Source organism: Mytilus edulis, chromosome 1 (assembly GCF_963676685.1).
Source record: "Mytilus edulis chromosome 1, xbMytEdul2.2, whole genome shotgun sequence".
NCBI classification, from domain to species: domain Eukaryota; kingdom Metazoa; phylum Mollusca; class Bivalvia; order Mytilida; family Mytilidae; genus Mytilus; species Mytilus edulis.
In genome coordinates, this window is record NC_092344.1 from 83,814,471 (window position 1) to 83,873,970 (window position 59,500).

General features: G+C 32.0%; 2 protein-coding genes across 2 annotated transcripts; one reads left to right on the forward strand and one right to left on the reverse strand.

Annotated features, from left to right (window-relative positions):
* Positions 1-10,840: 10,840 nt before the first annotated feature.
* Positions 10,841-28,197, reverse strand: LOC139492798 (uncharacterized). Its single transcript, XM_071280953.1, has 6 exons — positions 28,015-28,197; positions 16,502-16,730; positions 15,820-16,028; positions 14,541-14,708; positions 13,302-13,404; positions 10,841-11,633 (listed from the first exon to the last, which is right to left on the reverse strand). The coding sequence occupies exons 1-6, from the start codon at positions 28,058-28,060 to the stop codon at positions 11,066-11,068; spliced, it is 1,323 nt and encodes a 440-aa protein (XP_071137054.1). The 5' UTR covers positions 28,061-28,197; the 3' UTR covers positions 10,841-11,065.
* A 10,872-nt stretch (positions 28,198-39,069) lies between these two features.
* LOC139492816 (netrin receptor UNC5A-like) lies at positions 39,070-57,922 on the forward strand. Its single transcript, XM_071280972.1, has 7 exons — positions 39,070-39,192; positions 42,963-43,070; positions 43,624-43,673; positions 44,624-44,815; positions 46,988-47,185; positions 56,339-56,426; positions 57,126-57,922. Exons 1-7 carry the CDS (start codon positions 39,137-39,139, stop codon positions 57,400-57,402), a joined length of 969 nt encoding a protein of 322 aa, XP_071137073.1. The 5' UTR covers positions 39,070-39,136; the 3' UTR covers positions 57,403-57,922.
* The last annotated feature ends 1,578 nt before the right edge of the window (positions 57,923-59,500 follow it).

The following is a 59,500-nucleotide window of genomic DNA, read 5'->3' on the forward strand; positions in this document are numbered from 1 at the left end:
ACAGTTATTTATTGGACAGAAGAATGCTTCTGCTACATAAATATGGGCTGTTTTTTACAATACAATGAAAATAAATCGGGTACTAGCACCACAAAGTCATGCTAAATTACTGAAATCTTCACAATTCTAGCATTTTAGTTGAATTTTAGACGGTTTTCGTGTAAAACGAAAGTGGCCGCATTCGTGTTCATCCTTAATATTAAAATGTAAGTTGTATTTTATAATAATACATAACATATATAAAGGTTGAGGATGAACACGGATGCGGCCACTTTCATTTTTGACAAAAACCATCTGAAAAGTGACATTTTTTGGCATATTTGGTAGATTTTTCATATTTCAGCTTGAATCGGTGCGTTTTTTATGATTAAATCAGTTAAAATCTTTCACAAAAACTAATTGATTCAAATAAAATAGACACTTAAGTGTTTAAAAAGTGGTCAAAATCTTTCGTCAGATGAACCTGAAATTTGAGGCCAAAATCGGTCCTTACCAGACCTTCTCCTTTACACACTGACCTACAAATTTTGTACTTTTCACTGTGACCTACTTACTATGTTTTTGAAACTTATCTTCTTTTATGATAATTTCAAGATAAAAGTTGGTACCCTGTTGGCAATTCAGTTATATCTTAAAGTTTATTTCTGATAGGCTTTATTTTAACTGCATAGGCCCAAAGATTTCAAGTCACACCAAGTATCTAATTTTGGATTCAAATTTAATTTGAACGTCTAGCAGTTTTTATTAGGAATACTTTTTTTTATATTTCATACCTTTTTACCCTTAAAGGTTGTATCCTTTGTGGTTGTGTTTGTCTTTCACATAGGATTCTAGAATAATGAATCAATGTAGATGAATTGATTATGCAGCATTAAATGAATAGTGTATGAAATGATACCATAGTCTATTTATTATATGGGGCATTCGGAATTAAATATATGTAAGAAAAGCAGCTTATATAATGCTGAACAAATAAAATATATTGTATGAAAGTGCCATATCATATGTTTTTATGGATTGTTCCTGTGATACAATGTTTTTCTTTGCTTTTAGCTACTTTATATTATTTGTTGAAGTTTTTGTAAAAAGGAACACTTCTTGATAAGCAAAAACAAACATTTTACCAGTTTACTAGTATACTAGTAAATTTGGTATTGTGTAAAGTGATTACTGTGAAAGGAACAACAATTTAATGAAACTTTTTACATTCCTTAATTCACTGTCCTTATCAAGCTCAAACTAGAAGCTGAAGTAAATAATCAGTTCATTGTAATGGTAATTGACAAAATTAGTCCTACTCATGTCATAAAAATATTTGTTTATTACATGTAAAAGGCTTATATAGATATAGGAAGATGTGGTGTGAGTGCCAATGAGACAACTCTCCATCCAAATAACAATTTATAAAAGTTAACCATTATAGGTCAATGTACGGCCTTCAACAAGGAGCATTGGCTCACACGGAACAAAAAGCTATAAAGGGCCCCAAAATTACTAGTGTAAAACCATTCAAACGGGAAAACCAAGGGTCTAATCTATATAAAAAACGAAAAACGACAAACAGGTATAAATTACATAAACAAACGACAACTACTGTACATCAGATTCCTGACTAAGGATATGTTCATATACTTTATTGAACATATATGTAATAGTTGCAACACATTAGCTGCTTAATGAAGCGTGAATAACATGACAAGAGCATGGTTGAATTAGCTAGTTGCCATTACAATAACTCTAGTTACTATGATTCTGCTATAAGCTTGGTCAGGACATTCAAATTGTTAGTAGGTTGTTTTGTGAAGCTAGCAAATTGATGTTAATACCTCTATTGAACTCTTTTGTATATTTAGTTATTTTTGTTTATTTAAAGATATTTATAGCTTTTTTATTGTATTAGTTGGAATTTTAGTGTCTTTCATGTATGATAATCAAAAGTAGATCTCTATAATTAATAATCTCTAAATATGATTTTTTTTTTATATCACATATCATATTTTTTTTTATGTTTATCTTTTCTTGAATGAAATAAGTGCACATATCCACCAGACAATAATGTCCTTAAATTTGACATTTTATCTAACAGATTTAAAATGTTACCAATTCCTAGATCTTTCTTTTTTTTAAGGAAAAGAAAGATCACCCAAAGATGCCAAATTGTGAATTTCTAAATGTTAAACCATGTAAATGTATTTTTTGGTTCTCAGATATTGCTGTGTCAGCAAAAAAAATGGCTGCTATTTTGTATTTATCACACAATAATAACAATAATGAAAAGGATAGAATAAGTTAAAAACTGAGATGTTCAAATTGTACTGCTTTCATTCTAGTCAAAGGATGATACCTCAAACTGACTTGAATTTTAGCTTATGACTGTAAGAAGCCCAAACCTCTGCAGTTACTACCATGTTTGAAGCTTATTTAAAACATAATTGATTTCTATACTGGTCTTTGATTTTCTGAAATAGATGTTGCCAAGAATCATAGGGTCATAATAAAGGCAACAGTAGTATACCATTGTTTATATGGGTCTTATATTAAATAGATCTGAAAAAGAAAAAGACAACAACATCGTAAATTGTTTGTAAATTGTATATCTTATCTTTGTTATTTCAATTTTCCTTGTCGGCTTTGATTCAGATACAAACCAGATTGTAGTATAAACATGTTTTTGTAAAGGTATTGACTGAATGATCAATGAATTTACTGCTGTAATTTAAAATGAAGTTCATAGATTAGGTGAAATTCTCCAAGCTAATCATTGCTAATAATTTTCATGATCTACATGAAGAAGTTGTACCAACCTTTGAACATAACTAGCTTTGAAGCATGTGAAAATACTTGCTTGTTACTTTACATATAGAAATTACCCATGACTTTCATAAATGACAACAGGTCTTGTGATTTGCCATTAGAGAAACATATACTAACCATAGTAGTTTATAGCAAAATAGTTTTAATTAATTCATAACTCTGGTCTTTAAAAGACTATTGGAAAGTTGATATATATGAAGAAGGTTTAGCAGGATAATTTTAATATGAAGCATTAGTTTTTTAGGAAATTATTATTTGACATAACAGAGTATTACAGATGTACATATGTATATGTAGAATAAGTAAATACCTTTTCTTGTGAGATTGAGTTATCTTTCCTGTTTCGATGTAATACAAAGTAATATAAAACCTTTCATAATACTCATTGTTCTTTGCATTATTTAATTACAATACAAATGTGATAAAATGAAAATGGGTTGTTTGTAAATGTTTGTAATTTATTGTTTCAACCAATTTTTATATAGGAATGTGACATCATTTGTATAGCCAAACTGATTGTTATTTGTATTATTGCTTTAAGTTAATTAAACTCACTATTTTTAAAAGTGATTTATATTTTTTTTACTTCACTTTATCTCCATTTTTCACAGTCAAACATTGTTCAATTTTTTCAATTATTTAAAGAACTAAATCACAAGTAAAAATATTATGTGTTTAAGGAATTGAATTACAATCTTATAGTTACTTATATATTCACGCTAGAAAACTTACACCTGATTCAAACATTTTACCTCAAGAATTGCTTGAAAGAATACCTAAAAACAGTAAAATTTATACATGTAATATTTCAAGAATGTCTGAAATAATAGAAAAGTTGTGAGAAGTGTATGTTTAATCAATTTTTATATCATTCCATTGTCAATAAATCATTCAGAAATATTAGTTGTCTGTCTTACAATCTTTTATTTGAGTTATATAATTTTCAGTTATTGTACAAATCATCAACTAAATAACTCCTTCTCCAAAATGACAAAAGCCACAGACGATTTGTTATGGTGACTTACATATTAAAAACAAAATATTTGCCACAAAATTTCTCCATAAATCAAAAAAGATATACTTTTGTCTCAATAATCCCTATAAGCCATTTCTACCTTCCCCTTTTTGAAATGATCTAGAAACAGTCAGAGTTGTAAATGTAGAATATGACTGAAAAAATGAGGGTTTTATAGGATGTTTAGTTAAACCCATCTGAAGACGAGTTGAAATAAAATTATCGACTTTCTGGTTTCCCCTTTGTGACCAAATTTATCAGTCAAACGGTAAGATTCATGTAAATAGTTATCAAAGGTACCAGGCTTACCATTTGATACGTCAGACGCGCATTTGGTATACATAAGACTCATCAATGAAGTTCAGATCTAAATAGTTAGAAAGCAAAACAAATACAAAGTTGAAGAGCATTGAGAACCCAAAATTACAAAAAATTGTGCACATTACGGCTAAGGTAATCTATGCCTGGGATAAGAAAATCCTTAGTATTTTGAAAAATTCATACTTTTGTAAACAGGAAAATTATAAAAATGACCATATATTTGATATTCGTTTCACGACCGAAGTGCTGACTACTTGGCTGGTGATTCCCTCGGGGTCGAAACAGTGGTGTAAATAGTTATCAAAGGTACCAGGCTTATAGGTTAGTACGCCAGACGCGCGTTTCGTCTACATAAGACTCATCAGTGACGCTCAGATCAAAATAGTTATAAAGCCAAACAAGTACAAAGTTGAAGAGCATTGAGGACACAAAATTCCAAAAAGTTGTGCCAAAAACGGCTAAGATAATCTGCTTGGGATAAAAAAAATCCTTAGTATTTTGAAAATTTCATGCAACATTCTCTTCTTCTTTTGAAAGAGCTGTCTCTGATTTGGCTTGAAGACATGTCCATGATGTCGTATGCTGTCACGGAATAATCTAAAACAACCTTGGGTGTATATCTGTAAATGACGTATAACGTCTTTTATAGTTGAGTTGACTTATATCATATCTTGTTATTTTAAACGTTTTAATCGTACTTTACAATTGTGAACTTTCCATTTCTAAGAAGCAACATTCCAGCAGCACCTGCATACGGGGTATATATCTCCCAATTGATACGATATTCCCGTGCTTGCATTTCCTATCATGATTTTCTTGATAGAGGGTTACTGCTCACAAGGAAGCTATTAAACCAAGAGTTCCAAATTGGGAAGTTGAAATCATCCCTTCGTAAATTTTACGGACGCCATCACGAGTTGGTTGACCGTTATGGAATAACCGTTTCACAAATGATATCGAATATGTTCCTTACGTCGTAACTACAATCCCCTTCCCTTTCATGAATGTGACCTACCGAATTAGACTATTTACCGGATTTGTAATCACATAAGCAACACGACGGGTGCCACATGTGGAGCAGGATCTGCTTACCCTTCCGGAGCACCTGAGATCACCCCTAGTTTTTGGTGGGGTTTGTGTTGTTTATTCTTTAGTTTTCTATGTTGTGTCATGTGTACTATTGTTTTTCTGTTTGTCTTTTTCATTTTTAGCCATGGCGTTGTCAGTTTCTTTAGATTTATGAGTTTGACTGTCCCTTTGGTATCTTTCGTCCCTCTTTTACAGATGCATTATATCAAACCACCACTATATAGATAAATTGGTACTATATTGCAATCACCTGGTTCGTCCTACCGTAAAAATCCGGTCACCGCAATACGCATGCATCTGTCATTAAATAAACTATTATCTGATTGTACATGTTATACAAGTGCTCAATATCCATGCTCTTTTGTTGATTGTTTACTATAAGGTGACAATTGGTAAACTACGGCTTCAAAATACGACAATTAAGTATCTGCCATATTTTCACATCATAACAGACAGAGAAAAAAAAATGACGATTATACGATATGTTTGCGTAAAAAATGATAAAATCGTGCTCAGAAGACTGAGTTTATGATATATATATGTATTGGTTCGAGAATTGGATAAACATTATTTTTCACTAATCACTCGTAAAACTTTTTAAACATGTTTGATTTTTTTCACGATACTCTGAATTACTAGTGTATTCTTGGCACGACAATTTGTGCATTCCTGTTGAATTTGCCTTCCAGCTGATTTGATTTGAGCGCCATTGATGAGTTTTTGAGAGACAAGAACGCGCATCTATCGTGAGGAATTACCGGTATATGCCTAACATTTTTGACAACCACTTGGTCGCTGCCACTGTTGGTGAACGTTTCGCTTCCGATGGTATCAGCTGTATTCATCACTTTTGAGGATATAAATGATACGGTAAACATCAGTAAAATTTTGGGCAAAAAGTTTGAATTATTAGAAAAATTACGTATATTTCTACATCCATGCATGGATTGCTTGAGTCGTATTTGGCACAATTATTTTATAGGTTTGGGTTTCAATGCTATTTAATTTCGAATTTTGTCTGCACACTGGTTAATTTCGAGTGCCCCTGTTGAGTCTTATGTAGACAAAACGCGCTACTGGCGTACAACAAATTAATAGCCTGGTATCTTTGATGAGTTATTACAACCACTGGGGTCCACTTCAAATAGACATTTCGTCCCTGGGTGTATCACACGTTCAATTACCAAGTCAAAATATGACAGTTGTTTTCCATTATTCGTTTCATGTGTTTGTGTTTTTTCTTTTTTTGATTAGATTATGTATTGACATGAAATATCAATGAAATGATAAATTTCTGTAAATTTTCTAATTGCATAGTTTTGAATTCGTTTCTTTTTTCCAATTAGATTGACTTCTTACAAAAGAATCTAAGGAACAAGAAGCAAGCATTGTTATTTAACTTCATTTTTTTTTCTATTTAGATGATGTGCACTCAGTCTATATATTGAAAGGGTTTTGTTTACTCCTTACATGGCCTTTTTGTATTTTGCACAATAATTCAGTTTATGTGGTTTTCAATGCAACTGAACTTTATATATGATTTTGCCGTCCAATTGATTTTATTCCAGTGCCTTTGATTTATCTCTCCTAGGCTTTTTTCTAGCTGACTATACGATATGAGTTTTACTTATTCTTGAATGTCGTACGGTGACATATATAAGCTTTTTAAACTGTGGTGGATATTTGTCTCATTGTCAGCATACCATATTTCTCTATTATCTGTATTAAAGGTCCCATTTAGTACAATTTTCGGTATTTTCGGTTTTCTATGTTCTACAACTTTTTGTTTATTTTGGCTTTCCGGCTATTTTTTTTTTTAGCGTAAATGATGAGTCTTATGTAGACGAGACACTCGTCAGGCATAGCAAATCAATAGCCTGGTAAATTTTTCTCTTTAAGTAAAGCCTTGGTGATAAGTCGGATCCTTAAGTTGAATATAATCTGTTTTGTCTAAAAACACACTGACAACGGTGTATCAAAAAACAAAAACGTCGAAAGACAAACAGTACACAAGAGTACATGCTAATGGGTAATTCAGAATAGGTTGAATAATAACATTATAGTTCCAATTTTTCTGTACCTTATTAACATTTTGTCAATAAATATCTCTTCGGTGATGCTCGAGGTCAAATTATTTGATATCAAGGAGTGTCACTTTGTTTTAAGGATACATATATCATTAATTTAGGAACACCAATCTAACCCCATCATTACAAAAATATAATCTTCTTGTATTTCATCACATGGTTATTCTGATAACAAGTACGGTACTCCAATGATTGCGTCTGAGGTAAACAGACACAGCCATTGACAATTGTAAAAAGACGTTGCAATACACTGTAAACAAAGACTGATCAACAGGAACTGTCCAGGAAGGGTAAGTAGTTCATTATGTACTCCAACAATATCGTCCGTAATTTCGTTTATGAATAATAATCCGATAATAAGTCCATAAAAGTAAAATAACAAAAATACAGAACTTTGAGGAAAATTTAAAACGGAAAGTCACTTATCAAATAGCAAAATCAAAAGCTCACACATTACACAAATCGATAACAACTGCGCCACATTACTGACTTGGTACAGGCATTTTCTTGTGTAGAAAATGGTTTTATAGCAAGCCAACACTCACAGTTGTATGAAATTCCATTATATTGACAATAATGTTTGAAAAAAACACAATCATAAAAGGTAAAAATGTAAAAAATAGGGTTCAACAGTCAACACTGTGTTTGAATCTTACTCACTATAAAAAAAAACCAAATATGTCAACAAAGAAAAACAAAAAAGAATATAGATATAGACATATATCACACTAGCAAAAAAAGTGCAAAAATTTAGAACAATTACACCATGATTGGATGTATGTTAAATACTGATCCACGTCAATTAATTATGACCAAAAATAGATTGAGAGGACGTCATCTACATTGTGAAAAGAGAAACACACGTCCCGTAAATAGAACAAATATGTTGTCAATCTTCAAAATAAAGATTCTTGATAATTGCTGTTTCAGAGATTTGTTTGGGTTAAAATCAGATTCTTTTTTTTTTTTACAAAGTACGATGTATCCCTTCCTACGACAATATACCTGTATCTGCATTAGCCATTATCTTTAATGAAACAAACAAGGACCAATTATTCTATTTGACTTTTAGTTTGGAATTGAGAGTACTTGTGAAAAGTGTAGAAAAGTAAAATGTGTTATACTATTGCAAGACGAAAGATACTTAGATTAAATGTACTTTACTAGATATTTGGATTTTTGTATCTACCTACGATTCACAATGCTCTAGAATAAAAAGTTTCACAATAGCCTGGTTTGTTTACTGATAAAAAATGTTAATGATTAAGAAAGAAGTTTAGTGGAGCAATTGAAAGACCTAGCAATATAAAGTTGTGAGAAAGAATAACGCAATTCAGTTTCCAATGCAGTGATGGAAGATCCAGTTCTAGTAAGTATGCCTGTGTGATAAGTCGGACGCTTAAGTTAAATATAAGCTGTTTCGCTTCTTAGGTCACTCCTTCAGGGAGGAAAGGCGAATGATACTAAATGAATATTCAAACTCATAGTCGAAAAACAAAATTCACAATGTCATAGCAAAAGCAAAAACCACATAAGACAATCAGTACCCAAAAGTGAACATTTATGAGTGATTCAGATCAGGTTGAGTAATTACAATAACGGTACCAATTTTCTGCAAGAAATGTACATTTCGACAATAAATGTATCTCCATTGATCCTCGATGCCAACTGTTTTAAGGATACATGTGTTATTAAAACGCGAACAGCAACATAACCTAAAAGGTTACAAATATATCTTCATGTATTTCAGTACATGGTTATTCTGATGTCAAAACTAACAAATACGGCACTCAAATTATTGTGTCGAAGGTAAACAGACAACGCCATGGACAATCATTAAAGGACGCAACACTACACTGTAAACCAAAGACTGATCAACAGGAACTATCCAGGAAGGGTAAGCAGTCCATTATGAGAAAAAAATTAGCACAATAACACAATGTGTAAGTATTGATTTACGTCAAATGGATATACTAAAATATAAACTGAGTGCACATTATCTAAATAGCAAAAAAAATGAAGTTAAATAACAATGCTTGCTTCTTGTTCCTTAGATTCTTTTGTAAGAAGTCAATCTAATTGGAAAAAAGAAACGAATCTGTAAGAATGCAAAGTTTATTCCCATGAGAATGCTGATTGTTTGTTGAAAAACACGTTCTACAAACTAACAAATTTGTTGTTAACCATAAAATGAAGATTCTTGGCCATATCTGTTTCAGAGATTTTGTTTTGTTTAGATCAGAGTTATGTGTTACAAAGTACGATGGCCTACTCCATACGACAAGATACATGTATCTGCGTTGGCCTTTTTTATGAAACAAACCAGGACCTAGTCTTTTATTTGACTTCTATTTTAGAATGGGGAATACTTTTGCAAGTGTAGAAAAGTAAAATGTGTTATATTATTGCAAGATGAAAGACTCTTTGATTGTACCTTCTCTATCAGATATTTGGAATTTTTGTATCTACAAACTATTCACACTGCCTCTACAATAGAAAGTTTCACTATAACTTTAAAGCCCGGGTTTGTTTACTGATAAAATCAATGTTAATAATTAAGAAACAGGTCTAGTTTCGTGAAGCAATTGGAAGACCCAGCAATATAAAGTTGTCTGTAAAAAGTAAAATCACAAAAATACTGAGCTCTGAGGAAAATAAAAAATAAAAGTCCCTTATTAAATGGCAAAATCAAAAGCTCAAACACACCAACGAATGGATAACAACTGTCATATTCCTGACTTGGGACATGCATTTTCTTATGCAAAAAATGATGGATTAAACCTGGTTTTAAAGCTAGCTAACCCTCCCACTTGCATGACAGTCACATAAGTCATATAGGTAAATGCAACAGTAGTATACGGCTGTTCAAGGACGCTTACGTTATTCAGTGTTTAATACAGTCACGAAAGATCCAGTTATGTATCTTTGTGTTTCGCTCGGTTTTAGTTTGTAACCCGTATTAGTGTTCTCTCAACCGATTTTTGACCTTTGAACACCGGTATACTGCTGTTGCCTTTATTTGAAACTCCAAGTTAATTGTCAATACCCAATTCATTTATCAAGAAGTTTATGTAATATAATTTACACACAAAAAAAAATAATCTTTGGAGCTTCATCTGCGGGGAAGAAAACATATTTGTCATGGAGGTAGGATAGGTGCTTTACAACATTTGGGACTCTCGAAAATACCTCCCTATTTTAAAGATTAGTCTTTGCCTATTATTTCTCATACCTATATCTAACCACCAATATTGCAACTTAAATCTTGTAACGGTTGTGCTATATATTATCAGCGGAGTATGTGTATCCTTTTCCTTACACGTCTGAGACATATGATGAGTAAGTTGTCTTAAAACATTAAATTTTGATGTCGTCATCAGTTTATTTTGTTCACTCTTTCAGTTTCAATAGCTTTTTGAAAGTCAGTTTGAAAAGAGTTAGTTCAACGTTCAATTGATGCCTTATAGTCCGTAAGTTTGCAAAATATAAAATTAAAAAAAAAAAAAATAATGAATAAGACATGCTAAGGTTTTAATTTTTAAAGCCTTAACAATTTCATTCTGTAACAAGTAAAAAATGTCTTGTTTAATGTTCAATCTACCATATAACTGATAAAGATCTTTGTCATATAAGATAAGCACCATATATCATTTTGGCATATAAAGGCATATACAAATGGCTAAAAATAAATAAAAATAAATAAATAAATAAATGCATAATATAACGATTGCATTTGAAATCACATATTGACGTCCATATACTCTATTCCATCATCCACAATTCCTATTAATTTTGGACGAATCAAATTTTCATTAGAATCAGTTTTTTTATTGTCTGATGAGGAATTCTCTGATTGTGAGTTTACGGATACCTGATCTTTCTCACAGATGGATTCATTTTGAAATTGATTTGAAATGTCAGAATCTATACAACTACCTTGTGCATACGAAGGTTCTGATGTGCTAGTTTCGTTACTGTCTGTGTGTAACTCTTCTTCGGAACTTACAATAAAACATTGCATTTCTGAAAGGTTTAAAGCTTCGTTATGCAGATGAATATCCCTATTTGGGACGCATACAATTGTAAGAGAACCACTTCGGCTATGTCGTAACTCGCAAGAATTTCGAACTGAACATGGCAACGATTCATAAGCTGGTGGTGGTTCTTCGTTCTCTTCGACTGCTACAACGTCATCATATGTAGGTGGCGCATATATCTGAGCAGTCAACCCCATGTCATTTGTAATTTTCCATTTTCCATCTGCATTTCTTCTAGCATGAACTTGAATGCTTTCTCTTCGTAAATAGCTATATAACAAAATAGAAACAGAATATTACGATATTTCAATGAGATATAACACATTTTATGGATCAAATTTTAAATTCAAAAATACAATATTCCAATCAAAAATCAAAGGTGTCTGTAAAACAAATGATATGATTTCCGAGAGCACAATTTAGGTTTTTGAAAAAAGATTTAGTACTCATCAGGAATAATCAAGACCAACAAAAGTTGTGACCGAAATTTTACTCTAACAAGAATCATACAAATATGCTTCTGGGAAACATTAGGCCCATGCGAATATATTTAATTATCCTAGAATAAACCTTTATTACATTTTCAAACATAATCCTCTTAGTTAGCAATAATTTCTGTCAATTTCATCTAAGGGTTGACTGGAGAATATATATATGGTCATATCTGGATTTCGCCAATAAAAGGATGTATAATTACGAGCCTTATGTAAGAGTGTCGTGCTCTCTGCACGATAAAGAACCCTTGCAACAACCTGTGGCAAGGCAAAAGTTCCTAAATATACCCTAATTCTTTATAGGAATATGCGTGGATTTAGGTCAAGATATACATTTACGTAGATAAAGGCACCTAAACGTGCCTTAAAGTCTCATAAAAGGTCTTTGTTATAAATATGGTATTCTTATTTAACAAATATACTTATCAGTATTCCAAATTACCATTTCTTTTTAGCATTACTATAGGTTTCATAATTAAATAATGAAGCTGTTTGTAAAGCATACATAATCCACCGTGCCCAAACATGCAAGACAGTACATCTATAATTTATCAGTAACCCATCAATCCATCTGCTTTTACTGCTTTTGGCCAGTATGTTTGGTAAGCTATGAATATTATATACTCACCACTGTGCCTTCAGAAACACTATTTGCAATAAGTCGATAATAATTAAATTCGTTAAAAAAAAGATAAGTTGAAAGATAGAACAATAAAAATCATAGAATAACAGTGAAAAGGTTACACCGTGTACGTACAGCTAATGTTTTTTTTTAAATATCGGTCGTTTAGATAAACTGAATTGAGGGTAACATTCTTGCAAGAAGCTTGTGTTGGTGAAACAGTGCATTGTAAAAAGATTTGTTTTTTTATGCATTTTAAGTATATATAAGTCAACCGCCAAATATAACGTTCATTCTAATGCAACAACGTTTGTAACGTTCATTTTGATTGGATAACGTCACTTTCTTACATGGCATCAATTCACAATTGATGCTATGGGACGTACACGCAAGCGCAGACGGCATATGACAGATTTTAAATACATGTTTTAACGTTGTTTTCTGTCAGTTTCATTAGAATGGAGATAACAATATTGTATTTTAAGCTCCGACGGCATCAATTTGGGATTTGATGGTCGCAAATACCCGTTTACTGTCTCCGCTAACGTGTCGCCAGTAAACTTAATTTGCGAACATCAAATCCCCAATTGATGCCGTCGGAGCTTAAAATACAATACAGTTATCTCCTAATTATTAACCTTCAATGATGCTTCAAGTCACAATTTTGTACTTTAAAAGACGAATAAACACACGAAGAGTTTCCTGGGTTTGACGCCTCCATAGGGAATGTATTACGCCAAAGATAGCTAAAGAGGAGTGACTACCACATTCGATATAATAGATATCAACGCAACAATATTCGACAAGGAATACTATATTTACCTTCTTTTGTTAATTCTGTAAATTACTCCGAATACTAAAACAACGACTAGAACAAACGACAAACTGGCTAAAGCCCCGGCTGTTATAACATTACCAATAGCATCTGAAATAAACAATCAGAATAGTTCTTGTTTTTTTAATTTTATTTTTATGACTGAAATCAATTTTTTTAATACTAAATATTGGTCCAACATAAAAAAAAAACATAACATATAGACAATACGAAAAACAGTTTAAAATGTTTACTATTACTTTAATTTGGACATCCAACTTTTAATACAGCTTAGTTCATTTAGGGTAATTGAACATGTAAATGTAATTAAAAAAAAAATCCATGAAAGTGCAGCTTACCAAATAAATGAACTCAGATGTTCTATATTGAAGTTTTTCAAGCTCATGTTTAAAGAGTAAAAAAATAAGAGCATTTAGTCTTACATGAATGATATTTTTATTAGTTGTTAGTTGCTTTGAACTAGCTGTCAGTAATTGCGAGTACTCTCAGATCTGAACTTAGTGACTTTTTGTTGTTGGGATATATAGGTGCCCGGCCACTTCCACCCTGTGTTTTTAGTAGATGTATTTCTATGAGTATCCAGCTGATGAGTTAATCCTTTTTCAACTGATTTTTATAGTTTGTTCTTATGTTGTACTGTTACACCACTATCCATGGTTAGAAGGAGGGTTGGGATCACGCGAACATGTTTATACCCGCCACATTCTGTATGTATGTGTCTGTCCTAGGTCAGGAGCCTTTAATTCAAAGGTTGTCGCATGTTGATGTGTTACCGATGATTTTTCTTCATCGTTATTTTTTGGTTGTACATAAATAAGGTTGTTAGTTTTCTCGTTTGAATTGCCTTACATTTGGCATTTCAGGGCTTTTATAGCTGACTATACAGTATGGGCTTTGCTCATTGTTGAAGGCCGTATTGTAACCTATTGTTCTTAATTCTGTGTCATTTGGGTTCTTGTGGAGAGTTGTCTCATTGGCAATCATACCACATCTTCTTTGTTATATAGGTGGTATGAATGCCAAAATGGACAACTCTCTACCAAAGACTTAAAGAAGTAGAAGATAGACAATGAATATAAAAAACATGTGGTATGATTGCCAATGAGACAATTCTCCACAAGAGACCAATTGACAAAAAGTTCTGTAGTTCTAGAAATTTACTATGTTCATCGTAGTGTTTGTATTTATCCGACAAAATTAACCTTACATTGAACTTTGATACTTACATTTTTCCTCTAAACCTGTCGACAAAACCCAGTTACATTGAGTTTCATCGCTGTCGTCTTTTGCTCCACAGTTATGATCCCCATTGCATAAAGTACTTGTAGGTATACAAATAGACCCCTTCAAACAACGAGAGTGAAAACTGGCACATCCTCCATCAGGATGGGGATCTGGGGAGTAAAAAGAAATATATAAACCAATCAATATATTTGTTAATAGTCTAATAGATATGTCATCTGTGGATTTAAAGGTAATGTTTGTTCTCTAAGAAGCGGTAGAACTTGCGTTTATTTCTCTATGTGAAAATAAAATAATTGTAAATGGCCATGCGTTATCTGTTCTAGTTGAGTATTTGTTATTTATAATCATAAACTTATATGAAAAAAACTTACATAAGATATGATTAATGACAAATAAATTCAATCTTTTCGTTTCGTTTTGTTTTGTTTTGTTTTTTTTCTTTGATCTCAAAGGCATACTTTATAAGAAAATAATTTCAGTTACAAGACCAGTATGAAATATGCCAAACAGAGAGGAAGCTGAACATGTGTAATAACATTGGACATTTATTGTTGGTAAAGATGCTTGTGGTTCCAAATGATTGAATAAGCAATTAGAGAATGCATTGATCCATATTGGATAACGGATTTGGTTGTTAAAAGTTTCTTCTATCAGAGCATAACTTTGTGATATTTTATGGTCTGTTCAGATTAAGCATGCATTTGGTTCAGAATTACTTGACAATTAAAGTTTAAAATTGAATCGTTTTAAAAATCGATGAAGCAAATTGTGAATCTGATTTGGGTACTAGTATATTCTTTAGTTCTATAAGCTATTTGGAAACTTTTGTACATTTTCAGTTCATTAAATTTGTTCTATGCGAAAAACATCAGCTTATAAATATTGAAAAATGTTCTAGAATGAGCACTCAGCAGGTGACCGATTAAAAATAAAAAAGAATGCTTATAGTTAAAGAAAGTCTCTCATATTATATCAATACCGCTGCCGGTCTAAATTACCCAAACTGTACAGACAATATGACATTCTAATATGATCTGATGAATAGAAAAATCCTTATCATATTTAAAGAAATCATATTTCAAAATAATTATAAAAGCAACGCAATGATCATAGTAATAATGCATCATATCCCAACCTCGTCGCTTTTTTTTAATTTGATCTTTAAGGGTTAATACAGAAATACGTCGTCAGTTGATTACAAAAAAATAAAAAAATCTGATCATGATTACTCAAATATATATAAAACATAAGTAAACAAACCTTTGACTGATGTTATCAATATTCTGAATCCTCGGTAAAGTAAACTTGGTTTACCCATGTAATCTAACCGGAACATGTTACCAGACGACAAATAGTCCTGTACACCGGAACTGGTACGTGTGTAATATTGGTCATAGATACCATACAATCCTCCTGCGGGAGAGACTTGGGAAGCATTACCTTTCCTACTGTAGTCATATATATGAAGTCTAAAATATAAAATCAAACTGTGAAAAAGAATCTTCCATCATTAAAAAAAATCTAAGAAGAACAAGAATTGTCCGAATTATCATATTTTTGTATGCAATTGATGAAAACTGTTTCAATAAAGTAAGTTCCAGTTGGTTTATTCAGTTACAGTCAGTTTGAAAAGGCTAGTCCGGGTTATGGGTTTTTGTTAATTGTAAGACGTGGTCTCCTTTTAACAAAAACATCTTTTAGTGAAACATATTTGATATTTGAATGATTGCAATGATAAAATTCTGTTATGTGTAGTTGTGCTCATGATGGAACATTAATGAAACCTAGCTTTCACTTGTATTTCTAAGTTTTTGAAGTTGACCATAAACCAATTGAAATAATGCTAGATGCCTATATCTGCATTTAAAATGAAAATAAAATAGTATCGACTTATGAAGATCTTAGATGTACTGAGCATTTATTTATATTTCATTATGCTTACCTGTCTGGTGAAAGATTATGATATGAAATATCTAATGTAATAAAATGAAGCAGCAATCTTGAGTCGGGGTCTGTCACTATCTTTGCTGCACAGTGTATATGGTTTTTCGGTTCAACTTCGAGAAGATTATTGGTTAGTTCTATGATGGTACTGGAGTTGGCAAATATAACATTGTGATGACAATAGTGCGTCATATATTTTGTTGATGTTATTCCTAACGCTGCTGGAACTGAAATTAAGTAATTTAAGATAAAATCATCCGTTAAACGACGTATAACATTATATTTGATTTTCATATGGTATCAACTAAGGAACACGAAAGGCTTTACAGATATCTATATAATTGTTAATTTCTGTGTCATATGGTCTCTAGTGAATAGTTGTCTTATTGCCAATCATACCACATCTTCTTTTTTAATTCAAAAACTACAAGCATGCCTCGTCTAATCTTTTTTTATTTCTTTGCTTAAAATCAGTTGTTCTTGTTCTTGATATTGATATTTCTGTTTCTTTGATATTGTTCTTGATATTGATATTTCTGTGTCTTTGATATTGTTGTACCGTTTACTGGTATACTTTTTGTTAATTCAGCACACATTATCCGTGTTTATTCGAGAACGTTTTTATCGTTTTTCACACTACATCATGTAGAGTACAACTTCTCTTACCAGTGGAGTCCTATTTGTCTGGTAGGTGTTTAAAAATACGAGTTAATACGTCAAAACTGATTGGAGACGTTTGAATACATGCGTGTATTTGAAAACATGGGAAATTTTACTACATTTACAATGCCGTATATATGTTATATTTCCTATTTTGCAAATTCGGAGTTTCAAAATTAGCAAAATAGGAAATATAACATATACTCATTTGTTCTTGCAAATCTCTGCCTTATGGTCAACTGCTATTATTAGAATGTAGTTAATCCCCATTTGCCATTATAAAATGTTTCCGTTTTTCAAGTTAAATGAAATTTGGAGGAACCTTTTTTTACATGGTCGTCAAGTGGAGACTGATATCTAAGAACATATACTTTTGAACAATTTTAAAGAGGCATAGTCTTCAGCATAGTTATTTTGGTTGATACCGGTACATGTTTGAATTTTAAATGGTCCTTTTTTAATAAATGTATATCATTACTGAGCATTAGTAAAAATCCTTGTTATCAGAATTCTTTTTTTAGACAAAAAATAAAATCGTTAGTATCAAAACATTTGTAAGTGGTCATAAGAAATGCAAATCATTAGGTGTAATACCACCAAATCATGGTACGTCACATCCGGTTGAATACGAAAATAGGTCGAAAAAAATATCCCTTGAATTTGACAGTTGCAGGTAATTAATCCTACATTTTATTGCAGTAAAAGATTTCTGTGTCATAAACATATGTCTTGGGTATTTCAAAGCACCATTGTTTTTTTATTTGGGATTTCTAGAAAATATTTTGTAATCTTGAGGTTACATGATGACTAATGCCCGCGTCACACTGTCCCGATTTTTACGCCGATGGCAACACGATTATGGAAATTTTCAAAATCGGGACTGATCGTATCCAGATCGGGCTATTCGTAGTGCCATCTTTAACCATCGTAGAACCATCGGCCACTTTTTCTAGCCTTCGGGGACAACTTCGGGAAGGATTCTAATTTTTTTAACATGTTAAAAAATCCCCGAAGGTGCGTCCGATGTTTAGGGTTCGTATTGAGTTCGTATCACCATCCTCACCATCGTAATGTCACCGGGAATGCATCTTTGAACATCGTATTGCATTCGTGTTTCCATCGTTTCCATCGGGCAATTTTGACATTACGATGTCTACACGAATGAATCACGAAGCTAACCGAAGGTCTTACGATGGCAACACGACTTCGTGAAGACCTCGTAATCCCGTCGTGATGCCATCGAATAAAGTACGAAGGTGACAAGATGGAACTACGACGGCAATAAATCCAGCTAAATGTAAGTTAATTTTCGCGCTTAAGGATGTTTGCTCCTCTAATTTTTGAATTTTGCCAGATTTTCGGAATCCTCTGGTTTTATCCATGTATTAACATTAAAAAAAAATGCCCACTAACCCCTACTTTTCTCTTTATATTTTTATAACATATAGTTTAAATAGCAATATTTCAAAATCTTATGAAATCCTTGTTATTTTTTCATAGTTTTTTAAAAAAAAAAGGTGCCAATGTTAAATGTAAGAAAAATCTAGAGAGAATTATTTCCCGGCAAATTTTCAATAGCTTATATTTCGAAAACAAGCACACGGACCCTCCATTTTTTTCTGCTTTTTTTATTGTCTTTATTTATATACTTTCAATCTATAACTGTCTTTTAAAAAGCTTGTTATTTTCAAACAGAGTAGCGAACATCCTTAAATACATTTAAAGTGCCATGCGCGCATGATATGCACTGGTCAGTCTAATACGACAGTTAAGAAAGACGTTCACAAACATGGACCTCATATCATATGATTCTATGAGAACAAGAAAGGCGACAGCGTTGTTTCTCTTAATTCAAAAATGAACAAGAAGAGCAGGTATTACAGGCTCAGGATTTACTTTTACAAATAAAATATTATTTTTTGTTAATTTTTCATATCAAATAACATAATAAAAATCATAAACGCGCCTCGTATACCAACACTGCAGGTACACGTATATAGGGAAACCAACTTTTTCTTCATTATTCTGATTTTTTATGCATCGTCTGAGTTGTTGTCACACGAATGTTTACTCCATAAACATTTTGTTTTCTATATGTCATATTTTGCCGCATTAGTTGCTTTCCCCACATCCTTCCTTTAGTCTATATTATTATGATATTCTCCTGGAAGAGCTCCTTTTGAATAAAAGGGATCAACGAACCCATTACCTTACCTTTAAGATAGATCAGTAAACATGGGCATAATTATGGGTGATTATTCAGACTAGTGCACACATTTTACAGTTCAAACAAGGCAATGCCGAGCGTGGCATCCCTCATATGTAACATATTGGGGACAAATATGGACACTATATTTGTATATGACACATGCAGAAAATGGTAAATTGAATACGCATATTTGATACATAAACTATTTTTTAGAAATCAACCAAATTATTCAGTAACTGGAAATACCCACGGTCTTCCGTCTTATGATTAAACCAAAAATTAAATGTACAATATAGTATATATTCAATATTGATCAAACAATTTAAAACGCGTGATGCCTTCGGCATACAATTTAAATACATCGTAAGCTGTACACGGACGTCTTTTAGACATCGTATGGCCATCGAGCCATCATCGTAATCCATCGTGTAGCCTTCGTGATCCATCTTGTAGGCTTCGGCTGAGATATGAAGCTTAAATACCGTCTTCGGTTAACCTTCGAATGTCCATCTTTTGCTATCGTATATACTTTCGGCACCCTCGTATAGACTTTGTTATTCATCGTACTTGCTTCGGTCACTTTTGGGTATTTTAACGAGATCGGGACCAACTTCGTACAAACTTACAATTTTCGCATTCGGGTGTCCATCGTATATAAAAATCGGGACAGTGTGACGCGGGCATAAACCTTGTACACAGATAAAATAAGGGGAGAGATTTGATTGGTTAACTTCCAGTGATGGTTATTTTCTTATATGCAATGAAATGTTATGTGAATTTTTTTCTATAGTACTGGACAGGATAAAACTTAACTCATGCCAAGTATTTGTTTATTTGAAACAAAGATAAATTCTACAGATTTTTTTGAAAAGTGCAAATTTAACAAAGACTAATGGGGGAAAATCAATGGTGGTATTACACCTTACCATTTTACCTTAAGATTGAAGAGTTTTTTGTAATCTGCAGAAGCAGGTAAGCATAAAACACGTCCAAATAATGTTTAACCTACATTTTGAAATTATAATGAATAATATAATTTACTGTTTAATAACTGGTTTTTTTTCTTTAATTTTTAGAGTGTTTATTCTCAAATTATTATAAAATCAGATATACTTCTAGTCAAATAAAAGAATCTTAAGTTAAAGGTACGCGATAAAACCGCCGTTTTTTGTTACTTTTGATTCTTTTTCAATAAGTTCTTTTTGCGAGTTTGATATATTCATAATGACATCAATCATTTTTATAAAAATTAACGTTCTGTGTTAATTTCCTTCCATTGCGTGATAATGGATGGTAATTTAAGAGAAAAATATTAGTACTAATTAGAACTTTATCTAATGCTAATTGCGTGTTACACAAAACTTTTCTGACAACGAGGGAAGCTTCAGTCATTGATTGCTCAAATGAGGCATTTTAACATTATCACTATGCCGTAACATGTCATGAAAAGCTCGTTTTGGTCTTTAAATATCGCCACTGATTGACTTTGTTGTCAATCTATATGGTGACTTGATTACAAAGGTTTTACCTCGAATTAGTTACCATATTGGATCGCTTCCGGTGTTTAAGATTTAATCAATTGATTGTCATGGTAACAATTTTTAAAGTTTTTTGGTATTGCTCAATATCGGAAGTAGCCGATAACAAAATTCTATCCTGTTTCAGGATCTCTTACTTTCGAACATGTTCTACAGAAAGGTTTTTCTGATAAAAAAAGACATCATCCATTTTTGAAGTACTGATGGCTTCTCGGATGTGTGATCACAAATTGATGATTTTTTTATTGATCTATTTTATGATAACCTCTTTCGTAAACATTTATAATAGTTTGCAAATTGCATAATGGATAAAAAGAGAGAAAGAAAAAAGATAGTTGTTGTAAGGACATCTATTATCTAACAAAGTTTTGTCAAGTTATCATTTTATAATCACAATCTCAACTACATATTGCATTTAATTAATATTGGTTAGTTTATTTTTTTTTAATATTTTTTTTAATTTGTAAGTGATTTATATATAAAAACGAAATATCCATATATGTAAAATTTCGAATAAAATTTTGAATTCCAACACAAAAGAACAAAATGTACATTTACAAAGGAACCAATTTGAAACATCAATTCAACTGAAAATTCTTATTAAACATATTTAACTATGAAGCGGCAGCTACATATTTGAACTGTATTTTAACTTTGGAAAAAGACACGAATTGTTGCGGGATGTAAACTAGTGTTTTGTGCGACCAGAAATTATCATTTTGACTAGTAGAAGAAGAAAAAAACGATGAATAGCCGCCTCATTTGCAATCATACCATATCTCCTAAAACGATACACTATTTTAGGATGCTCGTCATTTTACGAACATTAGCTTAATGTATTGTTTTAAAATGTGCTGATTATGTCATGCTCTAGTGAACTTACTGCATATAAGATGCTACCATATTAAAGCTTTTCAGTAGTGAGTTGCCCGATAACAAATTTGTTACTTTTTTTGTTATAAAATACAGTAATGTATAATGTGGGAATTCTTAGAAATGTTTTATTCAATGAGAATAGTTTTGTAGTTATTCAAGATTTTTGAGATCCTAAATAATGTTTCATAAACACCTCTAGAGTGTGACTTGATTGAACTAAGAATACTTTGCGATGATTCTAGAGGCTTTAGTATATTGAATCATTTGTCTGAAATGAGATTTAAATAGAAGAAACTATTAACATATCCAGTTTTGTTGATGTTTTTGCTGTTTTCTCATAAAACTTGTAACCTAAAGGTGCAAAATGTTATTTATTCAATTCGCAAGTTTCTTGCAAAGTTAGTTGAGTGATGATCATTGTAAAGCTCTATTACAAACTAAATAAGTAAGAGAATGACCGTAACATGTGTGGTATTTAAAGACATATATAGTTGCGGATTTTGCTGTTATGCATAGCCCGCATTTGTCAGTAAATATTATTAGTGATATAATACGCACCAAGTTAACCTAATCAAACATTTTATTTAAATCCCATAAACAGATTAAAACATGTCAAAAGAGGATTAGAAAAATATTGAATTACTTATATATAAGATAATATTTGAAGACAGTTAAAATCTTATAAGCAAACATTAAATGACTCTACTGGACATGTATATGGTATAATTCACCTGTTTAAGTGTTTGTTTTGAGATCATTGAATAGAGTGTTGAATTTCACTCGGTTTTGACATACATATACGAAATCGTTTGTCTTTTTCTGATTTTTTTGTACGTGGTTTTAAGAACGCCCCCATATATATAAACACATACATTTTCTTATAGAGTATTCTTAAAGAATTTTTGTGTATGTTTAGCTTTCGAATTGCCAAATTTATGCACCCAAAGCTTCCCACTATTCATTTTTTGTTTGCATGGAATGATAAAGCAGTATATAATTATTGTTTTAAGTTACTTTAAAAGCAGAATACTCGTTAGCCACAAGAGCCTCATTTTTAAAGTTTACTTTGAATATGTCTACGAAAGTCCATAAATAACCGATTTGTTTAAAATCTATTTTCTATTGTTTTTCCCTCATTGCATAACGGTGTTTGATGTGCAATACCAATTATCAAACAAAAGCTTATTTACAATAGATCGATTATTATCATATTTCAAGTTAAATGTCCGGAATTATCATATTGGTTTTTACGTAGTTACAAACAAAATATATAGGAATATATATTACATGCACACACTTTCTCCCTTTTTTGTTCGTTTTATCACGAGGGTCGTTATAATTTCAATATTATAGTAATTAAGCTTGATTCGAATCTGGAAGCTTAATGTTCAATTGTTTAGTGTCTATTCATGTCGAGGTTTCTATCGATTTCATACAGTTTTGAAGTAAATGTTCATTTCACTTGGATGTTAATTTTACGGTGACGAAACAACAATACTTGTTTAATGCGTCAAATTCTAGTCCGTTTTTCTGCACATGTGATTTATCAAGAGTATCAATATTCAACATGGAATATCCATTAATTTTGTGAGAGCTCAACTTCCGGTTTTAGATTCTCGTCTTTTTTTAATAAGAATGAAAATGAAATTTTTTAATTAAAACTAAGCGGGTATTTTTATGTGGAATAACTGATCTCGCTCGGATGATATTTATAAATAGTTATTATTTTACATCATCTTAATTAGAATTACTGATCCGTTTAAACTACATGTTTCATATGGTAAACTTTGAGTGAAATAGCTGTGAAAATGCTATTTTTTCCCTCGGTCAACAATGAATTTATATTTTAGTTCATACACAATTTGTGTTTTGGAAATAATAAACGCGACGATCGTAATAACCTTAATCTGTCGAATAGAATTCCATTTTAGGAATCAAACGCACCTGATATATACGCGAATTTCAAATTCAATGGAGAAAGTTCCGTCAGTATGAGCAAATGATCTCATGAACGGACAAATCGGAGCCAGTTTAAGAAAGAAATATATATCTTGAAACTTTCATGAGATCGCATTTGTTTCCAATTGCTTTCTGTAGCCTATGTTTGGTAATAAGTAGTTTTTTCGAGGAAAATAAAGATGTTATCTTACTGTCGAAGTTAAATTGTTCTTCCACCTTTGGATATGAATACAAAACAAAAAGTTCCAATACAACCATTTGTAGTTCTTCGTATAACGCTCGAAGACAACTACTTATACTAACTTAATAAAATAAGTAATTATACTATAAAATATTAAAAAAAATCATATCGAGTACTTTCAGGTCACAAAAAGTACACCAGCAATAACACATCACTGGGACACACTTACTTTGCTTTTAATGACACAAGCAGTATAGAGGGAAAGAACGTGCTTCTTTTTGTTTTAGTATGCTGGATGGATTTTTATATGTGACATCGGTTTATTTGACAATTTGGTTATTTGAACTGAATTTTTAACTGTCTAAACATTTGATAATATGCTGGTATCTTTTTCTACAGAAATTTGAAAGGGAAGGATCATTATGGTTGTTATACGATTAGCGTCAGGGCATATGTCCAACTGCCATACTTACTTTAATAATTTAAGTTGAAGTTTTTCACAGATAGGTTATCAGACGACCAATGTCCCCGCAACCTTAACCTCTATCTTTTTTTGATGATATATTTGTATTGGTATTTTTTTTTATTGCAAAGTATATTTTAAAGAAAGTAAGATTTTCTTCGTGACTTAAAAAAAACGCCTTTTTATCTACTTCTTTTCTATAGGATAAGTATAATTCTATTTTAATGACACGGATGCCATAATTCATCACAGAAGCAAAAGCAATTTACTTTCATTAGATATTTAATTTAATTCTCTAAAAATCCAATTTTTTATTTACATTCAAACTTTCAATTTCAAAAAGACCTGGATTTACATAAAACCCAAAGTCTATGTATTACGTGCGCTAAAGCATAACGTTTCTGATACGGTTTCTACAATAACTGCATTGAATTGAACTCATGACAAATTTCATAAAAGCAGTTAGCTATTCAGTTTAATGCGTACCCATGACGAATTTTATCTATGTATAAAGCAATCTTTCAATGCATTTTGTTCATTTACCCCGGGTGGGCAGACATTTAATTAAACAGTAAATAAGCGTCAAGATTCTTTTGAATTTTAATGAGATAACTGAATTTAAAATTGATAAGAAATAGATTTGTGTTCTGTATACTTTAAAGAAATGTACATATATATGTAGACATTTGTAGGTACATTACTTTGAACGTTTATACAAAACATTTTTACATCAAAACTAAGCCATTACCAACTTCAATCAGTAATTTTGAAAATCATTTAACTCAATTTCATATTTTCGTTTTGTTGTTTTTCCTTTTCATAGGATTTAAACAGTCATTCCAGTGTCATTTATCAAAGTCAGAAGCATAGTTTGCCATTCAAGCTTAATATTTTGACACCACATGCAGGCCTCAATTTATATTGCCAGTTTAAACAAACCCATTATATAAAGAACGATAATAAGAGAGTTGGTCTACATATTAGTCGAACCATTTTTAACTTATGTAATAGTATATCATAATAGTATATCATAATTTTTTTACAATTATATATAGAAATCTTACGTACAGATCCTTTTTTAAAGCTGTTTTTAAATTATTTATTTTAACCGATCATATCACCATAAAATGACTTTTTAGCATTGAAAATATAACAAAGGCGCTTCTCTTGTTTCGGATGATGTTCAACTTGCATATAATATAAAAACCGTTAACTGTCGAACTTGTTTAGACAGCCAACATGCACTTATATTTATAGAGAAAAAAATGTGTAACGGTTTAGACCTAATAAAATTATGATGTATTAAGTTTAATTTATATTATACAATAGTTAAAAATGTCTCGACGAAGGATTTGTCTCAGACATGGATGGGATAACGAAAATATATACTTTCGAGAGATTTTAGTGAGAAGAAAATCTTTAAACAAATTCCTTTCATTTTTCAGGTATAATGGTGGTGTCCTTTCACTTATTTATTTTGAAAAAGGTCTTTGAATCATATATATCTCACTGTACTTAGAATTAAAATTAAGGGTGCTACAGGAATACGCCGGAGGGTCTGCTCTACATTTAGGTTAAAATAAAATATCTTAATTTACGATATAGGACAAATAAATTTTCATTCTTAAGTTGTAACAGAGCTCCTATCCCACCCAAATATTTTTTTTCTCTGAATCTCAGTTAATATGACGCCAGATCATGTTCTGACAAATGAGATTCCACGAACAGCATTCATGACAACAAAAAACTTCTCTTACAGACCTACGAAAAAGGACGATTAAAATTATAAAAAATTAACAAGTGAAATTAGCTGAGCGTTTAACTATAGTACTTGTCCTCAAATATCCGCTACTGGCATTGTGCATAAGAACCAGTGTCATCAATCCCCTACAAGTCGTTAAGTACTTAATAAGTGTTAGTTGTCACAAAACATTACTTTGGATTCCTGTGACGGTTGGTTCATTTGAATAGTAGGGGGATGCTTACTCTATCAACGAATCTGGTCTCAATCGATTTGGAAATCGACATGTAGCGAAGAAATCTGCTCAAATTGCGGGTGCTAGGGGTAAAAAAATTCGATTGTCATGCTTGTCTAAATTATCCTGGTCCGATTTTTTTAACTGATGTTGGAAAATATGATGTTTAAAATGCCTAAATTTACAAAATTAAGTTTATACGAATCGCCCCTCAGAACTAATGTCCACTGATTATACCTAACAACTTTCTAATCATACACAAACAAATTAGCATAAAGAATATATATTTACCATGAACAAATAAAGTTAGAAAGAAAAGTAATAGCAAATGTAACTATCAACAAAAGTTGCTTTTTGTATGATTGGAGAGTATGTTCGACTTTTAGCTCTAACATGATGTACATGAATCTATTTTTCTTTTTAATATGAATCAACGAGCTTCTTTCCTTTCTTCACTTTTGATGGCGTTTTCCTTAGTTTGACTTTTTTCATCAGATGAATGGCATGGCGTCGGAATTTCGTGATCTTATGAGCAGTTATTGTTTAACATATAGAAAAAACATATTCTTTTATGAACAATCTAAATATCTTCATAAAATTTTGAACATAAATATTGCTGTTAATCACACAAACTATCCAGCTTCTTAGAATAAACAAAACCATACATCTTCTTTTTTTATATTAATGAATAAGGACTTTATATACTTGTGTGGTTCTCTCCACTGGAACCCATGTATTGTCTTTATGTCCAAATTTATACATAACCTGAATGTTTTTATATTTCTACATGGGTGATCACAGTTATTGTCTAACAGCCTGAAGTCAAAATGCTAATTTTTAGTACATAAATTGTAGAAAGGTGTCCCGGTATATACTGAGAGATATCATCTTCATTAAAATGTAGATTAAAATGTATCAGACATTACTGTAAATATCTTGCCGATGTCCAAAAACGTTTTATTTGATGTCTTAAAACAAATTTCTTAGGGCTTTATAAAATTATTATTTCAAGTTATCAAGAAATCAGCATTTATGGGAAGTTCTTCGTGAATCTATTTTTAGCAATTCATCAGTACATCAGTATATATAAATGTATTCCATCAAAAGAATCCGTCAACTTTTAATGATCGAACGAATATATTTTATTGTTTTAAACATAAGACATTGTAAAAAGTTGAAGGTGTTGACATTGTTGAGAAAAGGTAACGTGTCACGGTGACTAAGAATGAAGTGCAGTGACATTATTGGTCTATAATGTATTTGTATAGTAACTGTGTTTGCTTAATTTTTATACCCTGTTTGTTCGTTTTCTTTAAACAGTTTAACAAGTTAATTATATGATGATTTTATTCAGATCTATTCAAAATTCAGTATTTAAAATAACAATATATGTGTTGTGCTTTTGCAAGTTTTATCAAAGTTCGACCAAAGTTGTGAAATTTCTCACATTTCTTTCTTCGTCTTTTATATGTTTAAAAAAATACATTTAAAATCTTTTTATGGACTTTAATCGATCTAACAAAATGAACAAAGCCGAATAGATTAGTTTATAGTCCAAGAGATTTAAATTTCAATACACAACTGAAATAATTATTACGTTACAAGAAAATAAATAAGAATTCTACTATTAAAAAAATATTTTAACTTACCACTGAAGATAAATATTAACTTAAGATATATTCTTCCGTTCGACATGGTCAAAATTTAGCCAGAAATGTCAATAATTAAAGTCAACAAGATCAAGTATTGGCTAATTACTAACGCCTTGTGTAATTATCTCAGATTCATTGTAAATAATATCTGATTAATATTGGTAAGAAAACTTCTACAATAATTTATCATTTCATTGGTCGATCAAGATTTTTATCGATCACGTGTCCTTTTAAAATATACGGGAGGCTATCATGGAGTGGTTAAGCGGATCATACTTGCTTAAATTTTATTACTGTATAACAGGTTTACAGTGAGCCGCACAGGGAGCCGTATTGGTAATGACACCATATATATAAAGGATTACAATAATTCTAAAACAATAGAATATTTGCGAGTTTATGTGAAAACAATGTTAGATACCTATATATAGAGTAAGCCGGACAATATATTATGCTTGGAATGAGCAAGGAATTGTATATTTAAAAGGAATGGAAACGCGGCTCGAGATCAATCGGGATACCCGCAGCGCACCCGCAGAGCTATAAACCATGTCTGGCTCAGGCGGAAGTATGATGAATGATATAAAAAATCATGACGGAGTTCCATTTCCTGTCATATCAAATCGGTCTTTTAATTCACGGGGTCATCTTGCTTGAGACGATATAAATGAGAGAGAAACCCGAAATCAAGAATAAACTTTTATTCCTAGCAAAAGGTAAGGCCTTAGGCATCATTTGTATACCTCATCAAACATACGTTTGTAATATTGTATTGAGTAAATTCTCATTAGAATAGACCTCGGTCTTGAAAATTGAGGGAGTTTCATCCGGATTACAAAACAAAAAATACTGTGTTGTGATTTTTTTCTAAAAACTTGTAAACCACGAAGTGCAAAACAAAACAGTTGATATCATTATGAAGCTGAAACCTTATTCTATCGCTTACGCTCTTTTTGAAGTTTCTTGTAACTTTTAAGAATTTTCTGCGATTTTTCAAAATTTCAGTTTTGAGTTTCAATATTCTGTCAAAATATGTCTATCAATCTGGGAGTGCACTACGATTTCTTTATTATATTGGAAAGTAGAAAGAAAAAAGTGAGAAAATGAGATATCATTTTAAAGAAGGAATATTTTCCTACAGTTTGGTCTAAATTACGAATGCTAAATGTAATTGGTACAATATATATGATTTTATTTCGAAACATGTTGAAAATTTAAAGTTGTGCGTCAACAAATACATCGACACTTTGTATTTTGGTATAAGTTAAATAACTACTTGAAATAGATGCGACATTGACATATTATTTAAAAGCTTAGACTTTTTTCTATCGCATAGTGTTGGTTTTATGAAAATGGTGATAAAAACGAATTAGCTATGATTTTTCAAAATCCCATGTTTATAGTTCACATTGACGCCATTTTGTTCAGTCAAGTTCGACACCGACGAAGTTGAAAATAACAGACAAGAAATATATACAAAGACTTGCGATTGGGATTGATTGTGCCTTTTTATATACATGTACGATGTTATTCATTTATTTTTTTGTAAATACTTTTTTTTATTCTAAATCGTTGTTTGGTAATGCAGTTTGCCATTATTAAGCGTTGCCGCAAATTACCATACGCAACAGCAAAACTGTTCCTTTCTTTTTTCTCGAAGAGCAGTAGTCTATAGGTCGCAAAAGTATTCTTTTGGTGTTAAAATACATAAAATGCGAATGTGGGAAAGTTTTAACTGTTTCTAATTAGAAAATTTATTGCATCTCTGCATAATTTAGCATTAATTAACAGGTGAGCTCGGCGTTATTAATTTTTAACATCTTCATCTTAAGTATGAAAGACACAAATTAGCTTATCATTAATACATGAAATATTATACCTGCAAATTGGAACATCCCGCATGCCATTGTTTGTTATAACACCTGTAATCTAAGTTCTTTTATCTAGATAATATACTGCAGTTGTTTACTTTTTTCTTCCCTTCATAATGATTTATCAACTTCTTTCTTTATCAGTCATATTTCACAATTGAAAAGTCATTTAACTACATTTTTAAAATTTCCTTTATTTTGCATGAAAACTATTTAAAACTCGTAAAATGTCCGATATCATCTGATTGTGACATGCCTTCGTGAAATATCAAGATAAAAAAAAAAATAGAATAAAAAGTTTTTTTATAAGTAACTTAATTTGCATGTGGTTGTATTGTTATATTTTTTTCTTGGATTAATTTATTTTTGGTCACCTACGTTCGTACTGCACAACGCAACTTGCACAATGTAAGTACCATTACGTACTCTACAATAAAATAGGTATTTCGAATTATCTTCTAAAAAAAACAATTATGATTTATTTTACACCAAGCAAATTGAAAAAGAATGCCCCTCAGAAGGATTTTAGTTTATTATTTTTTATTACGGAAACATGCCTAAGAAGAAAATAAAATCATTGTCAAGTTAGATAACTAGTGTCAGATTAAATGACCACGTTCGATAACTTCTACCAGATAAGTAATGAGCCAGTTAGAGCGATGGGGTGTAATCAACACCCGGTCAAAGCAAGAGATGCATTATAATATTTTCTTTGAAGTCGGTCGCGTTTCCATTCCTTTTAAATATACAATTCCTTGGAATGAGCATGGAAGTACTTTATTGTCAATATAATACATCCGTGGAATGAGTGAAAAAAGATCAAATAATGAAGATCCTAATTATCATTATAACAGACTTCTTGTTTAATGTAACATTATTTTAGAAAATTTTCAAACTGACTTGTCATTAGTTGAAATTAAACTTTTCATTGTATGATAATGATGCATTTCTGTGACTTAATGAGTTATCTATAACATGTATTTTATACACTTTATCTACGATGGGGTGGGTTGGGGTAGATAGAATATGAGAAAGTAGAGGAGGACTTTGCAGAAAAATAGGAAAAATATTTTTTTATTTAGAAGTAAAATGGATTTTGTTGAAGAGTTTTTACCCTAAAATGAGTTCAAAACATTCCTTAAACAACCTTCGCCGTTAGTTTTCTCGTTTGAATTGTTTTACATTGTCTTATCGGGGCCTTTTATAGCTCACTATGCGGTATGGGTTTTGCTCATTGTTGAAGGCCGTACGGTGACCTATAGTTGTTAATGTCTGTGTCATTTTGGTCTTTTGTAGATAGTTGTCTCATTGGCAATCATACCACATCTTCTTTTTTATATATTCGAAAGATTCTGTTGAATAAATGTGGTTAAAAAGAATCGAACACCAAGGGAATAACACTGAAAATCTTATACATGTTTATTTTAACTTTCCGATCATCTCCTAGTTGCACAAGCTTCAACAGAAACTTTCCAGGTCTTTTGATCTCCTATATTGAACTTTTTTCGTTTTAATTGTCAGCCTGAATAGTTATGTTAGTTTACAATATAGATCTAATCTTCGGATGATAATGTGAGTGCAAATATACATTAATCTTTGTATAATATTTTTGTAGCATACATTTTCCGGTTGTATGTCACAAGACAAAGAGGGACCATAGTCAGACATTTAACTTTAATTGTTATAAGCCAATTCCGTAGATTAAAGGAGAACAATGTATTTTGTAAAATAAAACCAACAGATTTATTTACATTAAGTTTATAAAGGCGAGGTTTAAATTTAGTGGATTTGAATTAAGAAGATAAGTTTGCACAAGCACGTATATTTGGTTGATTATATATGAATATTTTAATATTACGAAACCTTTTAAGTCTGAGTAAATGTAAATATATACTGAGCAGTTAAATATTTATGCAGTTATACACTTTAACATCAAGTATTGACATATATGGTAATAATTACTGAAACTGTTTATTCTTCATTATGGAAAAAGTGTTATTTTCCTTCTCAATCGCAACACTTGTTTTGACTTATTTATATATTTTTTTCTCAACATCTTCAAACTACACAATAAAGACATAAGAAATATTTAGAAATTTTTACAGAGCAGTTTAATTGAATAATTCAAAAAAGAGAGTTAAGATGTAAGTATAGGCGTAATTACATTCGGTCGAGTGTGGGAAGGGGGTCAGTAGAAGAAGAGGACAGGACATTATTTTTTCAAGCAGAAATTGATTCAAAATAAACAATTCAGAATATTTTAGAGGACTTAGCAAAAGCAATATCGTATTGGTTATCAGTTCGAAATTATCCTTCGTACATTTCAATCATTAAAGGGCCATTTAATTTAGCTGTCACATGAATGTTCCCCTAAAATTTTCATATTTGATATATTACATACAAAAACGTATGTTCAAATTGCAATTAGTCAGAATTTAGTGTGTAATTTAGTTTAGACGCCATCTAATTAACAATAGAGATGACCTCCGAAGACTGCTAACGATCACTTAACTCAATATAAACATACACATACATATAAATAGATAGCGACTTCGTACAGTTGGATTTATTTTTAGGTCTGTTTGATTTCATGTTATATAGATTGACAAATAAGTTAATTATCTTTTTAACCTGTATAAGAATGTTTTTTATGTGAATAGAATCTGTCAACGAAATGGTTCATCTCTGTTTCACTTTCAATGTTGACATTCCTTTCCTTTTAATGGCTTACACCTCTAAAACGCGCGTAACAAATCCCAAACTAAGAGTTAGATTAAAAGTCACATGAATATGGACTAAATGAGGTAGAGTTATTTACTTGCTTGTGAATAATTCATCAGCGATAATTCATGGCTTATTTGGACAAAATTGAACCAATTGGGCTGCTTTTATTATTTTATAGTTTCACTTTTGTTAATGATTGAACCAAACAAAATTATATTCTAAATATTTATCATATCTCGTAGCTAATGCCCCTTTAATGAAAGTGATATAGTGAAATAATGATTTGCTTTAAGGAGGCTCGCGGGTACAAAAAAATCGGCAAAAAATTAAACATTTGTTTGTTCATTTCAAATTTTATTTATTACACTATAAGTTATTACTTTATGATATAGTACAAAAATTAACCAAAAAAATCGATTCGGTTTGGCCCCAGATGAGTTTTCAAACGTTAATATCATATAAAAAGCTCCAAATTATCTCCCTTTGCTGCAAAAATACCATTTTTTTTAGCATAAGAATGGAATTTTTTTTTTTTTATCTCATCGTTGACCTATAGTTTTTATTATTGTTTTCAAAAAAGCTGAACATAAACTAAATAATTGTAAAATTTTAGCGATGTTTGTAATTTAGTTCTTTTTATTTTTGATATTACATTTGTACCTCTATTTCCCTTATTCGTTCCACAGAAAAAAGGACATAAACAAGAATATATGCTTCTTTTAGAGGCAGATTGTGAGCTAAATGAACTGTGACCCCATTTTTTTTATTTCATTTTTCTATTAAGAAAATGATAACGTTCATTTATAGAAAAATATAGCAAAATCATATATATCATGGGAATTGGTAATATATCTAGAACCAATTCCGTTAACATTTTGGATATAGTTTCTAAAACTGTTCGTAAAAAACGTTCTCACGGTCGTAGAACAAATCGCAATCAAAGAAAATTTCGGGCCAATCATACCAATATTTCGGACCTAATTTCCATTTCAAAAAACAACGGCAGACATTATCTGTTAACAAAACTCTGTTCGTTACAGGTTAACAGGTTAAATACAATTTTGGAGGATTGCAACACAATTTCATATAGCAGTCCTAAGTATGAAATTGTTCAAATTATTATGGCATATTGTTATTCTAAATTATTTCCCAAAATTGATCGCCCTAAAGATCATAAAAAACATTTTATTAAAATTAAGTATGTCAATAAAGGCTTTGATTTTGTAAATATTGCCGGTATATTTAACGACCATTCTGTTAAAGAACAAATTCCTGGATATTTTGACAATACTGAGCTACCTCTTATTTGTTATATTTACAAGAAATCTACCCGGAAATTTGTGTTTAATTATAGTCAATTGTGTAAAGATGTTAATATCAGTGAAAATACACCTACTTCATGTAATTGCAGTAATTCCGAATATATTTATGGACCCATTTCCCATGTTATAACAGGAGATCTTAACATCGTTCAAGACCGAGAGTTAAAATCATTCCTCAGTAAAGGACCTAAATATCGTCCCCCGTCAATTATTAATTGGAATGAGTGTCGTAATATCATCAACGACTCACTCCATACTTACTGTATGAAATGGATAAAACGGGAAAAAGCTGACAAAAAATCTTTGGACTCTTTTTTTAATTCAGTAATGAAGATAGTTGATATACGTATTCAACATTTTAAAGAACATTTTACTATAAACAATAACCACAATAAACCTATTTCTCGTATCAAACATAAACTAAAAGAACTAGCCAAGGAATTTGTTTTTGTCCCGGCAGATAAAGCTGCTAATAATATTATTATTGTTTGACGTAAATTTTACATTGAGGTTCTGAAAAAGGAAATCACCAATTCACCAACATTCCAACTGACTCCATTTGCAGAAAACGAAATCTGTAACAAACATAATCTTTTAGCCTCCGCTTTACAAGCAGAGCCAAATACAATGAAAGTCCCAACTATGTATTGGCTTCCGAAGCTACACAAAACCCCTTACAAATATAGATTTATTTCGTCTTCAAGCCATTGTTCAACTACTAAATTGTCTATTCTTCTTACCAGCACACTTGGTACAATTAAAAACCTGATAATAAATTGTTCAAATAAGGCCTTCGAAAATAGTGGAATAAATTACTTTTGGAGTGTCAAGAACTCGTTGGAAGTACTTGATAAATTGCATGCTTATATTGGTGATTTTGAATCTGTTCAAAGTTTTGATTTTTCTACCCTGTATACCACATTGCCTCACATTCTCATTAAGAAAAAATTCACACACCTAATTAAATGGGGATTCAAAAAATCAGAATGTGAATATATATGTTCAAACTCTTTTAGGTCATTTTTTAGTAGCAATAAACAAAAAAACTATGTTAATTGGACATGCTTTGATACTATATATGCCCTTGAATTTTTACTAGATAACATTTTTGTTCGCTTTGGGGATTCCGTATATCGTCAGATTATCGGAATTCCAATGGGGACTAACTGTGCACCACTTATTGCGGACCTGTTTTTGTATTGTTATGAGTTACAATTTATGACAAAAATAAGCAAAGACCCATCGAAACAACATCTGATAAACAAATTTAATAATACTTTTAGATATTTGGATGATATTTTGGCTCTCAATAATGACGACTTCAGTATGTATATTAATGAAATTTATCCTGTTGAACTTACTTTAAATAAAGCTAATACTAACAATGACCACTGCCCTTTTCTCGATCTTGATATCTATATCACTAATGGAAAGCTGAATACTAAAATTTATGATAAAAGGGATGATTTTTCATTTCCTATTGTTAATTATCCGTTTTTAGATGGTGACGTTCCCTTGTCACCATCTTACGGTGTTTATATATCTCAACTTGTACGATTCGCTCGTGTATGTAACAATGTTTTAGATTTTAACGAGAGAAATTTATGTATTACTGAAAAATTATTACACCAGGGTTTTCGATATCACAAACTAGTCAAAACATTTACTAAATTTTATCATCGGTATAAAGACATCATTCGTAAATATAGCTCAACATGCAGACTTCTAATACGTTCAGGTATTTCACATCCAATTTTTTATGGTAATATTCTTTATAAAGCACAAAGGTGTCAGTATTCACCTCAGAAACTTACAAAAACTTTGAATAGACTTATTAAGAAGGGATATAATTACGATACTGTTGTCAAGTCATTAAAGATTGCATATTTTGGCGTTAATATTGAGTTACTGATAAGGTCTTTGCATCGGAACTAAACACATTATTTTTAAAAAAACAGTTGTTGGCATGACACGGGTTATGTTCTTCTCATATATGTTATGATGGTATGATACTAAACCCCTAACGGGAAGGATTGTGCCTGATGTTCATATGATGAAATCATAATCTTTCAGTCAGTTTAATTGAAGTCTGGAGCTGGCATGTCAGTTAACTGCTAGTAGTCTGTTGTTATTTATGTATTTTTGTCATTTTGTTTATTTTCTTTGGTTACATCTTCTGACATCAGACTCGGATTTCTCTTGAACTGAATTTTAATGTGCGTATTGTTATGCGTTTACTTTACTACATTGGTTAGAGGTATAGGGGGAGGGTTGAGATCTCACAAACATGTTTAACCCCGCCGCATTTTTGCGCCTGTCCCAAGTCAGGAGCCTCTGGCCTTTGTTAGTCTTGTATTATTTTAATTTTAGTTTCTTGTGTACAATTTGGAAATTAGTATGGCGTTCATTATCACTGGACTAGTATATATTTGTTTAGGGGCCAGCTGAAGGACGCCTCCGGGTGCGGGAATTTCTCGCTACATTGAAGACCTGTTGGTGACCCTCTGCTGTTGTTTTTTATTTGGTCGGGTTGTTGTCTCTTTGACACATTCCCCATTTCCATTCTCAATTTTATATATATATATAAAAATAAATCATTTATACCCGCGAGCCCCCTTAAGCGGACAGTTTAGTTCAATTTTGTCAAAAAAGCTAAGAAACATCGTTGATGAATTTTTCACTTGGACGTGAATAATTCGACATTATGGAATCCGTATTCATGTGACATTCACATCCTTAGATAGAGATTGCTTACGCCTGAATTATGCGTGTTCAGTCATTTAAAATAAAACAATGTCAACATTGAAAAAGGAAACATGTGTACCATTTCGTCGACTGATTTGACTCGATGATTACTTAGCTAGCGTCTAGACCAAAATACACACAAAATGCTGATGTATATTAGTCTATCCAGTTTTTAAAATTGTTTATTTCAGATGTATTGTAATTTTAATGTATGTTTTAGAATGTTATAAATCAAATATGAGAATTCAAGTCAAATCAGTGAACATGAATTTGAAAGCTAATACCCCTTTCAGACAATATTTTAAAATACGAATATTAGTCAATTTATGCGCAGTTTTCTATTTTAAAATACAAGAAATACAAGAAATTTAAGCTCCAACATAAATGTTTGAAATAAGATTATAAATCTGATACTCAAATCGAACAAAATAATGTCTTATAAATTTTACCTGATGATATTTGATTTCTTGCTAATATTGTTTAATTATCGTATTAGCTGGACCATGGACGTAACATAGAATATACAATACTTCTATGGCTGGACCAAAAGGTAAAAAATCATCACCAACCATTTTAAACATGCATTCATGTGTCTACTTGTTCCGTCCATATATCGACATTTCCACGATATGGGTTTTTTTCTTGAAGGGTGTTGAAATAGTTCTTTTATCTTTAATTTCATTTCATATAAGCCATACAGTCAAAATCATAACAACATGCTTTATAAAACAACAGTTTTAGTCATGTTAATATTTGAATATTCATGATAACATGTTCATCTATATTCTAGAGTAAAAAAATCATGAAATTTTATGCAATGTCTTAAGCACGGGTTTCATTACTAAAGCTGTGTTTAGATATCGAAAGGTATTAATTTATTATTTTTCATCTTGAAAAAGACCTGTTCCGTATCCTCTATGTCTTAAGGACTAAAATTATCAACGGAAGCATCAACACAAAATATTACAAGTTTGTAAGTCAAGAGTTGTCGTTCTTTATACATCATATCCATGATATCAGTAGATGAACACTGTGTTTTTTTTGTATTCAAAACATATGCATTTTTTTCGATAACTTTTTAAGAATTGACGTATCCGTTCATTATCGTAGTTCGAGGCATAACAGAGTTAATTTTTTTTCTTAACTTAGTGGTTAGAAACTGAGTTACATGATACTCAGTATACTCGGTACCTTGAAAACATCGTGTATAGTGTTTTTTTTTGTACCCTCTATTACTTTTTAATTTGAAAATGTCTTCTTTTATTTTCGTTTTCAATAAACCTGTATGAACGCAATGGTTACAAGGCATAAGACTAAATAACAGTGGAATGAACCACTTGGTAGTAATATAAACATACACTGACATTCCATTAACAGTGGCATCATTCAGGTTGGAGTTATATTCACGAATACTGATAGTCCATTGACAGCTGCATCCTACAGATGCAGTCAATAGAACATATACTGACAGTCTACTTACCGCGAAAACAACGACTTAGTGGTGATATAAAAGTATACGAACATTTCACTAATTGCGACATTAGCTATGTTTAATATTACAGTAATAGTTAACATGATTCCGATTTCCTTTCTTCTGAAAGATTAATAGCTAATAAATGAACTCCAAGATACCAGGATAGAAATTAGCACGCGTCAGACGCATGTATGTTTCGTCTACAAAAGACTCATCATTACTTGTGTTGTAGGTTATACTCCTCTGTTTATTTTATTGTTTAACTAACTGTCTTAATGCTATAAGTACTTTTCATTGTCAATGTATGAAAAAGTAAAACACCAAGGCAAGTTTAAAACGTAAAGTCCCCATATAAGATGGCAGGCAAAATTAACGGCTCAAACACATCAAACGGATGGAAAACAACTGCCACATTCTTGACTTAGATAATTTCCTATATGAGATGCGGAATATACTAAAATGAACATTCAAATTCATTCATGGAAAACAAACTGACAATGTTATGGCAAAAACAACGAACTACGATCAAAACTTAAATACTAACATAATTTCCCGGCATGCATTTGACGCACGATGAATTGCTCATAAAAGTACATAAATTCTGTAGGTCACACTGGAGAAAAGAAGGAATGATTTTGGTAATGACAATTGAAACTTTTTGATCGTCATTTGTGAGACATATTTTCTTTTTTCGAAGGGATGATTTTAATTTCATTACTTCAAACCCTTAGTTAGATATATATCTTGTAAGCAACAACCCTCTATGAAGCAATCATGATAGGGAAATACAAGATTTAGAATATGATGGACAAAAAGATGTCAAGTAGCACCGGATAAGTGTCTCTGAAAATTCACAAGTAATTTATATAAATATGAAAGTGCATAATTTTCCAAATTTATTTATAAAGTATAGCATGTGACATGTACCATTTATTTCTAAACAATAACTTGCAACATGCGCTTGTGAAGTAAACATCCTCGAAATGAGATTAGACATTTTATTTCTTATTACATTATCGACCTGTACCGTAGTAAATAGGTAAGTTACTAAAGTAATTACTTAATGTTTCGGTATTGATTAGTGCAATACATGTATTAATGGCTAACAAATAAACACGAGACACTTTCATAGTGATTAAGATTATAACACAATATTTACTGCTGTACCCTATTTTTGACATTTTTACCTATTATGTATTTTTGTTTTATTTACACATCATTGTCAATATAATGGAATTTTGTGCCACTATCATACAAATTGAGGTTTAGCAAGCTATAAAAACCAACTGTTATCGACCATTGTCTACTTACGAAAATGCTTGTATCTATGACAGTTGCTACCCATTTGTTTGATGTGTTTCAGCTTTTTTATTCGCCATTTGATATGGGATTTTCCGTTTAAAATTTTCCTCGGAGTTCGTTTTTTTTCTTTTAACAGTGCATGTATAAAGGTAATGTTGCAACTTGTAAAAACAATTTATCTATCATTTACTATGATATAAAACATTATTTAAAACGGTGGTCATCTCCATAGTTATTAGATGGCATCTAGACTAAAATGCACACGAGATTTTGATATATGTTATCGAGTACATATAATAATGTTAACTGTTTACTTAAGACTCATTGTAATTTGGTTATACGTTTTAGTATGTTATATATCAAATATGAGAATTTGAGTCAAATGGGTTAACATGATTTTGACAACGAACGCTCCTTTACATTGGCACATTTCATTTCCGTGGCGATTGGTAGGTCAGTGTAATTGGAACCACTAATAAAAAGTCAGTAGTATTTGGTATGCATGTGTATAAAAATTAGGATATCTAGGCTCTGTTTTCATTGACTTTGAAAGTTTTGTATAGGTCATATCTTTTAGAATTGTCATTATTTCAAAAGGAGAAGGTCCGGTGAGGGCTAGTTTTGTCCTATTATTTGACGTAAATCTAATGAAAGATTTTTTGACTTTTTTGACACACTTAAGGGTCTATCTCAGTCAATTCAATTAGTCTATGTAAAAGATTTGGACTGATTTGGTCAATAAAGATGCTCAAACTCGAGCTTTGTTATGAAATATCTATCTACTATGCCAAAAAAACGGGATGGCTTTTGCCTAACATGTAAGTGGCCGTATACGTGTTCCGTCTCAACATATATGTTATGTACTATCACCGAACACAACATGTATTCAAATATTAAGATTGAACACAAATGCGGCCACTTCCATTTTGGACTAATGCACAAATTGTGAAGATTTTAGTTAATATTGCATGAATTTTTGATGCCTATTTCCGGATGCATGTGCATTGTATTGTCAAAACACATAGGTACGTATCAGAAGATGAGGTATGAGTGCCATTGAGAAACTCTCCATCCATTTGAAGTAAAAATTTATAAAAGTAAACCATTATTGGTCAAGGTAGAGTGTTCAACATGGAGCCTTGGCTCCCATCAAACAACAAGCTATAAAGGGCTCCAAAATTTACTAGTGTGAAGCCATTCAAACGGGAAAACCAACTGTATAATCTATATAAAAACAAGAAACTAAATTCACTTATGAACCACACAAACAGACGACAAGCACTGAACACGAAAACCACTGAACATGAGATTCCTTTCCATATTTTTTGAACAGAAGTATTCTTCTGTCCAATAAACTGCTCGAAGTTTACATTTAACAAATGGTAAAAATGTTATATATGGGGGTAAAAAAAGGGTCTGAATTGGCCTACTCCTTCGTATTAATCTAACTAAATATATATTAAAGTCACATATATCTCTGTGTCAACAACGTTTTTTTAATATTTATCCTTGAAAAAACATTTATTTGAAACAAGAGGGGGATGGCTTACAGTCTAGTCAATCTATAGGGAAAAGGATTAAACATACACAGAAAATTGACCCGATTGTTTTTGCGCCCATGATAACCATCACATTTAATATATTAAAAGTCTAACAAGTAAAGGATGGTATAAATAGATGAGTTAAGGTTAAAATCGTCGCATTTAAAAAGAAAATTAAGGAAGACTTGGATCTTATGAATTACTTCACTGATAAAGCAACATCTTTTATTATAATTTAACTGACAAAATTTCACGGTCAGAAATTAGTATTTTAAGGCTTCATCTAAGATTTTATCATAAAATCTCGGAAATAAAAAGCCGGAAATTTTTATCTAATGAATATCTTTTTAAAAAACATGACAAACTTGAATTTTTACGGAAACTGACAAAACTTCATAACCTAAAATAACTATTGTAAGTTAAAACATAAGATTTTTATCATGTTATCTCCGAAAAAAGGAAACCGATTAATTTGTTAAATGTAATGCAAATATTGACCTTTTCGTCAATATTTTTCAAAATATTTACTAAATAAAATGAAATATTTAACATTTCTCATACCAAACAAAATTAATGATATATTGTACTCAAAGGCTTCTTTTAAATTGCTTAATTTGACGAATTTACGGGAAAAAATTCATGTCGGCTACAGATAACTAGGAAAAACCCATGAGCTACGAGATATCCAAAATAAAATTTTGAATTTTTTTTGTTCAATACTGGTTGAAAGTAATGTAGTGAAATATTAATTCGTTTTTAGCAGCCAACTTGTCAAAATTAGATTCCCCCCTCCATCCATGGTTATTTTATTAAGTTGCAAATGAATAATTCGACCTGATTGCAACCGTATTTATATGACCTTTGATTTAACCCTTTAGCTAGAGATGGGTTACGCATGTATTCAGCTATTAAAAGGAAAAGAACGTCAACGTTTGAAGTGAAATAAGGATGCACCATTTGGTTGACTGATTCGATCAACAATAAAATAATTCTTATACAGGTAAAAACGATAATAAACATAATTTTAATCTACAAGATGAAATCCAACGGAACTAGAAAAATCTAATTGAACGTGGTTGCTATCTGTTTATTTTCATATGTATGCTTATATATAGGGAACACGCATATACCACAGATACCATTTGTTTCCCTTTCCTGTCCTGGTATTACAAAATATCATTTGGTTGAAATGCACTAGAAATCAGCAATAAATGGGAGATAACTCCGTAATATGCTATCATTCTAACAAAAATTTATCTAGAAAAGAATTCTCTTATTACCACACACAGAGAAACGAAAGGCTTACCATTTCTATTTTAGGAGTGTAAAATCCAAGCTGATCATGAAATTAGTTTTCTTGACAGTAGATTTGAGCCCATAACCCTGTGACCAAAACGAATATCATTTTGGTATTTAATGTTGATATCAGAATAAATATAACAGTTATAAGGGCGGTACAGGGGATTTAGGCTTATATAACCTGTCAGTGCCCTTCATTCGGAATATAAAGTAACAGGACATAAAAATAAGACGATGTAGTAATCTTGCCAATGAAACAACTGTGTATAAGAGACCAAATAGCGCAGATTTAGGCAAGGTAATAGCAGCCCTTTTACCGTGTGAAAATCCCGAAAAAAATAGAATTTAAGGAGGAAAAGAACGACAAAGAAAATTTCCAGCAATCCTTAAATCGTTGTGTTTGAGGCCGTTTGATTTCATTTATTCTTATTTTGCAGTCAAACAACATTTAAATAAAATGTAGGAAATTAGTTTTTGATGAATGACAAAGATTGTCAGTATACCCCTCCACTTTTCTTGATCTTTGCTGCGATTCTTACTACGTTTCCGCGCTATTTGTGCAATCAAAACTGGTTTTACTTTAGGTCTGCGTTGTATTTGTTTGGTGTTAATTAATAGCCTTTGTATTGTTACTTTTATTGCGTTCTAAAAATGTGTTTTTTGACAGTTTTTGTATAGGAACTCAAACTTACCTATGTACACAGAGGTCTTCCAGTTATGTATATTACACAACGGCATGTGGTTTTTTCAATTTGGAGAGGTGTGGCAGGTCTAGGTAAATATAAGATTAAAATGGAAAATAAACTATTTATAATTTTACTTTCTTCATTTAAGAGTATAAAAAAGAAAACCGTAAAAAAGACATTTGATCGAAATTAAACAACGAGAAGTAGTATTGCCGATTTTCATTCTCCATTGCGAATAACTATAATATATATGTAGTCATAAAAGCCATGTATGTCATTTCCGTCCCATTTTCATGAGGAACTGTGAATCAAAACTTCCTAAAACGGACCATAATTCACAATATGATGCGTCACACAGCTAAATAACTATAATGTATCATAAGTTACCAATCTAGCTTTTGTCAGTTATTCATAGAACGTAATGCTGATTGTTTTATATCAAATTTGTTCATTTTGTTTATGTTTTTCGAGAAAATAAAAACACAGCGGATTGGATGGAACTTGTGGAGTGCCAATGATCTTTCTTCGAACTGAAAAAAAATAATGATGTTGTACAAAAAGTACCAAAATCGGCCAGTATTTAATCTATTTTATTTGGACAATAGTGGACTAATTAGCAATCATCACACATTTGTTTTACAGGAAATATTATGACCATTCGTATAAAAGATGTACACGGTCCTGTCCTCCAGGTAAGCTTGGTTGTACACGCAAAACATTGACGGTGTGTGATCATTTATAAAAAGTTTATTCTAATTATTAACCAATGTTTTCAGAACTACATTCTTTAAAACAGTAGACCAATTTGGACTGGTTGAAGTTATATACCATGTATACTTTTTTTTATCTGATTTGTATCACTCTTTTCATTGGAATTGAGTTACTGAAGCAGGTCATGACCAACTGCACTAAAGCATGAACAAAAATCACTGCACTTCAAATTTCTTTTCATACTAAAGTTGCTACCTATAATTTGTATCACTTGAAATGCTAAATCTGCTTAATTTCTATAATAAACGGAATAAAATACTGAAAACGTCTTTTAAAATGAATCTTGTACCAAACCAAAGCCCATAACAATGTTCTGGACCTACCGCTGCAGTGAAAAAAATAATGCACGACAAAAACTCAAGTGCAGGTTGGTGTTATTGTGACCTGGATGGAGAGTGGTCTCCTTTGCACTCATTACATATTTTCTTATATCTATGAGCTTGAATTTATATTTTGAATCAGTTAAATGTTAGATTTAAAGTTTTGAATATGTAAAAAAAACCCACCTCATTCGAATGGGAAGCATCCAATGATTCCTCAAATCTAAAAAAAAAAAAAACGATAACCCATACACTAGCAGTGAAAACTATCTCCTTTTTTATATCTGTATCTTTTGAAACCTTGTCATATCAGCCTTATTATCATGTCAGTCTGCCATAAGAAATTACACAAATTATGATATGAAAACAAAGGATAAAAAATTGTGAGAATGAGTTTGGAGTACAATTCAATGAGACATCAATCCAAAGATACATTAAAACCACATCAATAGGTAAACATACTGTCTTTAACAAAAATTAGGCGTCAATACACTATGCTAAGCTGTCATATTGTGTAAATAAACATAATTTAATTTAATATAAATACTCAGTTGACGGTAAATGGGGATCTTGGACAAGTAGCAGCAGTTGGTCAAAATGTACGAATAGTTGTGGAAGTGGTAATCAAGTTAGGAAAAGAACAAGATCTTGTGATAATCCAGAACCATACAATGGTGGAAGACAATGTTATGGACTTAAAACTGGAGTAGAAAATAGATATTGCCACCACAATCCATGTCCAGGTTGGTGTAAACGAAATCTAACTGTAGTAAACAAGTGACAAAAGAGAGGCAAACGATATCAAAAATATGATCATACTCATAAGTCGAAAACGAACCGACAATGCTATTGCCATATTAGGTGTCAGACCACCAATTACACCCTCAAATTTAGAACGTGTGTAAAAGTAGCCCTACTCTGACACAAAATTTTTTTTTATGTCCTTGTTTACATAAACTAACAAACAAATTTGCAGAAATGAAACTTTTTTTGAAAGAAAAATATATTAAGACCATTTTGAGCCAAAATTTACGTGTCTATGAGTTTGCATTAACAATTGAGGTATATGCGCTCCATAGTATACTTATTTAAATTTCCAGAAAACCAGGGATTATTAATGAAGTACCCCTCTTTGAAGGTCAGTTTCTTACTTAGAAGGCTTGAAAGGTATGTTGAAAATTGGCATGCAGAAAGCTGATGCATGTACAAGTCAGGATCTACTTGGTTTCTATGAAGTTAAACTTGAGATAAAATATTTAGAAAACTGTGAAAATTCAAAATTTGGTTGCCCAGATAGGGATGTTTAATTGATGGTCTGACACCTAAATGAAAAACGATCAAAAGACAAACAGTAGTACTCAAAACACAACATAGAAAAGTGAGGACTGATCAACATGAATCTATTTGTTTTGAACAATAAAATATGTTTAAACTAACATGAATGCAACAAAATCAGTACCGAACAGTAGTGTATTGATATTCAGAACTTGTAAATCCATAAAAAAATGACTAGAAAAGAGAAGTCGCACATTAATTAAACCGGAACAAGACTGTTCGTTGACAGGGTAAGCATTTTCTGCAATGCATACGCCATCCGCATTAAGAACTCAAACTCAGAAAATATGTGACAAAAGAGAATAGGACAAATCTATATTTAAGGAGATATGGTATGATTGGGAATGAGACAACAAACCAACAAGTTCGAATGATATATAGAGAAGTTATTTGAAATATACTTAAAGTATTGTTGGTATTGGTCAAATGATTTATTTAATGATGTATATTACCGATTAACTATAATATTTAAAAGAGGGGCGAAAGATATAAGAGGGACATTCAAACTCAAAGATCGAAAATAAACTGACAACGCCATCGCTAAAAAAGAAAAGACAATCAGACACATAATAGTACATAAGACACAGCATAGAAAACTAAAGACATTTGATAAATTTGAGTAAAGTAACAATAAAGGTTCCGAATGAAGAATCTTAGCAAAATATCAGCAAGTTCACCTTTTATCCATATAAGAAAATAATAATTATAGTTCAAGTCAACGGAGGTTGGTCCCCTTACGGAAAATGGAGTTCTTGGACATCGTGTACTGTACCATGTGATAGAAGTACCAAGTCAAGAGGCAGAAATAGGGCGTGTTCGAATCCGGAACCCGTGTAATTAAGGAAATTGAAACAAAAATGATTCAAATGAGATAGTAACATAAAGACAGTTCAGATATCCATCTGGTAAACTTTTGAAGATAAACAGCTGAAATCGCCTGAATTTTAGATAAAACAAGTTCTTCCGACAATCGTATTTTCCTCTTATGTTTTCGTAAAATCACTCAAACTTCAATGATTAAGACAGCAGTGATGTCCTGTGATGTCTTAAATGGAAGAAGTATGCAATATATGGGTTATACTGAATCATAATATTCTTTAAATACGATTCAGTATACCATTGATTTGCATTCTTTCTATACATAAGAAAAATGTAGTCATTCCTACTTATTATAACGATTTATGAAGTTATGAATATTTAAAAATAGATTATAACTCTTTATGTGTATAATTTGGAAATTGATGGCGTTGGATGTCTGACGGTTTTTGAAGTTCTCTGTCTTTATTAAGTGTACCTTTTGATTGGGTTGAAGAAAAGTAAAATTTTTTTTAGACAAGACGCTTACATCGGCTACTCTATAATATTCAATCATTAAATTTGAACGTGTGTACATTTGGGGTTTTAAACCACATTTAGCAAGATCAATCGACGAAATATTGATGTTTTATTTATTTTGATTATAAAAGGCATCAAAAGAAATAATAAAAAGTATGAAGATTTTTTTTTCTCACTATATATATAGCTATCATAAATACAGTTGATCTGTAATTTTTCAATATTTAGATATTTTCCCTTTTCAGTTGATGGCGATTTGAGAGACAATAGTCAGTGGTCACCATGGGATACATGTAATGCCACATGTGGTGGAGGAATTTATAGTCGATATAGAAACAGGACATGTAAAAATCCAGATCTTATATATGGTGTAATGAATTGTTCTGGCAGTAATACGGAACGGCAAAAATCTACTTGTAATACTCAAGGGTGTAAAGCATCAGGTACAGTAACTAAACATTTGACCTCATATTAACTGGACTCCTAATCTCTCAATATAAGATATGTTTTGGTTTTCTGTTGATACAGTTTAATTTTGGAAACTTTCAAAATAGTCTTAAATTTCTTTATGACTCACAATTTATCCGAGCGTACAAATTATCGAATTCATCAACAATATTGGATAAACTATCAATTAGATCATTACGCATGTTTTATTGAAAAAAACAAAAAAAATATGGTTTTTAAACCAAATACGATATGATTTTCGGAAATTAAAATGTATTGCTTTTAATTATTGTATTATTCACTGGAACATTTTAGAGAATCACAGCAGATGTTAATTATATCTACTTTTAAAACTGAACACACAAACGTTGTTAAAATATATTTATTAATAAAATTGAGAATGGAAATGGGGAATATGTCAAAGAAACAACAACCCGACCAAAGAAGTACTAGTTTATTGTGCTTATGTAACGTGTAACCGGGCGGGGACGTTTAGATATTTTTATCCTCGGGTTCGTACCAGTTTCCTGGGATTTGAAAAGCAATTCAAAAGTTCTAAAGTCAACAAAAAGTTTACACTATCACTATCAAATATGAAACAAATACTATACTACATAAAACGAATTTCAACACCTATCAACCTAACCCGAACTTGTTGAATTGAAAACTGTTTAAAACCCTTTCAGTCCAATACTGTTTAAAACCAACTGTTTGAAACTATAGTCTGGAACCTAACTGTATAGAACTGGTTTGAAACCTAAATGTATTAAACTGGTCTGGAACCTAAATGTTTGGAACCTGTCTGGAACCTAAATGATTGAAACTGGTCAGACGGTTTGGAACTATTGTCTGAAACCTAAATGTTTGGAACCTGTCTGGAACCTAAATGTTTGAAACGGGTCAGACGGTTTGGAACTATTGTCTGAAACCTAAATGTTTGGAACCTGTCTGGAAACTAAATATTTGGATCCTGTCTGGAACCTAAATGTTTAAAAACGGGACTAAACCTTAATGTATCAAACCGGCTGAACCGAAATGTATCAAACGGGCTGAAACCTGAATAAAACGAATGTATGGAAACTATTCAAACTTTGTACGTATGAAACTTTATTGAAATATGTTTATAAAACTGTTGGAACAGGGTAGCACTAAGGTATGGTTTAACAACAAACACTCACTGCAATAGTGAGAGATGTGGAACGCAAAACCTTAGCACTAACCCTGTTTATACAACTTCTACGGAACCGAAACTATTTATATCTTCTCAACAGGTTTCAAACACTCCACTTTGTTTGAATACTCCTGCTACTCGTCTTTAAATATTAACGGTCCTACCTTTTTAATCTTCTTCTTCCGACGTCTCCGATAAGAATGACAATTTACATTGGATAGCTAACCACTATTTATACTTCTAACGCGGACCTCGAAGAGAGCACCCTAGCAACAACTGTACAGGTAAAGCGTCTGATAGCAACCAAGGATAAAGGGATGATTTTAGATACAGTTTTCAACGATAAAAAGATGATATGGGAAACTAATATAGATATCGGAAAATATATAACCGTAGAACTATTATTATATTCTTAAACAGTAAATTCGTAACACTACCCACGCCTCCGATTTCATGCGTCCTCGCATGAGTTTACAATTTTGTACTGAGTAAATCAAAACACAATCAAAACCGTTCTCGTTAACACTAGCTGACACCATACCAAGGTCCTACTTTAAACCTCAATGTATCCACTCATTCCGCAGAATATCTCTCCCAGCAACTGTTTGTACACCGAGGGTTATACCATGATAACCAACTAATGGCTTTCCTACAACAATCTGTCGACAAGCGTCAGACCTAGGGGTACCTTAGCCTACTCACAGTTCTGAGGTTCCTGTCAGCTTCTTTCGACTAGCATGTTCTTTCTGTTTTGATAGCTAAGTTCCTATTCTCCAAATACTAGTATCATACTTTTATTCACATTTGTACAAGCAACTGAATACTGAACTTAAATTAAATTTTGACCATATATAACCGTTTCAAATATTATATTTTGAATACCACTTGAAAAGACGTGTTGTCAAAAAAACCGGCTTAAAACAATTTTGCCTCACAACAGGCCACTTACGGACCCCTCAAAGAGTTGTTGTAAAGGGTTCTTTAACGTGCACAGGACGTGGTACTCCCTGAACACGGGACCTCGGATTTAACGTCCCCATCCGACGGACGGACATATACATTTATGAACAACAGAAATCAAAAACAAGTTTTATAATACAGTTTCAAAATATATGACGCTTCCTGCATCAATAAACAGATATTTATTTTTTAAACCAACCAAACTGTCTCATGCTCCTCAACCTTTTCTATCTGGTGACCGTTCTCAACATACTTTGTAAAGATCCTAACCATTTTCCTTTCTTTTACTACGTTAGTTTGTGTGGCTTGTTGTTTTGTAACAAACTTCTGTCTTTTAGGATATTCCACTTCTTCACTTACCTCTTTCTCAATATTGTCCCCTCGTATGAAGGAGTGACACTTTCTCTTTGTTGGTGCCAACATTAGTAATGGGGCACACCTTTTCCTTACTGTAGGGCCACTGTTTTCGTCTTTCGGCGTTTGATATACCTTCTTAGTTTCTTTCTTTTGTGACGTGTCTTCTTCAGAATATACCGTACAATGATAAACCGCTTCCTTCTCTTCATCCTTATCATTGACTGATCCGTCTGTGCCTGGTTCACTATAGCATGCTTTCAGTTTAAAATCCTGCCCATCGATACGTGCATCATCCGGATTATCTAAGTCTACACTGCTAATGTCATCCGAAATATCTTCTACTAGTATCAGGTTTTCAGGATCAGACTGATCAAAATCATCTTGTCCTCTTTCTGTAACACCAACCTTCTTTTCAACAATTATGTTACCACTTTTAATAGTCTCTACTCCATGAATGTTTTTCGTGTGCCTTTTTAGATACTCCTGCTTCTTAAAAATTATTCCACAGTCTTCACATCTGGTCTCAGACTTTCCTTCTGAACAGAGAAGTAAATGATTTTTACTTTTTGCAACAAGAGCCCTACCTACTATTGCTTTATTAGTTCTCTTATAGTCATCTATAGGTTCAACAAGTTTTGTTTTAAATGAGTCAGGAACTTCATTGAATATAACTCTATTTTCAACAATCTCACGTCTAGGGTGTGTGTTGATAGTTTCTGATACTGCAACCCTATCACAGCCTATGTGACCTTGGACATAGAATCTAACTTCATGTCCCTTAATAGTTAAAGTCCCCTTGTATATATTTATGTTAGCTTCATGTGTTCTCAAGAAATCTAACCCTAGTATACAATCTACATTAATGTCAGCAACTATGGCAGCGCTCACACATTTGAACGTGTCAGTTTCAATTTCAAGTTCAGTTTTGCCTGACACATGCAACGAATGTCCACTAGCTGTAAGTATATCCCTTTCAGTTGGAGTTAAATAAGGCATATTTGACATTTTCTTAAACATTTTAGTGGAGATAACTGTAACTGTAGCTCCAGTATCTATCAACAAATCTGTGATAATTCCGTTTACTTTTGCTTTCAGAAACATACCTGCATCAGGAAATAGTTTATGAACCCCTACTTTTCCCGGTGTCGAATCTGAATTGTCATAGTTTTGGTTAGTATACCTTTTAGGTTTGTTCTGATATCTAGGGTTCTGATAATTATATTGAAAGTTTGGATAAGCAGGACAGTTAAATGCTCTGTGGCCTACCTCGTCACAAGCATAACACCTAAATGAACAGGGCTGCGGGGCACCACCCTGCTTCCTACCTTTATTGTTTTGTTTCAAGTCTTTCATTTCTTTTTGCAACTCTATTAATGTCTCAGACATTGTTTTTAAAAGCTGACTTGTCATGTTGTCAGCACTGTGTCTATTTTCAGATGCAGTTCGTAAAAATCCCTGACCTTCAATCCTTTTGCTTTCAGCTTTGTTAAAAGCCTCAAGCTCAACTGCATGTCTGATAGCGTCATTTAAATCAGTAGGTCTTGCCTGCTTTATTCGGAGCCTCATATCCGAATCTATTAACGAGTCTATGAACTGTTCTGTTGCCAAAGTCTCTCGTACTTCGTTTGGTGCAGTTGCATACGCAAGGTTAGTTAACCTTCTTATGTCTTGGCCCAACTCAGGCAAGGTCTCTACAGCTCTCTGGTGTCTCTCTCTGAGCTGGGTTCTGTACAGCTCCGTTTGGTTAGACGGAGAAAAACGCTCTTCTAATGCCTTAACCAATTCTTTGAAATCTTGTCTAGACTCCTGGGTTAAGTTTCCCAAAACACCTTGAGCCTGACCCCTGAGAGAAACGGCCAAATACAGACCTTTCTCTTTGTCTGTCCAATTATTAATTTGGGAACATGCATCAAAATGTGACCTAAAGTCAAGCCAAGGACCTTTCCCATCATAGGTAGCAGTTTTAATTATGTTTTTATTTTTGTATCCATCCGAAGGATAGGATTGTTTATCTTCACAAGACTCGGTATCACGAGTTAAACCAGTTTTACTTGTTCTTTTTGTGACAAATTTGTCATTAATTGGGAATTGTAATCGTTCAGTAAAATGTTTCGAAGTTTGTTTTTCCGCAGCAGGTGTCGATGTTTCAAACCTGACTAAAGATCTAGGTCGGGCTCCTAAACCGCCTCCATTTACACTACTACTTACAATGTTTTCATAAATCGGAGAGTTTGTTTGTTTTGACAATTGTTCGGAACGCCGGACTGAACCTATCCCCGAATCACTATGTCTAAACACTGTTCGGGGTGTATCAACATGGGAAATTGATCTGTTTTTAACATGCCGATATTTTTCTAATTCGGCAGTTAAAATATCTATTTCCTGACTTAACTGTTCCTCAGTTAAACTTATGTCAGGATCATATAAAACACTATCTTTCCTATGTGAATTCATGATAAAATACAATTTATATGTACAAAATACGCTTGAGAAACGCTAGACAAATCCCACCGCTAAGCCACCATTTGTAACGTGTAACCGGGCGGGGACGTTTAGATATTTTTATCCTCGGGTTCGTACCAGTTTCCTGGGATTTGAAAAGCAATTCAAAAGTTCTAAAGTCAACAAAAAGTTTACACTATCACTATCAAATATGAAACAAATACTATACTACATAAAACGAATTTCAACACCTATCAACCTAACCCGAACTTGTTGAATTGAAAACTGTTTAAAACCCTTTCAGTCCAATACTGTTTAAAACCAACTGTTTGAAACTATAGTCTGGAACCTAACTGTATAGAACTGGTTTGAAACCTAAATGTATTAAACTGGTCTGGAACCTAAATGTTTGGAACCTGTCTGGAACCTAAATGATTGAAACTGGTCAGACGGTTTGGAACTATTGTCTGAAACCTAAATGTTTGGAACCTGTCTGGAACCTAAATGTTTGAAACGGGTCAGACGGTTTGGAACTATTGTCTGAAACCTAAATGTTTGGAACCTGTCTGGAAACTAAATATTTGGATCCTGTCTGGAACCTAAATGTTTAAAAACGGGACTAAACCTTAATGTATCAAACCGGCTGAACCGAAATGTATCAAACGGGCTGAAACCTGAATAAAACGAATGTATGGAAACTATTCAAACTTTGTACGTATGAAACTTTATTGAAATATGTTTATAAAACTGTTGGAACAGGGTAGCACTAAGGTATGGTTTAACAACAAACACTCACTGCAATAGTGAGAGATGTGGAACGCAAAACCTTAGCACTAACCCTGTTTATACAACTTCTACGGAACCGAAACTATTTATATCTTCTCAACAGGTTTCAAACACTCCACTTTGTTTGAATACTCCTGCTACTCGTCTTTAAATATTAACGGTCCTACCTTTTTAATCTTCTTCTTCCGACGTCTCCGATAAGAATGACAATTTACATTGGATAGCTAACCACTATTTATACTTCTAACGCGGACCTCGAAGAGAGCACCCTAGCAACAACTGTACAGGTAAAGCGTCTGATAGCAACCAAGGATAAAGGGATGATTTTAGATACAGTTTTCAACGATAAAAAGATGATATGGGAAACTAATATAGATATCGGAAAATATATAACCGTAGAACTATTATTATATTCTTAAACAGTAAATTCGTAACACTTATAAAGCATGTTTTTATGATTATTATTTTTTTTATATAGATTAGACCGTTGGTTTTCCCGTTTGAAATGTTTTACACTAGTAATTTTGGGGCCCATTATAGCTTGTTGTTCGGTGTGAGCCAAGGCTCCGTGTTGAAGGCCGTACATTGACCTATAATGTTATTTGGATGGAGAGTTGTCTCATTGGCACTCACACCACATCTTCCTATATCTATTGTAAATCAGTTTGAAAAACCACGGCCATTTCGCAATATCAAGAAATCTCCGAACATGTATGTAGCCATTGGCGTAGAGATTTGTTCTACCATAAGTCGAAAAAAAAAAAACTGACACCGACCATGGCAAAATAAAAAAGCCAAACCATAAAAAACAGTTCTCAAAAAACAACATAATATATTTAGACTCAGCCAAATGATCCCCACAAACAACAGGGGGTGATTTAAGGTGCATTGAAAAGGTAAGCAGATCCTTTTCCACATGTGGCACCCGTCGTTATGGTCATATAAAAACAAACACAGTGATAAGTGATTCAGTGGGTCGCATTCTGGGAAAGGAGGACGGGAATGTGGTTACAACAATTCGAACATATCCTTCATCATCTGTTAAAAATATTCAATAGTTAAGAACCAAGTCAAGATAGCGGTCGTAAAATATACTTTGTAAGGATCGTTCAATGACTGGACGAGAAAGAAGAGGAAACATCGTATCTACGAATAAAACTTGTCAGAAAATGTTAATGCATAAGTGGATGAAGCAAGGACAAAACCATGTATGAACGCAGATGTTGTTGCCAAATAAGTAGAATCGTTAAAGGACAAACTTCAAAATAGTTAAAAGTACGGCAGTTTCTTTTAGACTTGAGTCTAGGCACCAACATCGTCACATTTACTACTAACTAGTATTCAACAACCGGTTAACAGTTTTTTCTTTTTTTCAACGATAACAAATATTTTGTTCACTCATTTCCTGGTATAAAAATACTTAAGTAGGTCAGGTCGCATACTAAAGGACCCCTGTATTTTGATAGCCAATTATATTATACATTGACATTTCAAAAAGTAAAATCACAAAAATACTGAACTTAGAGGAAGATCAATTGGGAAAGTCCATAATCACATGGCAAAATCAAATAACAAAACGCATCAAAAACGAATGGACAAAAACTGTCATAAAGCATTGAACTTATAGCTTTTGTAATCCATTGCATTTCTGCGTTACCAATTTCAATATCGCACATCAACGTGGTTTACAACAAGATAACGTCACAATCCTACCACCGCACTTCATGTGACTAAAAACGCACCTCAGCGCCAAACCATCACATTTCAGACTCACGGGGTGGAATCTACGTCATCACGCAGGGTGTCGGCGATTGAAATTGGACGACCATCTTGTCGCTTCAAGGTAAGAATTTTACTTATTATGCCAGTTATATGAGGGTTATAATTCTACAAAATAGTCCACCAAGGTTGAATAAAAGATTTCCCAAAAAATGACAAACTGCAAGAATTGATAGCACTTCCTCCTGCAGTTCTTACGTATTATAATGTGTGGTTGAACAGCGTGTAGTTAAATAAGATTGTTTTTTTAATCTGGTGTCTGGGATGACATTGCATAATTGTTTGGGTGGAATGCCTTTACCAGCATAGTTTCCCATATGAGATCTTTTTGTACTGTAGAGACATGAAAATTGGATTAAAAAGCCAAATTAACTACGGTATCATCTGCAAGTAAGTTTTGTCATTTTTTGGGGGATCCTTTATTAACATGTCGTTTTGAAGTTGATCTGCAAACAATCGTATGCATGGCCCTGTTGGTCCTCTATCGTGACCTTTGCTCAAGTCTACTGGCGGTTTTGTTGAAATTTGTTCAGTAATTGACATTGGGTGAAACTTAATATTTTTGCCAGGCGTTTTTAATTTGATGACAAATGAGGATTTGCATGGTTTTGATTTTTTTTACGGATGGCGATTTAGTGGGCGATCTGGTCGGCTGGTCAACATCAGGTTGTATTCGCGATCGTTTCCGCCTGCACAAGTTTAAGTTTGATTTGCGTCTTATCATGACCATTAGTTTTATCTGAAAAAAGAAGAAATTAGATCTAGTCACATGTTGAATAACATGTGTGTTAAAATGGTATATATTAGTGTGTCCTCGACATCCTTCGATATTCGATGTGTTGCCGACATCCTTTTTCCATTTTTTTAAAAATAAGACGTTTTCGACCATAATGACGGATATTTGTGGGTAACAAGTATTTTCCTGAGTACAATAAAGAATTCGGACATGTGAATTTGTTGATAAAGTAGGCGGTTCTTGATAATCAAGATGTTGTTTTGAAAATTTTTGCCGATATCCTGCATGTTTGACCTAATTCCTAAAACTGGTTTCGAAGTGTTTGCAAAATTGAGATAACCAATAATATTGAGCGATGGCTCATTTATTTTCCTACTTTATATAGCCTTTGATGGACTATTTTGTATAATCATCACCCTCATATAACTGGCATAATAAGTAAAATTCTTACCTTGAAGCGACAAGATGGTGGTCCAATTTCTATCGCCGACACCCTGCGTGATGACATAGATCCCCCCTTGAGACTGACCATTGTTGTTCGGAGTACCATCGCGGCACAAAGTCCTACATATATAAGGTCAATTTAAAAATGAAGTTTATGTAGAGTGTAAAGTATACTTTTACATGGTACTTAAACACCCAACTCAGAAGAAAATGCACAGCTCTGAATATCACAATCAAATGATTAGAGAAGGTAATAAATGGACATGTATACACAATATTCCTTCAGTTGAAATTGTTAATGTAAAAAAGATCCCTTTTGCAACTGCTAAACACAAAATAAAATCCTTGAAAAAGATTCAACATCAATAAATTAGGTATGAGAGAACTTAAAATCAGAAACTTAGTGGATCGCTTCAAAGACTGGTGTTACTTATACTTATTGTTAAAGCTTAATCTGCCTATTTTATTTTTTAGTTCTTAACTATGTAATTATACCAGGAACAGTGTTCCCTTTAATGGTTGTTATAATTGTGTATGTGGTTGTTTGGAAGAAGAAAAGAAAGTAAGCTTTACCATAATATCGTTGTATGTCGAGGAGAATACTCAGTCTTACTTTGAATCGCAAAATAACAAGCTGAAAAACAGGGCGTTCGAATCAAAGAGATTAACATGAGAAGTCTCAGCGTTAATTTTGCTTCAAAAATAATGTTCCAGTTATTTACTGTGTAAAGCAGTTTTTATATATCATCTAACGAAAAAAGTCATCGAAACTGTCAACACCCTTTGAATATATATATATTAGCCTGTTCAAATAAAAAATGTTTGTTTCAACTTTATATATCATAAGATACTATTTTATAATTGGAACTCATATTTAACCAATAAGATGCAAAAGTGTCCATGCAAACTCCATGGAACCTCTAATTTGAAAAAAAATGTGTTGTCATGAAAGGTCTACGCAAAGGGCATTTACGATATTCATATAATGTGTCTGCGATAACCAAAAAGAACAGAAAAAGATAATAAGTACTATATTTTTTACGTAGAATATTTATCGTGAATGAAATACTGATTGAAAGTCCCTTTGGTATCTTTCGGCACTCTATTATTCTCCAAAGCAAGCTAATGTGGTCTCTAGTGTTGTGTGTATTTTATTTTTACAATTAAATCCAAATTGCTTCCCTTTTCTAAAGAAATCACTTTTAATATAAGAAAACTTTCTATACAAGCACTAGATCCAGATTTGATTTTCAATTTTCAGTCGCACAAGCGTTACGACACATTGTATCCAGAATTTTGCATACTTAAAGCCAGGGAAAGATAAAGCAACTTCCGAAGATAACAAACATTCACGTAAGTTGGAAGAAAAGCAAATTACAGATGGAAACATAGAGAATCTATATTTAAACACGAACAATAATCTGAATTGCAGTTCGGATAATGATCCAGGCGATAATACCTACGATTATGCTGAGGAGGAGGAGGATCATTTTGATAAAAATGTCGATGACAACGTCTTTATGAAGAAATTACTGTAAGATGTTAGAGGTTATTATTTGAATAGAAAATGTATTAGAAATCTGATAAAAACGATAATAAAATCATTCTAAGAAATTGAGGACAATAGAAAAGTGTTATTTTTATTTTAAAAGTTTTCAGCCTTGGAGAAAAAATATTTCTTAAACCCCAGAAATTTACTGTAGGTTAATTGTTAAGACAACTATGCATCAGTTTACTCTGTCCCGGATTGTATAAGTTGCTGTAATGGCGATGCAAAGGAAATTCATGTTTCTAACTGGGATGTTAGTCGAATTTGTCGAAAACAAACAAACTACCTTTTGTAAAATAAAGGTAGGGCTTTTAGGCCTGTATATTTGAACAAGAAAATTAAGTTTTTGTAATTTGCGCCTGATACATGGATGTGCCAAAAGAATGTGAATAAAGTGTAAATAGATAAGAAAATAATTTCAAAGAAATATTTATATTATATGCACATGTTTCGCGAAAATGGAAAGAAATGAGGAAGTTTTCCAACAACATAACTCTTGAAGTCCCCATGATTAGGCTTTAGGACTATCTCGTCTCCCTAAATATTTATTTGTTTTTGTTCTCATTGAGGTTGTGACACGGTGATGACTGCGGTACCCCTATTATGACAATTTTATCTATTACGTCGGTTTTGTTTACGCATCGTTGTAAGTATAATGTAATTTGATTCAACTGTCATACAAGTGAGATGTTTAGCGCTATAAAACCAGGTTTAATCCACCATTTTCTACATTTGAAATTGCCTGTACCAAGTCAGGAATATGACAGTTGTTTTCCAAGAGAAGTCATAAAAACTCCCAAATAAAACAAACCACTGGAACAAAGCAAAACCACATCAATACTCCTGATTTGGTCCAGCATTTGTTTAAAAAGAAAATGGAGCTAAACCTGGTTCTATAGATTAACTGAACTTTCAACTTGTAGGAAAGTTTTGTATAGTTCCGTTATATTGACAAAATTGGGTTGGCAACCCAAACAGACATAATTGGTAAATGTGACAATTATTGGGATCTAGCAGCCAAAATTTGTAAACAAGTCACAGTTGAATCAATTTAATTTGAACTGTTTAATCAGTCCTCCAAGAAGTCACAAAGTTATAGGAAAATATATGTACTTCAACATCATTGTGACACGTTTATTAAAATTGTAAAAGGTGTTTTATAGTTTGAACATCATAACCTTATGACAAAAGTGGATATCTCTTCTTTGAGTATAATAAAATTTCGAATTAAATTTAATGACAAAAAGATTCATCCAATGATTTAATTTCAAAATGATTTAGGGAATAAAGATCTGCATGTTGCATTTGATTAAAGGTTTCGTGTTGTAAGTAGCAATAATGGTCAATGTATCTTTTCATAAAGACCTTTGGAGGGGTCCCATAAGTTAGATCGTTGTTAATCGAGTAATAAACCTGTAGTGTACCTCTACTGCAAACAAAATCAAATGACTTTGACATTTTGTAACATTTGCTGTCACCTGCAATATTGTTAATTATTCAGACACTTGTGGGAACATATTTCATTACCGAATTGAAAAGATTCAATTAACTATTTCTCCCTCTAAAAAGAGATGTGAATTTTTACTGTTCACATTAAAATGAAATATTCTTTTCTTATTCATTGAAGCATAATCTCGCAAAATAGTTCACTTACAAGTAGAGGGGAATTTACCAAACTAGACATAAAAAAATAATAATGATCTTCCCAGTTAGTTTTTTTTTACTGTAACTGCATTAACTAAAAAAAAAAAAAAAAAAACCCAAAAAAAACAAAATAAACAGCATTTTTTCCAATCATTGTAAAGTGTTACATGTATATTGTCTCTCAATTCTCATTTTATTGTTAAAGCTGAGAAAGCAAGTTTTATAATGACAGTATTGAAAATACAAGTCAGTCAAAGTTGACCATCAAAACCATAGAGTCAAAAATCATATTTGATAGTAAAAAGTAAAATATCAAAAATACAAAACTTCGAGGAAATTTCAAAATGGAAAGTCCCTTATCAAATGGCTAAATCAAAGGCTCAAACATATCAAACGAATGGTTAACTGTCATATATTTCAGAATTTTTAGACTACCAATTATT

Excerpts from the sequence above, each read along its gene's own strand:
- LOC139492816 (XM_071280972.1), top strand. The coding sequence starts at position 39,137 with ATGAGATTAGACATTTTATTTCTTATTACATTATCGACCTGTACCGTA. Across the intron at positions 39,193-42,962 it reads ACCTGTACCGTAGTAAATAG|TTTTTGTATAGGAACTCAAA; the intron begins GTAAGTTACTAA and ends GTTTTTTGACAG. Across the intron at positions 47,186-56,338 it reads TCAAGGGTGTAAAGCATCAG|TTCTTAACTATGTAATTATA; the intron begins GTACAGTAACTA and ends TTTATTTTTTAG.
- LOC139492798 (XM_071280953.1), bottom strand. The coding sequence starts at position 28,060 with ATGTCGAACGGAAGAATATATCTTAAGTTAATATTTATCTTCAGTG. Across the intron at positions 16,731-28,014 it reads GTTAATATTTATCTTCAGTG|TTCCAGCAGCGTTAGGAATA; the intron begins GTAAGTTAAAAT and ends ACTTAATTTCAG. Across the intron at positions 11,634-13,301 it reads TACAGAATTAACAAAAGAAG|CTATTTACGAAGAGAAAGCA; the intron begins GTAAATATAGTA and ends TTTGTTATATAG.